General features: G+C 42.0%; 1 protein-coding gene across 3 annotated transcripts; it reads right to left on the minus strand.

Annotated features, from left to right (window-relative positions):
* Positions 1-5,209: 5,209 nt before the first annotated feature.
* On the minus strand, positions 5,210-45,610 carry tnrc6c2 (trinucleotide repeat containing adaptor 6C2). Of its 3 annotated transcripts, none has more exons than XM_044028624.1 (22): positions 44,970-45,610; positions 36,592-36,692; positions 36,144-36,165; positions 26,717-27,073; positions 17,393-19,855; positions 15,694-15,897; positions 14,786-14,952; positions 14,599-14,676; positions 14,201-14,258; positions 13,916-14,058; positions 13,523-13,669; positions 12,053-12,196; positions 11,026-11,145; positions 10,711-10,794; positions 9,915-10,182; positions 9,466-9,624; positions 8,752-8,943; positions 8,472-8,621; positions 7,669-7,884; positions 6,885-6,958; positions 6,219-6,358; positions 5,210-5,821 (listed from the first exon to the last, which is right to left on the minus strand). In XM_044028624.1, exons 2-22 carry the CDS (start codon positions 36,652-36,654, stop codon positions 5,473-5,475), a joined length of 5,598 nt encoding a protein of 1,865 aa, XP_043884559.1. In that variant the 5' UTR covers positions 36,655-36,692; positions 44,970-45,610; the 3' UTR covers positions 5,210-5,472. The 3 variants fall into 3 exon arrangements, with proteins under 3 accessions (XP_043884559.1, XP_043884557.1, XP_043884560.1); XM_044028622.1 differs by having other exon boundaries at positions 8,460-8,621; XM_044028625.1 differs by lacking the exon at positions 26,717-27,073 and having other exon boundaries at positions 8,460-8,621.
* Positions 45,611-72,089: the final 26,479 nt, after the last annotated feature.

Below are 72,089 nucleotides of genomic sequence, written 5' to 3' on the forward strand. Positions count from 1 at the left end.
GAACAGAAAAGATAGGCACCTCTGAAATGAGTCCTGTAACAAACTCACCTCCCAAACTTTATCCCTTTTCCATTTTCCACGTGAAGTTAACATTGGGATTACTAGTCCTTCTACAGCTATCTATGGCAACAGTTCTTTGTTTTTTTCCTCCCCATTTTGTAGTTTTGTCTTTTTTTTGTAGTTTTTCTGGTTTTAAATTTTTTTTTTTACCATTTTCTTCTTTTTGTATAAGTGGAACAAAATGGTGCAATACTCAACAATAATCCTTGTATTTGGATTATTCCACAATAAAAGCCACTATAAGGTAGATAAACTTTTTACAGAGAGAATAACAATAATAATAAAAAAAATCCATTAAGTCCTTGAGTAAACATTTACACATGAATTGTCACCATCTCCCCTCCGTACTTAGACTCGTTTATCTACGATTAGCTGAGCGAGGGGTAGAAGACACTCAGTGCAACGTTAGAAGATAATAACGTCTATCAGAATAGTTTTTGACAGAAAGTCAAACACAAAAAAAGATGATAAAAACAGACAAATATAACATACTGAGTGGAACTTAACAGCAGGCCATGTGCCCTGCGCGCAGCTTCTCGCGCACACATTCATACAAACATCTGACTTTCAAGCACACATCTAAGATGACTTTTGCTTTTGTTTTTTTTCTTCAGATTTCATATTTGTAACTTAATGCAATACATTTTTGTTATTCTCTAGAAGCCCCTTCGGTGTACCTGTCAGATGGAGAGAACAAAAAGAAAATGACTGACTTCACATTACGTTATTGGCGCTCCATGATTCAAGTATTTGCGTTCAATATTTTTTGTTTTGTTTTGATATGTTTGATTTTTTTTTTCGTCAACTGGGTAAAAATGTGCATCAAACCAGGTGATTCAGGTTGGGGCTTTTAGACAACAGGGTATTTAACAACACAAATACACATATATACAGTACGAGCACTTCAAAGTACTGCAATATGTCATAACCAGAACGTGCATATCCAGCTCCATATAACAACGATGCAGCTTTCAATCAATCAAGTATCAGTTTACACCCGACCCGAATTCTTTCCTTTGTATCACTTATTTGCGGGGAAAATACATATTGCTCTTTTTTTCAGTTGTATTAAAATAAGACCTTACAAAAAACGACGACAAAAACAAAACAAAAGTTTCAGAGGTTATGATCCAAGAAGTCAGAAATGGTTTTTCAACGACACACCATACTCACAGTATACACATATGTACTATATACATACATTATATACTGTTATCTAGAACAGAGCTGTAGAGAGGAGAGCCTCTCGATGCTGGTGCAGCATGGGAAACCCACTTCACTGTCAGGGTTCTCCAGTTAGTACAGGATGCTGGGAGGTCCTCGGCTATTGGGTCTGTCTGAGCTTGGATCAAGGCAGTTACAGAAACAGGCAATAGTGATTTTTGCTTGTGTGCTGCAGGACTGCAAGTCCTGAAAAGGTAGCCTTTTCCTGTTTTCTTCTTTTTAATGTTATTTTTTTTCCCATTTTTAAGCTTTTTCTTTTAAAATGTTTCTTAAGACTTTTGTACCTCTTGAAATGTGCCCGTCCACCACTGCTGATGCAGAGTGAGCGGAGTGAGGCTGATACAGTGAGCCCAAGCCATCTGGGTCTGTGGAAATGTACAGTTCAGTGGGCCTGCTTTGAGCAGGACACAAACATAAAAAATGAGATAAATACAGCATCCACAAAAAAGGCACCCCGGCCACGAGTCTACTCCTTTAGATGGTGGTAGTAGAAGCTGATGACCGGAGACGTTTCAGCTATAAGTGCAGAGCTTTAACATATAGATCTTTTTTCTTTTTTTTTTACTTAGATTTTTTTAGCATTTTTAAGATTTTTATGTCAAACTTCATAAAAATGACGTTAAAATGCAATTTCATTTTTGGTTTTAAAAAAATATGTACCCGGGATTACCCATCAGCAACTGTGCACTGTAGCAAACTGGAACCCCCAACTGAGTAGATTTTCTCCTTAGCATGGGGGCATTCCCCATAAAAGCATAAAAAAAATCTCAGTCATTTAAGGGTGGGATGCTGCCGCTCCATGTGTTTGATCCCTCCTGTCCCCCGCTGCGCCCTCCGCAAAGGTTATCATATCTCCTCCAAACAGGGAACAGAAGTGCTGCCTACAAAGACACAGCATGACACACCAAATTCTTATTGGCACGTGACATTGGCATCTTTTTTTTCATGCAACAATAGGCCTCCAAACAGCAACTCGAGGCCGCCTTCTGAGAAAAGGATTGAATACAGCCTTTTCCCTCCCAATTAGGATTAAGTTCGAGGCATGAGGTCTGTACATATTGTTGCGCAAATGGCCTAGGAATTAAAGACTTTGCTCTCACAGTAGAAAGGACAGATATGGAGAGCTGCATCTCATACTTGGTATCATCAACTCCCCTACCCTGAGATCAAGCTGGACAGAAGTGTCTTCAGCGCAGAGAGAAAGGCCGACCTTTAGATAAAAGTTTGCAGGCTTTCATATAATGACAGTGTTCTGGTGGCTGAGCCTCACTTTACAAATACGGTGGCCACTCTGAAGTGCTGACGGGAGCGCACGGGGTAACGAGTATCAGGGTTTGCCAAGCTCTGGGAAGAGTGCTCATTCCCAAGTCAGGTTTTGGCCTTCTGTAAAGGGCCCCAGCCTCTAGTCTTTTGCATAGAAACAGATATGAGGGCCTGTTGGTGCTTGGTTAGGAGAGGGCTACTGGGTCTGGTTGAGGTGGAGGAGGTTATAGCGTAGCAGCTAGGCAAAGGGCAAGGGGGGACAGCCTGTGGTCAGGCGGAGCAGCTTGGAGCGACACGCACCCACACCCTAGTTTTACACATCTCAAGATACTACCTGGAAGTACTACAGAATACTGTCAAACTCATGATCAGTAACAAATCATAAAACAAATAGACAATCAATAACGGTCTGTAGTATCGATCCTCATTTTGGATTCAACACACACAGGATGAACATACAGAGGCACCTCTGACCAAAGTGTTTCTGCATATGAACAGTGAAGGGCTAGTTCAGCAGCCGGTATTTTGTAGACTACTGCATGTAAGACAAAAATAACAATAGAGCACACATTGGAAACAAATTCAAATTATCTTTTCAAAAAAAAAACAAAGAAAAAGAAAAAAAAATACACTGGCAAAAATTCCAGAAACATGACTACATGTACATCTTCCAGCTAATGTGATCTTCGTGTCAAAAAACTGAGAGATGGGGGAGGCGGCAGGATGACGGCAGGGTTGAGTGGTGGCGGGCCTCGGTTAGAGACGCCGCCTGTGGGAGAGAGAGAGCCATGATTGGCCAGTCTTGGGAGGAGCCGCTGTCCCACCAAACTGAGGGAGGGTCAAGTGGAGCCCAGGAGGAAATGGGGCTGCCGCTTGACACCCAGAGGACCACAACATATAGAGGCACTCAGTGGACACTCCACCTCCCCACCCCACTCTGATTCATCCACTGACCGACGGACTGGAAACAGCCGACGTTGAGTCTGGTGCCTCCGAACAGAACAAGGCTAAACATTTGGAGTAACAGTGATACTTACTTTGTTAAAGTTCAAAGAAGGTGTGTTTGTGTGTGTTGAGGGGGGGGAAATATCACACTGCAGTTCCCCCCCCCCCCAAAGTCAAAAAGGTACATTTCAGTTTTCTCTTCATCCTGCTACCAGAGGAATAACGCCAGATACATTTCCAAGAAACGGGAAACAGTACGTAACATTTTTGTTGTTTTCCATGTTTTTGCTGTTCCTTTCTTTGATTTATTGGATTGCAGTTGAAGCGATTTGCTCTTCATAAGTGCTTTGATAAAACCCTTTGAATTTATAAAAGTCTTAGTCTCTTCTGTTTGTACAGTACCAAATGCAAGGAACACTCGTAGGTCTACTGCATTAGGAGAAACCCCTCTTATTTGGTATTGTGCCAGATACCCAGAACCATCCAATCCCACTGTGGATTCAGTCTCTGTTGGGTGTGGCTGTGGCACGCAGAGAGGAAGTGTGCATTGTTATGTACCCAATTGTTATGTTTCACTCTTTAGTACAGCTTGCGGCATGCATTGTGTTCAAAAGTTGCTTCTTCCTCTTTGCAGAGTTTTCCCAACAGTTTCAGGGGGACTGGCAGCCTGGAGGGAATCCAAGTTATGAAAAGGGGGGTGGTCATTTTTTTTTTGTTCCGAAGTCTTTTGCTGCACAACAGCAACAATCAAAAAGAAAAAAACAAGGAAAAAAGAAACTCAAGAGAAACCAGCTCCAATGGACATCGAGTATGGACGGAAGAAAAGTCTATGGGGTATATTGCACAATGAACTGTCACACGCAGGTGAAATTGTGTTCGGTTTTCTCCCCCGAAAAACTGGCTGATCGTATAGACTTGCTGGGCTTCATAACAAAGTGGACATTAGAAAATTCAACAAAGGTGACCAGAAGGATCTGGGCTTGCAGACGTCAATGATTGAGTGCCAACGGGCACACAGTGAGTCATGTATGAAAACAGAGACACGCAACAAGGTCGACAAATAATCTTCTCTCAGCTTATAGGTTGTGACAGATATAAAATTGCGCTTGGATCTATACCTACAAAAAAACCCAACAACATTTAATAGCTGAGCAATCCCTTTGAGAAGACAAATTAAATAATTAAGCTGATGATTGGTAGGGCCAGTCACATGGCCAGGCCTTCTAACTGCCCAGTGACAGAGTTGGTCTCCAATCGTGTCCTGTACCATTTGCTGGCTCAGAGGTGAAACTGTGCAAGATTTCAGCTATTTCTTCAGTTACAAAATGAACTAAAAAAGGCGACATGGGAAGGACCTGGGCCAGAGAGCACTTAAGGCTAATATTAGTGCTGAGAAAACAATGTTAAACATAACTAGTAAAGGCCTTCGACCCACGTCATTGGCCATGGACATGCTGGGAATGGTCGTTTTTAAGTCTTATTTTGGGGTGAATTTTTTTTTTGTTTCATTTGGAGGGAAAAGGAAAGTCTCAGATGGCAGCTTTGATTGCTTCTCCTAAACACACTTCACACACAATGTCATGTATACTTAAGGAAATCAACAAAAAAAATACTTGAAAGGTTTCTTTGTGTTGTGTCTCATTTCAGTTTGTTGTATTTGACAAAAATACCAAAAGGAAAGAAAAAATATTTTTCCATAAAAAAAAACAAAAAAAAAAAAAAAAAAAACAAAACAAAGTAAAACAGAAGGATTGGGGCCTGAAGTCTGTGTTGTAGGGACCTCCTTCCTTCTGAATCACAATTCACAGTTCAAAACAGTTGAAATTGATACTGATTATCGCCACATGATTTGCTTGGGTTTTGCTCCTGTTCATATTAAATTTTTTTTTGTTTGTTTGTATTTTCTTTTTCCATCCCACCATCCACCGATGGCTTACATGACACGGTGGTGGTTGGTTGTTAGTGTAACGTGGCAACATCCTATATGGATTCCCCACTCAGTAGATCTCCAGGCAGCAGGGTGTTAATGGGGGTCGGGCTCCCGATCACACGGGCGTCCTCTCCATTCGGCGGTCCCCACAAGCTGGAGTACTGGGGAACGCTGCCCCACAGCAGGTCGCCTCCGCTGGCCTTTCCTCCACCACTGCTGCTGCTCCACTGGCCAATTGAGTGGGCGTGTGCTGCCCCTCCCATCCGATTCTGATTGGTTCCTGGGTTGGCCTGCCAACTAGTGGTGTTTGCCCCTAGTGACTGACCTTGTGCAAAGAAGCGGTTCACCTCTTCCTCCCCGGCAAACTCCGCCAGGATAGTGGTGTTTCCAAGCACACACCTAAAGTAGGACAAAGGAGGAAATTATTTGTTGTACAAAGGTGAAATAAACCCTACCCAAACAAAAATAAGGAACTAAAACATCTGGAAAAAAATTTCCTCTTTGTGTAAACATGGGCAAGTATACACATTTTTAAACTAATTTCACTCTTCTTTTTGAGTTTGAAAATGCCATGAGCACAATTCCTGCAGCTGCTAATGAAAAATAGCTCTCTCATCTTGTATTTTGTTTCCCAACTATGGCCAACCATGACCTAAACCAAATTTGAGAGAAATCTCGAGGTTTCCAACCATCATTTACAAGAAGAAACTTAGTTTCCTTTTAATTTTCTTTCCTTGGTGAAAAAAAAGAACGAAAAAAAACTTTGGTTGATGAAAGAGACTTTGCTGAGTCTTACATGTGCAGAGATTTCTGGGCCTTGGCGGCCTCGTCCTTGGAGCTGTAGCGTACCACGGCGTTCCCCTGGGTCAGGTTGAGGTGGAATGTGATCAGGGGGCCGTGCTGCATGCACAGGGTCCGCAGGGTTGAACCATCAATCTGAAGCACAGAAAAAAAACACACACAGGGAAAAAGATGTTAGTTAGCAGTTATTCACTTTTGGACATATGGAAGCCCGAAGTTGTAAATATTGATAATAAAATATAAGACATTATGTAATTATCATATCAACAAGCTGTGTTAAATATCTATGTGAATGTCAAACTCAATTAAGCATTCATTTTCACAGATGCAATTTTTATTTATTAGTCATGACTAACACTCCGTTTTTAGTTAAAATTGTATCAGTATTGTATTTTTGAATTAATTACTGTATATTATTGTCATGCAGGAAAGAGATTTGTTTTGTTCTTTTTTTATTTCAGTGACCTCTGACATTTGGCATGTGGCTTAATCTTATAACGGACTGTTTGTTTATTTTTTAAAGGGTTTGTCTCTGCAATTGGGGAAACACCAATTACATCACAGAAAAAATATCAAGATATATATCGAGTATGGCCATTCAGCTAAAAAATATCGAGATATGACTTTTAGTCAATATCGCCCAACCCTAATTAGTACATACTTGTGGAGTGAGGTTTCTCAGCACCAGCCAGCTGCTGGTCCTCATGGAGCTGTCAGTACTCCAGGTGGTCCCCTCTGTAAGTAAAGCAAAGACACTGTTAAATACCATGCAACTCAAAATATTACATGTTTTATTACCATTGAAGGCTGTTGTCTTAACATTGATGACTTTTCACAATGCAATTCACTATAAAAACAAATTAAAATGGAAGGCAAAGACAATATTTTCTACTGACTGATACTGACATCCACTATAAATTGTTTGCCTTACTAAAACTGTCTTTTCCTCTTTGGTCTGTTTGTCATGTCAGAACAAGGTCACATACAAAAATGTGGCTTTTCACAGAGCCGGTAAACCTCAAGATGTCAGTTAAAACCCACCCAGTTTGGTGAACACTTACAGCTGACAACTACGCCACACCTATACATCTAACATTGCTGGGTGTGATGTACTGCATATCACAGAGAGAATGATATGTGCACCTTTAGATGTTGTGAAAGCACAGTATCTATTAAAGCCACCTTCCATTCAAGATTTGTATAACATTTCCTCCCAGCCGGTGGAATAAAAACCTAGCTGAAAACTTCTATTGTAACTAAAACTTATTTTAACAAGATTGTGTCCATGTAAAGAGAAAACTCAGAAACCAAAAAAGCTAAATCTGAAATGTGGACACTTTATGTATATTATTATGCTTTAAAAATGGCAGGGTATTGCGTTTGGGTTTGTGAAATAATGTGTCCACTCATTTCCATTAGATGCTTCCAAGAAAATAAATGCTCACCAGAGGAGTATGCGCCACTCCAGCCTTGAGCCAGACCCAGTGAGTTGCCACCCCAAGTGGAGGACGGCTTGGGGTTAGTGAGGCCTGGTGGGGGTCGAGTGGGAGCTGTGGTGCTCCGTGGCCCCTGGGGGACTTTCCACAGCTCATGTGACAGAGAGGCTTGGCTCTGGGAGATTGGACCTTGGGACCAGGTGGACTTCATGTCAGACATTTTACCTTTAGAGAGGAGGAGGATGTAGAGATAGAGAATAGTTATTCACAAAATTTAGAGATATAAATAATATTGTCTTTATGCAAAATTGTGTCAGAAAAGTCCCTGATTGTAACCTTAATGAAAGCAACTAAACCACAAGCTACTTATATCTGACTATCCCTTAAAGCACATACAGTACACATACACCAAACACAAGTAATGTACTGATGTTAACATCAGATTGGATGGAACTTGTTTTTTGTGGGTTGGGTAAAAGAGGTACAGATGGAAGACGGTCACATTAAGGTGAGATTGCTGTCTTAGTATTGGAAAATGTGTTGTCATAAGATACTGTAGCAGCATGTATAGGTGTGAATTTGAGTAAATGTGACAGTGTGTTAGAATAACAGTTGTGGGCAGAGACAGAGAAAGAAAAATGAAAGTAACTTAAAGTCAACACCAGTGCAAGAATGTGAATCTAAGGCCCGTGTTAGAGAACCTTTACATAATAGAACAATGACTTGGGTAAGCATGGGTAAGCTAGTCTTAGTGAGTATTAATGTATATTTTAAGAGTTTTAAGAGTTTAAAAGCCTTACTTCTGTTCATACCTCCAGTCCTGTCCCTCAGAAGGTATCGGTTGACATCATGGATGTTTGTGTTAATGGTGGGACCGCTAGGGACACTGCCGGGGGTCATGTTGGGGTCATTCTCAGGGTCGATGTTCTGAAGGCCTTTCCATGGCACACCTGGGCAGAATTCTGAGGGTAAAAATTAATCAAATTCAACAATGAGAAGAGCTTAAACTAATTCTAAAACTAGATAGAGAATAAAAGCTGACGTGAGTTTGACAAAGAAAAGGTAAAAAATGTTTTTCTTTGTTCCTCTTACCTGGGGGCCAATTGATGTTAGTCCCATTGGAGATCTTTTCATTGGGGCTTTTGCCCTGTCCCCAACTGTCTGGTGGTACCAGCGGGCTGGTCGGGGAGTCAGAGCTAGATAGCAGATTGTAAGGGCTGTATGAGTCCTCAAGCTGGGGGGGCTTCCCTGGCGGGCCCAGGTTAGAGGCAGCAGATATGGCACCTAGCATAAGCAAAGAAAAATAGGCAAAATTAAACTAAATTATAAAAATAAATCAAATTGATGGAATACACTTTTGGTATTGTACAGCTTGCAGAAATTGTATTGTGTAATCACAGACTGTTAAAAAAAGCATAAAATCAATATAGTCTTCTGGTTTCCATCTGAAACAAAGCAGGAAATAAAAAAAAGCCACTAGGGGGCAACTCAACTGATTACAAAAAGAACTTGGTTTGAATGAAATACTGTGGTTGGATGGTAACGACAAATGGAGCATGGGCTGGATGTTTTGGTACTATTCCTAATGGAAACACAACAAAAAAAAGTACCGTACCAACCCAAACTGTTCCACTCAGTGGAAACACGACTCAAGATAACTGTGGCTGATAAAAGCCTAACAGACTTGTGTTGGCTGACAGAAAATAAGATGCAGAAGTAAATGTTAAAAGGGGAAGCGTTGGACTCGCTTATCTCTCAGTATCTTTGACCCATGTGCACCCTTGACCATACTGATCTACAACTCACCATGCTTATTGAGGTTGTTCTCCATGTTTGAGGTGTTGCCAGAGTCCATGGAGTTGGAGTGTGTCCACTGGGACAGGCGGGATTGGGGCTGAGGGGGTTCCTTCAGGGACATACCCCCAACCTCCATGCAGTTTACATTCATGTTTGGATTCAGTCCAGCTGTGCACACACAGACAAAACAAAAATCATTTTATTTTATTCCTAATACAAGAGTCATAATGTGCAAGTATAATATATTTTTTTATATTTGTATCCATTTACAAAAATCTAGTAAAAGCTGATATATAATAATATAAATATATATATAGATAATATAAAGCAGAAATAGAAAGGTGTAGAAAAGAAAAGTGTAGACATATCTTGTTAATCAGCTCAGCTTCAAGTTATTTAAACAAAAATGACACCCAAGGCATTGCTTTGACATGGTGCTTTCCCTGTCCTATACTCACAGAGGGTGTAGGTGCTGTATGTGTTGGGCGAAGACGGTGGCTCTTTGGTGTGCAGTGTGTCGACAAGGCCCGGAGCGTGGTGTGGGCCTGTGAAGGAGTCCAGGGTTGATTTGCCGGAACCAGGGCCTCCAGCAGGGGGATGCAGCCCGGAGGAGGAAGAGGAGGAGGAATGGGAGGGAAGTTGCTGCTGCTTCATCAGCAGCGCCTGGTACAGCTGACGCTGGTGCTGCTGGATCTGCTGCTGCATGTTGGTGATTGTACGTGCAACCTGGAAGACAAGAGGAGGGTTGTCACAACCAAATCATAAAAGGAAATGTTGGGTAAAGAGGTGGCAATATGGTGGCAAAAGTAAGCTGGGCGGCAAAATAATGAAAAAAATTGAGGAAGAAAAGTGTGTGTGTATGAGAAGAGGAAGAAAAGGTTTAATACAAATAAAGAACGGCAGAAAAAGGAGGAAGCAACAAGAGAAAACAATAGAAGGAGATATTGTGTGGAGAATTATTATTAAAGGGATAGATCTTTCTTAAATGTAGACCTCTGACATTTGTCTAATGAAGAGTCAGTGTTCAAAAAGAGAACCAACTCCTTTTCACAAAAGAGAAGAAGTTGTTGGCTGAGCATATACTTTTCAACAACAGCATGGGGTTTTTCTCAGCTGTTGTCACAGTATCATGTGAGAATCAAAATATTTGTTGAGAAAAACTGTGTCACAGTGTTTGTTGGAGCTCACGTGTAATCACACACAAAAGAAATGACCTTGGTGATCACACTTGTGTTGACGCATTTGTTGACTCACTTGCTGCTCTTGTTGTCTAATGGGCCCGGAAACATTGCGCTGCGCCTGCATCATCTGCTGCTGGATTTGTAAACGCTGGTACGCCTGAGTGAAGGGAACACAAAGAACATATGAATAAAAAGGCCGATTAAATATGCTGTTCATAAACATTTGTCAGTGATATTTGTATGTCACTGTAAAAATGACAAAATATTAGATATGTCTTGATTCTGTTGCTTGGCATCAACTACTTTCCATTAAGATCAGTCATTTTAAAACAGAGTTCACAACACACACATTCTCAGTAAATGATGGGAAACATGGATGTTCACTCACAATTTGCAGTTGCTGAAGTTGGTACAACAGGGTCATTTGTTGAGGGTTTATTGGTGAGGTTAAAAGTGCAGGGTTCAGACCTATGTTTTTTGCTGCAAACTGCAAGAGCTGTGCTTGGACCTGGGAGAAAAGTAAGAATGGGGAGGCAGAAAAGGGAGATAACAAGTTTGTCATTGCGAATCCCACCAAATACACAAAGGCAGCTTCTGGCGAGGTAGAACTAGTCACCATTACTTGTACTACTAGCATGCAGAGAAATAAAGAAAAAGCATCAGGCAGAGAATACATCTTTTTTTTCATTTTTTACATCTTTTTTTTCATTTCAGGCTGACATCTGGCAAAAAAACCTTGTTACACCAAATCTAGTACAGCTTCTGACAACCCACGGAACTGCTAGATATTTTCCAGCTTCTGACAACCCACGGAACTGCTAGATATTTTCCAGTATATTTCCTAATCCTTCAGTCTATCATAGATGTCAAAGGTATCAAAGTGTCCATGGTACCCTTTATCTATGAACAAAATCAAAGTCACAAATCTAACAAAGCCACAATCCATTCCTTGCAAGAATATTTAATCAAAGGCTTAAGGCCAATGTTACTACTTTAACTGTTCACAAATTACACTGTAACAAGTAATCCTGCACTAATCATTAAACTAACCCTAAACTAAATTAACTCAAAACTGGCTCCTATACATCTCTACACACAAGACATTCACTCATTTTTGGTTTGACAATGGATGAATGAGATGCCACATACTGTTAAAGCAGGGAAAATCCTTCCCTATGTTCATGTCTTTAGAGAGGACCTCCTGTCCCAGCAGCCTAACTAGCACTTATGTTGGTGCAATTAATTTTGAGATCCCCCACACCATGTCTTATTGATCAGATTTAACACTTAGCCTAACACTTAGTACCTACAGTACTTCAAGCTCTTATACTGTACTGACACTTAGTTGTTAAACAGTTGGGATACAAGTGTGTGTCAATTAAAAAGGAGGCCTGTGTTGTGATGTGTGCATCTACCTGAGGGGAGAGAAACTGAGGCACTTGAGCACGTAGACTAGGCTGGGAGGAGCTGAGAGGTGGCACAGGTGGCTGCGGAGGCTGCTGCATGGCCCGGGTTTGTGCTGCTCCACTGCTGCCAAACATTCCACTGGGTATCTGTGACTGGACGAGTTATAAAGGCACAATGCATCTTCAAAATGTTCACAAGTACTCAAATTATTATAAGCTATTATACGCCACACCAACAACTCACAGCAGCTAATAGAGTAAGGTCAAGGGTTGATCCTCCAACTATTAAGTCTCAAGGAATTTGCTGGGGTTCATTCAAAACACTTTAACCATAAAGCACAATCAAAAGCCTGAAAACTTTTTTCATGGTCTTTAACCTCAAGGTGTAACTTAGGGTCTGTCCACACTCCACACAGACACAAGTGTAGGTGAATATGTAAAGGTTTTTTTTTTTTTAATTGATTGGTGTTTTCTCCACACAGAAACAGCCAGGCCTCACTAACCCCAACATAAAACCAGCCCCAGAGTGGGAAAACACCACCCTTGCATTTTCATGAAGACAATAAATATCCTACTTTGTGAAAACAATGATGTCATAGTCCCACCTCGCTCTCGCACTCACTGACATTCACTGTCCCTATCTTTGTTGTCGTTGCCATCAGTACACTGTGATAGTATACATTATGTGAATAACATCTGTTTTTGGTGTAGCGTAACAGCACCACTTACAGGCTTGGCATATGCATTACAGGGTTTTGAGTTGTGGGGGTGGGGGGTTCATGTGGTTAGAGCCATTTCCTGAAATGAGGCCAAAAGTTTTTCAAAACGACAAAGAAAAAGATACTTTAGGTTTAGCTCCGTTTCTGTGTGAATATGGCCTTGCACTTTGTGTAACTACACCTTATGCACAACAGCGCATACTGAGCAGCAGCCATGTAAGATCACAAAACGAAATAATTATTTAGATTTGGCTCAAATCACTTAGCATGTAAAGGGTTGCTTTATCCTCATTTCCTATCCAATATCGCTGGAGGAGACACTTCAGTGAATTTCAAACAAAACAAAGGCCTGAATACAGTGCCTTTGTTTAGACTTCAAGGACATAGTGCTGTTTTTCTGGGCCACGGCCGCCTCTGGGGCTAATATTTGATAGAGCACAACTATCCCATTTCAATTAACACTTCAGGCAAGGTTATATACACACATGAGTGAGTGATAGAAAAGTTGAGATTTGGGAGGTGTGTATTAGAAATTACATTTTTGTGTTATTGCCATCACTGCGTGATACACACTTAAATCCTGCAAAGCCAATAGTTTTAAAATGATGGTTATAAAGTTGGGGAGTGAATGAGAATTTACCGTCAGTATATTTTGTTAATAATTAGGCAGCTTCTACAATGTTTTTCAATATTTTGGGTAGTATCAAATAACTTTAGATGTATTATTCTTTATACTACACTGTACTATGCTGTGTTGTACCTGTCTGTTGTTCAAGTTTTGCATGGCCAGCCCCGGGTTGCCCTGTCCCAAACCCTGCCCAGGAAGGCTACTGTTGGCCAGGGGGAGCTTCAGGCTGGGGGAAGGCAGAAACGGTGATGGGGGAGCATCATCTGACAGAATGCCATCCTGGAACAGAGCAAATGAAAGTGGTTAAATGAAGAATAAAGACATGAAAAAAAACAACTGTAACTTCCACACATTACAAATATAAATGATCAAGAATGTGATGATTTAATGTTTAAATCAATACAGATAGGAAGGAATTATAAGACTGACATTCTTACTCGAACTTCTTTGTAACAGTCAACACAACATATGTCGATGTACAAATACAAAAAACACACACAATAATTAGTTGCTCATTTTTTGTACCTTGTCGAGAAAGGCAGTGCGGTCAGAGAGGTCTTTGGAGAGAGCTGAGGGCCGACACATCAAGGGCTTATTCATGCCATTGCTGTAATCAGACATACCCATGCCCCGCTTGTCCAGGTCAGTCTTCTTCTCCAGCAGAGCACCTGGAAGCAAAAAAGGAGGATTTCAAAGGATGTATTGCATGAAACACATTTTTAAACATGTTTTCAAACAAAGCAAACATTAGATTTACTGAGTAATGTAAGCTGGGTGTCATACAGAGATAAATCATGTTTATGAACTTACTCATGGCCTGGTCAAGGTTCATGTTGTTGCTCTTTAAAGCCTCCTCAGCAGGGTCTCTCTGTTACACATGGAAAAAACACACTTGTTAACCTTTATCAACACAGTTGTTATAAGGTTTCAGCCTTCCTAGGTACAGGGCTTGAGATAATGTATGTTAAGATTTTGCACTATTTAAACAAGTTAAATTAAATGTATTGATTATTTGATGGTTTATAGCTCTATTAACTGATTGCTTATGTTTTGTATGTTTCTATTCTATACAGCAGAGAATGCTATATTCTATTTATATTATATAAGTAAAACATTTGGTACATTTGTGGACTCTAAGAGCAAAACTAAAGACAGCTCTGTCATCCTATGTATGAGTGCTTCTTTTTCAATAATTTCTAAATACATACCGGAAAGCCCATGTCAGTGAGCTGTTTAATGAGACGATTCATGATCCAGGTCTCATCTGGCTTGTTGCCCATTTTCCCCTGGAAAAAACAACAACGGTGATTAAAAAAAACAAACCAAATGACAACAATTCCTAACAATAAAACCTGCCAGCATTTGTATGAGTACAAGTCAAGCATGGACTCTGACCTTGCTTGGGCCTTTCTTGGGCCCATTGCCCCAAGAGTTGCATGAGGAGCTGTTCTCCTGGGAGATGGGGCTGTTCCACATGTCCCCATCCTCGGAATCCCACTGGCTGGTAGACATGCTTATCTCCTCTCCTCCACTTCCCCAGCTATCTTGCATAGGTTTGGGGCCTGAAATATTAATAAATAAAAATGGATTAAGTTGGCTACCTTTATCTGGTGTATCTTCAAACAAACTGGGAGTAAAGCAGTTATCTCAGCAGACGGGCAGAGGAAAATTTCTAACCTGACCACTTGGTGCCACTGTTGCCATTTGACATATTTTCCCAACGTGTTACTGTATCATTTCCAACATTTCAAACTAACAGCACAAAAAAAACAAGAACTACTGAGGCATGGAAACACACAAGCACTATCACAGACCTCAACAATTGGCACAAATGGTACGGGTCTGAAGACAATTCCTGTTTTGTTCCATTAAATGAAGGACATTAGTGTACACGTACTGGGAGAAATCATCAATCTGTCTTTTACAAAGGTTGCTTTAACACTGGACACTATCTTTACCCGATGCCTATAGTAACGATCATGTCGACAGGCTATAGCAGAAATACTACTGTACATTGTACTAAGCTTCAGAATGCCAAGCAATCTGTAACGCGTTGACACTATTACAAGACAACAATGCAGCATACAATGTGTTGCAATGGGGGACTGATAAACCAGCACATATAATATTACAGTTTGTTGAGTATGGCTTTGCTACAGTGGTATAGCAAGTCTCACAACTGATGACACTGAACATATTCCTGCATCTTCCCCCAGTATGGCAAAGAGGACAATGCTTTTTCATGTGGTTGAAATTATGTATTACTATATCAACATAATTTTTATTCATCAATGGGGTATTACCTGGCTTGCAGGGTGCAGAAACTGGGGGTACATTGGCTCTACCATAGGGCACAGAAGACTCGTGGCCACCGTCTCCCCAGCTTCCTACTCCCCCTCGGGGTTTGCCCCAGGCAGAGGTACCATTGTCCACAGCTGATGTTGGAGCTGCTGGCTCTCCCCAAGCAGGTTCTGATTTGGGCTGAACACTGGGAAGCTCTCCCCAACCTGGAAAGTAAGAGTTAAAATTTAGAAAACAGACATCAGTAGGTCCCTAACATTCTCAGTCTGACTTTTCAGGTAGTGACTTTGCATGAATGTGTTTGAGATGAAAGGAGTAGCTCAGGCAAGCTAGTGCAATATCTTTTTGAGTTAGGGATATAGTTTCTCTCTACTTCTCTACTATATACTCTGTACTGAACTGTACTAGAATAGAATAGTGTTTAGATTTGGTGGTAGCTGTAGTTCAAAAGGCAAACACCAGAAGGCAGTGGTCTTATTCACAATATACATGACTTTTGTCATAACAAGACTTATTTGAACCAGCTGTAACACTAACTTAATTCAAAAACTTAATACAGTGATGAGTGATACTAATCTACATATTTAATTCAATAATTTATTCAAAAATGTTATGAGGAAAGAATAGACTTTTTGGAATGCACTGTGTATACTGGGTTTGTAAATGATCTCTAGCATTTCTGCTTTTATATTATTTAAAAAGCTTTCCTGGAGAATTTATATTAAGAACAAAAAGCAGGAAGGGGCCTTTAAAATATCTTTTGGAGAACAACTTAAAGATATGTTTGAATGAAGAGCTCATATAATCTAGGATTCATTCCTCATCAACAAACTCTAAGCACTGCCTCACTCGATTCAAAATTGCTAAATCTTTGCATAATCCAACTCATCTATGACGTAAATCACAACCAAACACACTGTCATACATTTTAGTCTTTCTCCAGCCTTGAACACAAGACATTTTAAAGTGGTTTCCAACCCAATCCCCTGATGGCCCTGTTTGGCATAATTCCAGAAAATTTCAAATTAACACCTCTACAAAGCCAGACTGTTGCACTTTCCTCTTCACCTTCTTACTGTCTGAGGTTGTGGGATGTCTAACATAATGTTAATTAGAAAAAATAAGATTTGTCACCAAACACAAGCATGCCCTCTTAATGATGATGCTTGGGACCCTTTTTTAAAGTACTTCCAGGAGACTACCTATTCATAATTATTCTTACGGAGTTCATAGTATATGATGGTATTTCAAAATTTCAATGGTTTCATTGTATACAATGATATTTATTCATGCATGAGCGAGAGAGAGGTGCAGTTGAGTGTGTGAGTGGTCGAGCAAGAAGGAGTGGTGCTATTGTCTGTGTCTGTAACTTAACTGCATACATTCTTGGTACTCTCAGACATGTTTTCTGCTTAAACGGTGGAGTAAATTTGTGTGTTGCAGCAGTGAAAACGAGTCCATCCTCGAACAGTGTTTTGCTGCACTATGTTTGGTTTTTCATATACAGGTCTTGCAGTAAAAAAAAAAATCCTTTTTTGTATACTGTCCAGCACTCATTTCTGTATAGTTTTTCTTCTTTCTCTTTTTTTTGGGTGTGTTGGGTCCTGCTGTGTTCTATTTTTTTAGGCACAATTTACACTGTATATGTTCTCCTCCTGACACACAAATATGAATAAAATCAAAAATAAATAAATAGCTTACCTGGGTTGGCAAGGGGGGCTCTACCCTGGGGGCCAGCACCTGCATGTAAGCCTGCATTGTTGGGTGATCCATTGTTGTTTCCATGATGTTGAAGGTGAGTTGGGGGCTGGCCATGATGGGGATGGTGGTGCATGTTGTGGGTGTGATGGTGATTGTTGTTACCAGGACCAATAGAGTGATTGTTGTTGTTATTGTTGGGCATAATCATTCCACCATTCTTACTGGGGGGTGGGCCACTACTGCCTGGGTTATTATTGGGCTTCTTACGATCCCACATGTTGACAGCCTGGCTGTTGGTACAGGGATCACCCCAGGTGGATGTTCCATCATCAATCTCCATCTTCCTGCGGATGGAGGGAGGGGAGGGCTCTTCCCAGCCAGTGGGCTCCATCCCTTGGTCCTGTTTGGTGACACTGCCCCAGCCAGGGGCATTCTGTTTGACAGAACCAGGACCACCCCAAGAACCAATGCTGCCACCTCCTCCACTGCCAGTACTGCTACTGCTGCTGCTTTCCTGAGGCTTGGAAGATCCCCAGCCTCCTTGCACTGGACCATTAGAACGTGACATTTCTCCCCAAGTACCATTACTAACAGTAGGGGGAGGCTTACCCCAGCCTCCTCCTGTGTTTCCTCCCCTGGGGCTTTCCTTCCATCCACCATTTCCTGCATTGCCTCCTTCTCCTTCCCACATGCTACTAGAGGAGCCATTATTCTTGGCCTCACCTTCTCCCCATTCCCCTGTATTGGAACCATTTGTGCCACCATTACTGCTGCGCCAACCATGGGAGTTTTTAGGGCCTTCTCCCCAGCTGGTGGGCTGGCTTTTCATTAAGTCATCATCCCAGCTAGGTGACTTATCCTCAGACCCCCAGGATTGTGTGCCCCCACTTTTAGGACCATTGGTAGGCAAAGGGTCTCCCCAGCTACTTGTAGTGCCGTTCGAGGTTTTGCTGAGTGACTGCTGAGATTCTCCCCATCCGGATCCAGTCTTGATTGGCTGAGGTGGAGGGGCTCCCCAACCAGTAGATTGTGATTCAACAGTGTCACGTTTTCCCCCAGACCCAGGCCTCTGGCTGGACCCAGGCCTCTGGCTGGACCCAATGTTAGAGTTGATGGTACCTCCATTGGTAGATGGTGGCATACCATTAGAGCTGGAGCCTCCTATGGTGTCTGAGCTGCTGCTGCTCTTTCCATCATCAGAACTGGCTTCTTCCATCTCCCATACAGTGTGCTGTCTGATGGGGGTCTGTCCCCAACCAGTGTTGCTCAGCACTCGAGGGTCAAGGTCCTGCCGGGGTAGCACAGGGGTAAAATCCATGCTGGATGACCGGTCTCTGTGAGATTGACCTTCACTGCTGTCCCCACTACCTTCACTTGCAGGGGCTGTTCCAGGCTGCTGGCCCCATGAAGTGAGTTGCTGCTCTTGGCCTGAACCTGAGCTACCAGCATCTACAGAGTCCCAGCCTTTTGATCCATCTCCAACTCCAGGGGATTTTCCCCAGTCACCCCATCCACCACCTCCACCACCACCACCACTGCCTTGGCGACCCCAAGCAGAAAGGCCTCCAGAAGGAGCAGAGTCCCAGCCGGAGTCCTTGGGTGAGTCGGTTGTCTTTGTTTCTCCACCACCCCATAAAGAGGTGCTTTTTGTGTCCACATTGAGCTGGGATGATTCAGTGGGTGATTGGCCTCCCCAGCCAGTTATACCATGAATAGGGCTCATAGGCTCCTGAGCTTGCTTAGTGCGTTTTGGTCCATCAGAGTTAAGGTCAGCACATTCCATACTGAAGGACAAGCTTGTGCTGCTTGAAGGATGTTGATCATTTTCGTTGGGACTTCTCATACTGACCCAACCTCCCCCACTATTATCTGTACTTCCTAGGTTCCCGTTTCCCATGTTTCCATTGCCATTAATACCTGGTGGGAGAGATGGAGAGCTGGACACTGGGCCAACACCCCCTCCACCACCCTCGTGGCCCAGAACTGGCCAGGCAGATGGGTTGGCATTGGGATTGAGGTTTAAATTAAAATTGGGAGAGCCCCAGTTATTGGGTGCTCCTCGACCACCATTTATACTGTCTTGTTTCCCATCGGAGCCCCAGCCTCTATTACCAAGTGTGTTGGCTGATGGTCCTGTCATCATGTTACTGTTAACCTTGAGAGAAGGGTAGTGGGCCTGCTGGCCAGTGGCACCTGTGGCCATACTCAGAAAACTACTACTACTACTGGTGGTCGTGACAGTACTGGTGTCTAGGTTGGAGCTAGCTGAGCTCAAGGGGCATTCTGTTTCTTTAGAGTGGCTGGGATCACTATTGCAGCTGATGGATGGCCAGGCTTCTGTGTCACTTTCGTCAATTATCACTTTGTCCCAACTGTTGGCATTGAAGGAGCTGTCAACAGGCAAAGAGGCTCCCCAATGAGAGGCCTCATACTGGGCACCAGGACCACTCTTGGGGGATATGTCTAAAAAGGGAGAGGAAAAAATAGGAGATGAGACAAAGGAAGCAGAAAAAACAATACAGGTGATAACATTGAACTAGAAATAAACAAAAAAACAACAATAGAGAGATGTAACTGGTAAACAGTGGAAATGGGGAGTGAGGGGGAAAAATACTTCGGGTTAGACTCGACAAGATCATGTAATACAGCCCCATTAGATGTGTAGACCAATTTTATTTTCTTGGTTGGTTAATGCCAGCCATCAGACTTCGCAGGATGAGATGGTCACACTTGCACATTCCACAATTAAACACAAAATCGCATAGTGCATCCAAGCATGGTACATGTCATCTCAGCCAGGACTCTATATGTCCATATATCATTGACCAGGTGCCGAAATAATGTTCTTCTTTTACCCACCACATTTTTATCCTCTCTTTCACCTTTACATTTCATTTAACTTCCTTTACAACCTCTCTTTCCAACTTGTTTCCGAACAAAAAAAAAGTCCATGTGACCCTTGACCCAAATCTGACAGTAGGGCAGCCATTTTGGATAGAACAGCCATTTTGGCATATGCAACATATTTCGCATATGTTGTGTCACAGGATAGTGCATGGCAAAATTAATATAAAATCAACAGTCCCTGTAGCTGATTTTACCTCCACACAAAGAGCAAACGTCAATCAGGATGACCTCTACAAAAACAATCTTGGATGGGAGGACAAGACCACATGGATGCAAGGGCTTGATATCGCTGCACGCAGCCATATTCTAGTATTATCATTATTATTATTACCTCCTGCGTCCTCCCCCATCTCTCCCTCCTCTCTCCTTTTCTGCCCCCACCTATTACCTCACCCCTTAATTCCTCTCCCTCTCCACTAACACCCAGCAGTGAGAGGCTCATCCATCTCTATCGTGGCTGTGCTGACTGGGGCTGTGAAGGGAAGCCCAAGTGGAACGCCGCTCGTTTATTGGAATAAAACCAGGATGGCTTCCCATCCATCACCCCCCTACGCTCCGCCAGGCATACTCCTCCTTCAACTGCACTGCACTATGAAACCACGGAACAATTCCTTAAGGCTTGTGTGAATATGCGTATCTAGTGGCTTCTCTACAAGCACAATGTGTGCATCTGTGAATGTACAATATATCGTGTGTGTATATGTGCATTTTATTGTATGCATGTACAGATTTTATTTCAATCCAGTGACTATAGATGTATACTACAAACTTGGTATGCAGACTAAGCATGATTGACAAATTCAGATTGATGCTAAAAAAACCAAACATATTTTTCAAACAATTATCTAATCAGCATTGTATCACACACAAGCAATTTCATTAAGCACAAAAGCATCCCATCAGAGGGGGAACTAATAATAGACTGAGTCGATGCTGTAAAGGGGTATTCAATCAGTGGGAGGCAGTTAATCAATAATCTTATTAATGGTAGTGGCTGAGAGCAGGGTGGGTATTGATCCAGCATGCAAACATCCTAACCACTCAGCCAGCTTCATATAATGGACTGAAAAAGCAATGACCAGAACACAGGCCAACTGAGTATGTGAAGGAAGAAATGTATCAACTAACTTTAGGAGAGTAAAATTCATGTGTGTTAAGCAGCCACAGTGCATACACGGAAGCTAGATATTTATCTGACTTTCGTGGCATTCACACATTCAGCAAAATTTGAAGATGGTAGGGCTAGGTACTATATTGCAAACAATATTTTGTCATGAAAATGAAAGTGCTTAATAATCTTGCTTTTAAGATGGCTACAGTACATCACATATGCACATACAGCTCACATATAAATAATATCAAGCATTAGAAACCCGCTAGATAATAACTACTGCAGTATACTTGACTGACTTGGCTTTAACTTCAGAAAGAGTTGGTAAAATATTTGCCTCATTTGGTAATTGAGGCTGCCATACCTTACATACAGCTTCTGTAACTTCAATAAAAGATATAAGCTGTCCATTGTGAGATAAAGACCCAGTGGTCAAAAGCCAGAATCCATTTGTTTCAGGTTGGTAGACATACAGACAGACACAGAGCTTTAAAATACTGCGCAACATGCCACAGAATGGTTGTGAATGCAATTTTTACCTCAAAACACTTATCTCCACTCCCAAAGCAGCTCTTTCACACAGGGTTGTCAGAATGATGGTCTACACATTCAAGCACTCATCTGCAGTTAATTTGCAATCAGTTGCACACAAATAACAACTATAAAAAAAAAGATCACAGTGAATATTATCATTCACAGCTACTATGGTAGTACCAATTATTTAGGACAAAAGTTAGGAGTTGGTCAAACAAGCCACATATGTGAACCTTCATTTAGAAAATCCTTTAATTGGACATTGATTAATTATTTTGGAAGATATTCAAGAAACACATCCAGGTGTCACAGTAGTGAAGGATGAGAATATCTTTGCTTGCGACACTAAATGGGGTTTGAGTTCTATCACATAAAGCGTTGGTTTAATGTAATTTGTCTGTTAGCTTCACAGTCAAATTGTAAAAATGAAACAAACCCCTAACAGATGATCTCATTGGTTACCACTAACGGATGATCTCATTGGTTACCAAGACAAGCTCTCAGTGGCTTATTTTTAAACGCAAAGAGTAAACTGATTATACTCTGTCTGTTTTGATCTAGCTCTGACAAATCTAACTCTATGAGCCAAGGGGTGTGCCATTTTATCAGACCAAGAAGCTACGAATCCACGCAAAATTTTGAGCATCTTTCTCTCTCCCTGTCTCATTTGCATATTGTTTTCCTTAAGAGCATAAAAGTAGGTTACATGGTGAGTTAATCAAAGTCTGGAAAGCACGGGAAAGTAGCACTTTGCTATGATGTTATAAACAAATCATATTTCAACAAAAAAATTATAACACATAAAAGGGAAAGACGAGAGAGGGTACCTATTTGAGTACAGCTATTTGTGTAATTGTGTTCAATAGCAAATGTAAAATAGCAAAAGTTGAAATCAAAATAAACACTATACACTCCACAATAGGAGCATTTAACTCAATACTTTTGTGCTGTATTTCATTTAACTGTATAGGCAATAAGCCTATTGTGTCTTCCCTGGCAAATGTCAAAATAAAGAAATTGTGGACTAACGTGGAACAGATTTTTTTCCATTCACCTCAACATGCCTCAAGTTCTCCACTTTCAACTGCCTATACAGACATTCCAACAGAAAAGTCTTACTGATTCTTGGCAAAGCAGCGATTTGGCAGGGGAGGGAGACAAAAGCAGGCCGAACATGAAAAACAAAGAAAAGGGAACTATAATTTCCATCCACTGCTTGCAGTCATGTGTCAGTAATGTGATGCTGCTTTCATTCTGGTAGCAATTAGAGGGCCAGCGACTGATAATGCTTGGTGAATAAAAAAGGTCAAAAAAAATAAAACAAAGAGGCCTTCATTGGCTCTTAATGCTTCGTATAGGAAGATGGGCTACCTTTTTGTGAGCATGTATGAGCACATACATTCAGCTCATACATGCGGTAAGAAAAAGTTAAATTTAATAGCAGTACCTACAGACTAAAGCTGTGTGAATGCAGCTTGCCAGAGTAAATGCAGAAACAAGCAGGGGATGAGTCAATAATGAGGCAAGCTGCCATCATAGAAATTGGCAAGTAGCCAAGAATTAAATATCTTCCCTTTGCATAAAATGAAAGGCATGGTCAATGAATAAGGAGGAGGACAGGATGGTAGGGGGAGATGGGGGAAAGTCTTGGGGGAGGGACAGGCACTTGACAGTGGGAAAGAAACATGAACAGATTCTTTATTCTGATTGTGAGCCGCAGTCTAATCTTGTTTTCACAGAGCCAAATGTGGGATGACATAATTACCAGAACCAGAGGCAGTAGGGGACATTTAGTAGCCTTTTGTCACCAAATAGTCTCTTTCCATTCCTCTTTAAGTGGAGCTTTACGCCCACTTACATCAAGAAGGCATGTACTTGTTTTCCATGGAAGCAATGACTAAAAAAAGAAATAAAAGAGAGACTGAGGGAATGTGCACAGGAGGGTTTACATAGCTCATCACTCATGCCTGTTTACCTCTACAAAGGTAGGGGAGAAAGTAGGAGAGCGAGACCATGGTGACTTCTGTAGTTTCTCTGACAGAGCCAAGATTAATGAAGCCACTGGGGGGATTCTCACTCAAACCTCTGCAACCTCAGTGTGTGTGTGTGTGTGTCACAGCCTGAGCACACAGGGCAATCAATACCTTCCTAGTAGTCTTACGAATATTTGATGGAATATTTGACACCACATAGCCTACCACCATTTTTAAAACACCATAGTTTCTGCCTAACTCAGAACAACTTTCTTATAGAAAGCCACACACACAAGATATACTCAAAAACCCAACTGATTTACCTGCTCATCAAAAGGGCTCCAATGAAAGGGCTAAGTGTTTAACAGCACCCAGCAGAGTGCCTTCTGGTTACATGCTCTGTCTGAATGACTGGCAAACAGCTGTTGGGCTGCAGTTCCCACAGTCTTAAGAGACCCCCACTCCAGCACCTGCTACTCGGAAGCCTGTCTGGACGGCTGCTGGCTGCCCTGGACAACTTAATGGTCCCCAGTCAGCTGGAGAGATGGGGATGGTGGGTGCAATGGAGGGAGGGAGAAAAGACGGGGGTCTCTGTCTGGTGTGTGAGACAATTAAACGGGGTTGGGTAGAGCGAAGGTTATGTAGGAGTGTTGTGAATGGCCTTGAAACTAAAAGGCCTTGTCTTTCAGACACTGGGGGTGGGGTGGTGAGTGTGACTAGCCATTTGGGGAGGTTATTAATACAACACACTTTGCACAAATGTTACTTGTACTCTGAGCCGAACGTGTGCAAAGTTAAGCTAAAATTTGTTTGGAAGAAATACATTTAACCACATTAAGACATCCTCCAAATCAAACTGCAGCAGTTCTGGCTTATAAACATGTACTGTTTTTCCGTGTGTGTGTGTTTGCATGCACGCATACAAACTGAGCCAGCTGGCCTGCAAGGAACATAGATCTGAGAGGACAACTAGGTCAGTGTTCTTACTGCTACCCAACCACTTTGTCTTTATACATACATGTGGTCCTGTTTGCACATGCAGATTAATTGATTAATCGAGTAATTTCCACCCATGTCAATAGGTGGAAATGATGATGCTATCGAATGTCTTTTTTTGTCCTTAAACCAAAATCATTCAGTTTTAATGATTTATTTGTTATACGGAGCAAAGAAACCGGGAAATAGTCATGTTTAAGAGGATGAAAATCTGAAAACTTGTGTTATTTGTAGAAGAATCACTCAAATCGATTAATCGATAATCAAAAATGCTGACAATTCATTTTTCACAGAATCGGCGCCATTGGCTTAAGGCTATTTGCTGAGTAGGCAGGAAAGAAGTAGTTGTAGATGGGAGGCCCTGAGGACAAAAATGAGAAGAAAGGAGGTGGAAACCAATGGCTATTTTGCCACAGGTTGTGTTGTATTGAGGGGCCCCTGGGAAAACCAGTGTAAGGCAAAGGCCAAACATGACAACAACTGCTGAACTAGGACAAGAATAAGGACATTATAGGCTAAGTATACTCAAGTTGCAGATCTCAACTTGGAGAAAGGGAGAAACATGTTATTTTCAATTTAAAGGCTTATATACAGTGGTTTGAAGTGGGCTGGTTGTGCCCAGTAGGCAGTATCGGCACTTCTTGATTTGACTTTTTTGAGGATTGGTGCTGTTATTTGACTAAAGACACTTCTCACGAGATGCCAGTACTCTCTTTTGGTAATCTGTCCCATTCATTATTATAGTCCAGAATAATCATTTCTCACTACATGACATTCACCCATTTCCTCCAGTGTTTGTTCCTAGTGTTTTATTGCTAAACAAGAACAATATCTATCAGCCAAATGAGTTGCCAATGTTTGAATACCGTTTATTTAAGTCAAAGCTAATATCTATCACTGCGTAGTAAATAGAAAAACCTTAAAACCACCAAACACCATCAACCCCCTGTTCTAGTATTTAAGTAAGTAAGCCTGACACAACTTGCCAAAAACAACAGCTTTGGTTGGATGCTGTCTTGATTCAGCATGTAAGGACCAGTTGCCTCTTGAATGCAGAGAGCTGTAGTTTGCTGACTGGCTAGCCATGCACCACAGCTGCTACCGATTTGTTTACCAAGAGCATGGTGTTCTCCAAGCAAATGTTGAGTTAGCAATGAAAAGCCGCACAGAGAAGCATTAGAAAGTAAGTAAAAAAAGCGACAAGGACACAAGCAGATGGCCGTGCAGGCTCCTGCTCAAAGCATGAAATATCAAAACAGTGCATGGTGTGCAACAGAAATAAGCCTTGCATCTCTGCTTTCGAAGAAGGTGTATGTTATGTTAGAAGATGTGAAGTGACACCATCTTTGTATCCATATTAAGCAGATGCTTATACTGCATTACAGGCAGATGCACATTCTGGGAATTTTATACTGAATTAAATCAGGGAAGTTAAAAGGGGAAAAAATTAAATACTAAGACAAAGCTGGCTTGCAGCAGCAGTAGAAACGATGTAAATAACCTGTGCCCATCATTTATCAAAATATTACTTGCATGCACATACAGCACTCATCTGCAATACACCTTGAGGCATATTATATATCAGTGATAGTGGAGGCCACTGATGAGTTCATTAAAATGCAACCACAGGCGACAGAGGGCTTAGCATTTTGTGCATTTAAACTGCATGTCAAGAAAAAGAGTGAATGGTATTTCAAGATAAAATAATGTGCACACAGCCACCACCAAAAAGGTCTAGTCTAAAAAAATAAAAAAAATAAAATCTAACAGAAATCAATAAAAAATGTATATACTGAAACAAACCTGTGTTTGGATTAGTGCTGCTGGTACTTGTAGAAGAAGAAGAGGAGTAAGATGAGGAAGAGGAGAGGGTCAGAGCACTGAGGGCTCCTGCAGGCAGTGGCTGGCCTCTCTTCAGTAGCTGCTTATGCTCCTGCTGGCGGAAGCGTGGAGGCACCTCTCTGGGTGGGTAGCGAGCACTGACAGAAGACAACTGGCACTGCTGCTGAGGGGGAGTCTGAGTTGGGAGTTGGCTACTGGAGAAGGCGCGCTTGCCATTGCCAGAAAAAGAGGAGGAGGAGGAGAGGGGCAGCGTGGGGCTGGCAGGGCGGAGGTGTTGAGGTGGGCCGGGGCTGGGCTTAGTGGAAGCAGTCTCTGGCACTGGATGGATACAATACACAGGCACACAAGAATACACAGGCACACAAGTATACACATACACACACACACACACACACAAACAAAAAGACACATGCAGGTAGCAAGGTATTAATGTCTGGGTTAACGCACTATGAGCAAATACATAACAGAAATTATTAGGCTAAGTAGTGCTGACATTAAACAGCTACTGACAAGAACAGTCCTGATGTTGAAATGCCAGCTTCTATACAGCGATTAAGACTGTTAATCTAGTTTTAAAAAATCCTTTGTGGGCTAAATACTGCTTAATGTTACAAAATTACTATGAGCCGCACATGTGGCGATCGTAACCACCCCAGTAATTTACTGTAGCAAGTTATATTCTGGTCTGTTATGTACTGTAAGATTACAAGTTACAATATACAAGTCCTTCAAACATGACATGCTCCAGTCTTTGGTAATATTTTAGGTGATATTTTTTTTAGCGTATTCAGCAGGTATTCATTAAAAATAAAACAAGCAATTCAAACTGTTTCTCTCTGCACTGCAATTTATTCAGGACTATCCCTTTAAGTAGACCGCCTCAAGCAGCCTGTTGTTCAACATATGTTAGTGCCACGGACACGCAGTATGAAAAGGTCATATTTTTTCTGCTGACTGAACACAGACACACAAATGCATGAAGAAACTACTTTCCTCATCATTACACTCTTCTCTCTCACAGACACGTGCACACACTCACACATACAATTTAGCCAAAGGACATTACACCGACTTGCCTTTCCTTCCACCCCCACCCAGAAATCTGCCTTTTGCCAATTGGAGACACATCTACCCCTCTAATTAATTGGAGTTAAGTCTGAAATTTGTTCCAAAAGTAACCTACACATGCTTGATGCAATAACTCACACACCTTTCTCTGCTGGTTTGACCTTTTCCCCTGTGGCTGCAGTGACCAGTTAGCTATCTAATTGAGTGTTGGCCTGAAAGGTGGTGTTATTAGCAAACAAAAAGTGCAGCAATAGTGAGACTAGAGTCTAAGGTCATAGTCACATGGAAATAGGACGAAACAGTCTCTTAATCTGTCTTTTTGAAAAACTTTACCCGTAAACATGGCATTGTTTCAGGGAATGTCTCCATCCACACAAAACCCTCAAAAAGATTCAAAACGCCCTAGTACCTATGCCAGGCCTGTTAGTGGCGCTGTGATGCTGATCGTACACATTACAATGTATACAATCACAAAAACAGTGACAGAATGAAAAAACCAAGCCAGGGGAAAAGAAGGGAAAAACAATCACGAGTTGTGTTGTTAATTCAAGTAAAAAATAGTGTCGGTGAAAACAGGTAATTTCAGACTGACTTTAGTTACTTTTCATTGAAAGTAGTTGCCAAACAATCTCCAAAAACAGGGGACTACAGAGGACGACAACAACAAAGACGAAGATGGGGACAGTGAATGCCAGTGCAAGAGAGAGGTTGGGACTATGACATCATTATTTTCTCAAAGTTGCATATCTGTTGTCTTTCACTCAAGGGAGAGAGACAGAGAATGACGAAAGAATCGTTTTTGTAAATACTGGTATTGGGAAAAGAAAGATAGAAATTATTTGTTAATTAAAGCTTCCGTCTGTCCAGACTGAGAGTTAGAACTACACATCATATGGTAGTCATGCACTGCAGTGCTGGCAATTACCCGCTAAGTGACATACACAGGCAAATGCTACCCCACTGGAGGTTAAAGTAAATTCAGAGTGCAGAGCTATTCACTTTGCCTGCCAAGAGGCTCTCTGAAAGCTCGGGCTAAAAACAGAGCCCTTCTCAGTGAGCACAACGCCAATCCAGATGGCTGCCTTCTTGCTGACACACAGAAAGAGCAGAGACAAGTAGGAAACTTGAAATTACATTAACAGAGAGGATTTCAAAACACAACACTGTACACCACTCCCCTTGTTTCATCAAAAGACATCCTCCACTGTCATATATGCACTCTGCATGTTTATAGAAAACGCCAAAACGCACTACAATACAGATTCACAGGGGTTTTTGGCCCATTCCACCAAAGAGAATGTAGTCAAATACACTAAGGGAGAAGGAGGTAGGAAGAGAGAAAACGACACCCCCCTCAGCATTATCTGATGGGCTGATGGCTTGGAACTGCAGCTGGTGACGCACATCTCTGATTAAATTCAGCTCAGCCCGCCTGACTCAGCCTCAACCAATCAGACAGCAGGGAGGTAAATACACTCAGTCCCCCCTGTCTGCCCGCCCATGTGAGCTTCTTCTCAGCCCCCTCTTTCCCTCAGTGGGTTGCTCCATAATATCAGTTTCTTCTCTTTTTTCCTGTCTACCTGTCTTTCAGCCTGATGTTCTCTGCTATATTATGCTGCCTTTGTACACGTTGATTCCCCCCATCTTCTTTCTGTCTCCTTACCTTTTCATCTCCCAGTTTCTAATCCCCCATCACCTCACTTTTCTTTATTTTTGACATCTTTCATCTAGTTTAACTGCAACAACTTTTTTCTGCACTACTAGATATTTCTCTTGTTCCCTGCTGCAAGATTACCAAATTGTAACAGATTAAAAATGTTTTATTGGAATCCTACCATCAAATACTAACTATGGTCAAGCTAGTATTTGTTCAATGACCAAGGAACTACCAGGATGCAGTTTGCAGTTTTGGATACAGCTCACTGCTAGAACTGACACCCAATGACATCTGTGTACAGAATTTACTCTTATTACATGCACATACTTGTTGCTAGCAAAGGAAATTTAATTGTAGGTTTTTCAAATCTAATAAAGCCAAGTACAAACACAGCTGAATTTGGTCTTGGCTGACTATTTATGTTGGTGTGGTTGTGTACATACATACAAACACACAAATTATTAAGCACATGACACACTTCAACATGAGCTTGAGTTTTCTTTCAATCTCCTCAAACTTTGTACACTATCTTTTTCTGACAAAATCACAATTATTGCAAAACAGTTTGCTGTGTCAAACAAACACATTTTCCTGGTCATAGTCAATTGCATTTCTCACATATACCCGGCGTCATACAGTCTGTGACTGTTTTGTAGTCCAAGTGCATCCATACTACAAACCCCTTATGTTGCATATGTCTAATTTCTTCCTAAAGCCATATTGTCAAAAACCATGACCAATTCACATTATTCTGTGTTTGGAAAAACACAGAATGTGTAGCGATTTTTGGTGTGATTTCTATTTAACAAGTAATGTGAATTAATGCTCCTTTGAGAGGGAATGGTATAAGTATGTGTGGATGAGAGGGAAAATTCTGTATATATATATATATATACACACACACACACACATTTGGACAAGAACTGTAGTATTCTGAAAACACACTTCCTTAAATCCTTTAAGGAACATTTTCAACTACAAACTGTGAACAACAGCATTAAACCTGCTGAAAAGCAGTAGAAAAAGGATATAGCAAAATTACACAAAATGCTGACAATGATCTCTCTGCTATCTTGGCAGTGTTAAATATCTTAATATTTAAGTCAAAGTAGTTCAAGTGACAGTTGTGTAGCAAGACTTTTATGTGGGCGCGACCTTGGTGCCTCTAACCAATTACCGAGGCATTTATACCAAGTGCACTGTAAATTTGATTAAACCCTCCAACTGAGGCACACTCTGCAAACTTGCAAACTTTTAATTACAGCCCTTCCTCACACTAAATGGTTAATTACACACAATGTGAGAGAGCCAAAGAAAGAGCTTAAGAATAGAGAACAAGCCAGTACTGATGGAGGGAAAAAAGCAGGCCACTCACGGAGAATTGCATAAAGGAATCAGATGTACAGAGTTTAAAAACCCATGAACATGGGTGAGAGGCAAGGTCTTTTGTGTCATTGTAAAGAGCAATTGCGACTGGTTCTCTGAGCATAGTGCCAGGCAGCGCAGGTTCCATCATCTCTTCTGTCCATTGTCTGCCGTGTCACTTTATTATGCAGCCATGTTTACAGCAACAGGAGAGAAGGCCACAACACAGAGGCCTATAGACCATATAAAATGATACCGTTTTTAAACCTACAAGAGCTAAGAACGAGAATGGATTCATATAGAATTATTAGCTGTGGGCAAATGGAATTTCATGGGGCTTCTTCAGTTCTGAAATGTATTGCATACACTGATAAACAAGTTGCCTAGTTGTTTTGGCACGGTAAACCAGAGGACCCGCATGCATTGAACATGCATGTGTTTATACACAAAAGGGAGGGTCAAGTGGGTGTGTCTCGATGAGGTCCCATCTGTCAGTATTCGTGGAGAAGCAGAAACCTCCCTCACTCAGTCACACACAACATAAAAGGCTAGATTTGTCACCCCTCACCCCCCCTATAAGGGAATGTTTCTATAGAGACTGGCAGTTGCTTAACACACCTCAGTTTGCCTCTTGTGGCTGTGCCTCCAGTGACCTCCTGCTATACCACTTCTCTTAAACCTCTAAATCTCTCTCTAATTAGTGCTCTCACACCCTTCTCCATGCCAGGCTCCCCTTTTCCTCTTTTACAGTCTCAGTTGCTTATCTTTGCTATGCCAAAACCTGCCGGTCTGGATTATGACAGAGTTGTCCTGAAAAACCCATTTGGCTTTTTGAGCTCTTATGTGGCCAATTCAGTCTGAATAAAACACTTTAAATACAATCATGCTACACATGATGTGAGGTCAGAGCCTGAGGACATCCGTAGAAATGTACCTTTTTGTGTAATTGGTGAGATAGGTAGCATCCCAAAATATCTAACCTTTGAAGGATTACTACTACTGTGGATTTCCCAGATGCATGACTTTATAATATGACTAACATTTTTAGTTATAATCAACTTATGACAAAAAAAATGTTGCAAATGCTTGCATTAAAATCTGTTGGTAAAATAAAAATGGTGTATGGAACTATCTCTTTTTTGTGGTAGAAGTGCAACTGAACAATTTCCCAAGGAATAATGGACACGCATGCAGTCATATGGGCTATGAAACCCTTTAGTACACATACTGTATACGAAACCATGCTGCCCTCAGATCACAGGCTGAACTGTCATTCATATCACTCGAGCTACATCCTGTTAATCGGCCTGATATTTGACACACAGCAGCTCACTGCTGGAAGATGAGAAGATGATGGGGGAAGGGCAAAGAGGCACCAAATGCTCTCTTGTCAGCAGCATATGAGCGATTAAACAACAGAGAGAAAGGCACTGTTTAAGTTGGTTTTCTTTCTCTCTCTCTCTCCATCTCTCACTCTCCTCCCTCACTTGACATGCTTGCAGGCTGAACACAAGGAAAAACAATTATGCTTTGCAGTCATAAATCCACAGGACATAACTCACAAGCTATTCACTATTATTTCACTGAGTGTTTGTAAATGTGGTTAACATAAGTGAAAAGCGGCACTAATGCTCAAGTAAATTAGCTTCTAATTATATTGCAATTCATGCAATTCCGTTTTAAGATTGTTGACGCAATTATTAACATGTGAAATTTCGAATGAATCCCATAGAAAATTAAACGACACACTTGTGTTTGAGCAAGTCTCCCGCCACTTTGGCAAATATAAAGCTACGCCGTGTAAAAGTATTTTATTTTTCCTCAGCTGTGGTTGCTGAGGTCAAACATATTGAGAGTTGAATAAAACAAGCAGAAGAAACAGTGCAGGTATGGAGGAAAGTGAGGGACAAGGTAGCGACAGGCATTACCTTTCCAATTTTCCAGCAATGAAAAGTGTGTAGGCAGCAAAAATGGAGGCTGCATATTTTTTGATTATCATGGCGTGAGAATGATGCATGGTATTAGTGTGCCTGTGTGTAGCCACCTCTCATAACTCCAAAAATATCTGTATATGTCGGTGTGTTTACACTGGCATATGCTTACAGACACTGCTTTCACTGAGCATCTCCTCAGTGAAAGCACTTGATTCACTGAGAACAGTTTGAAAGGCCCCAGGTAACTGGAAGTGCAAGTATGCATATATTTTAATATGACTGTATCATTTAGGAATATACAATCTAAAGCTTTATCCAAGTAGTTTTTATGCACTCGTCTGTTGTTATTTTTTTCTAAAGCTGGTAGGGATGTGTAGTAGTCAAGCTGACTGATTATGATTGCAGTGGTGGCAGTGATTGTGATGAAGCTGCATGTGTGCTGGCAGTGAATAATCAGCATCCCTCTGAGGTAATAGGGACCAAGAGGGAGGGTTCTGTATCAGAGGTCCAGGCTGCGTGTGTGTGTGTGTGTGTGTCTGATGGGTTAGGGCAGTGGGACACTGCCTCCTGGAACCCTACTTTTGGTGAAGCTCCATGCCTAATGGGGGGCAGAGAAGTTAATTCCACTGCACCAAAGCTTTATCTCATTTTCATACATATGAATGCGCCAGGCCCAGATCAATTACCACAAACAAATTGAAATGCCTGGGACCAAGGAGGCCCACAGAGAGAAAAGCAGAAGATGATGTTGAGTGTGGGGGAGGTGGTATGCATGCATATGTCTATGAATTTCTGAGAGTGCATGAGGAAGGTAGAATTCACTGATATGGATGGAAAGACACAAAATCACTACTGCATACTGATATTCTCCCTTCCTGCATATATACACACAGCTCTATTATTTAGTGTCACGGATGAAAACTCAACTCCTTCCAGTTCATGCCACGTTAAAGATATTGCAGATGGGACGTTGTGAGCAAACAAACAGAGGACCTGATGACTCGCAAAGCGATTAGTCCTCAAATAGGCTCCCTCGTCTTCCACTTTCTTTATCTTTCTTTCTTTATATGAGTTCTCGCTACATACACACAATAAGTTTCTCATTCTATATACCCTTTTCTCTTTATCTTCCATTAAACATAGCATAAAATAAATGTCCATGTCATTAGACCTCATCTATACAAGCACCGTCATCAACTACCAATGGTCATTTTTGGCACTTAAGTGCTCATTGTTTCATTACTTTCTTTCCTTCTGTTATTCTTGCTTCTATCTGGCCTCACATTTCCCAGGATCACATTGTCCTTCTTCCTCTCCTTTCCTTCCTCTTCCCTCCCACAGTACGTCTCTTCAGTTCCTCTGAACATATTCTCCCTGCAGAGTTTTCACTATTTTCTAACATTAAACATTTCCTTTGCTACTCCTACCAGTAACATTTATTGGGACTTATGGCTTGAATCCTGCACATTGAATTCTATAGCAGTACAGAGCCAAAACACCAAAAATATGTCACAGTCCACATACTGTGGCTACGCGATAGTTGCAGGTGAATTCTCAAAGATATTAGGTAAACAATACAGCAACACATACAGAAAGAGATAGAGAACTCATGCTCAGAGAATGAGCTACACATGTAAATAATACCACTGCTGCACAACATACAATCTGTTTCTTTAATGTAATTTAATTAAAGAATGGATGAGTTTGAAACTTTTCCTTTGAGAAGGTATTTCCATCACCAAAGAGCAAGAAAAGTGGCATTTAATTTTATTCACATCAGAAGTTTTGAAACTGCAATAGAGATAGTTCAAGCTCAGGGATGTGGCAGTGAAACACTAAGGAGGGTAATTCAATGCAGGCTGTGGATGGGCACCTGTGCCAACAGACACAGTAAGAGGATTTCGTGCCAGCCAATCACTCTGCCCATAATCTCGGCCATCGTCAACCAAATAACACCAATTTCAGAAGTTTTACATTCATTCCCTCATCTTCATCTAAAAATACAAAGCCAACTGGTCGATTTATGAGTCTTTATGTTCTGGTTTGACTCAAATTCCGATAAGTGGACTTTTTGCCGTGTTAATTTCATACCACATGTACCAAGTGCTTATGGGGGTGTTTTCAGAGCACCCCTGTTCCACAGGTAACAGCATGTATTCAGAGAATACCCCCCTTATTTTGAATATTTTGGATTAGCCCAACCCACAGGAGACAGAAAGAGCATCCAGTAGTTTTATTTAATTTTGAGCGTTTCATTTTAGGCAACAGTCAGTCCTCCTCCATGTCAAAGATATCGGCAGCATTCTACAAAAATAGATTGCGATAAACAGTCAAATGCAAAGTTTGCCAGCAACAGTTTGCATATCACAGCTTGACTACATGGCATGTCATATAAAAACAGTAAGCTAACTTGTCTTCGTTATGTTGCTCTGTCCGTTTTGAACATATCAGGATTGGCATATTTCAATGTTTTGGTCTAATAATCATTGATTCGTTTTATAACTGCAGGCGCACTTGCCCGCAACAACGGCAGCAATCTATTTGCGTCTCAGCCGCGAAGCTGAGCTCCTATGGTCACTATGTGCGACAAATAATCAAAATATTCCTCAACAGTTGATATCGTGTTCAACGTAGTATAGTATAGTATATAGTATATATATGCGCTATGATATTGCGCAGATGCGCGTGATGCAAAACACTTTCAGCCCTGTTTGCATGCCTGTATCTTACTTGCTAAAGCAAATCAGAGCTCAAATTAAAGCACAGGTCTGACAATTGGACAGCTGAGACCAGCAGATGTTAATTTCTCACAATGAAAGTCAAACAGATTTTTCTCGCAATGTGCACACAAAATCAATTTCTGCTTCTAAAAAGAGCAACCAAGGGCACACGAGGACACATTTGTTTCAGCCCCATTCTCTGGAGTTCAGATGAACTCCACGCCCCTCTTTTATTCCATTTCTTCTCTCCCCTCCACCTTCCCCCATCCTCCCATCCCCCTACTAACACCACACTCAGGGTGCTGTCTGGCTGCCCTCATGCTTCACTGCCTGATGCTGCAGGCGTACTGGGCGTCACTCCACATCATTATCACACTCTGGATTTGCATTGCTGTGTATGTACATGTGTGTCTTGGAAATTTTAACCGACATAATTGTGCATGCATGTGCAAACTGTATATGCATGTCCATCTGTGTACAAGAATGCAAAAATGTTATGTGGGTATAATGCATGAATAAAATGTGTCTATGGTTTGATAGGTCATTGTGTGTTAATCAGAGCTTATTAATGTGAATCAGTTGAAATGCAGTTTTAGAAGATGAGGTGGATTAAAGGTTGTAGGGATTTTGAACATGACACTCACCTTTGGGTTTCTGATCAGCAACCTACAGAGGGAGAATGAGAGAAATATGTTTTAGTACTGATTACAGAAAGGATGATGTTGAACTAACATGGCTTAAATAAGTACATAGATCAAAAGTGTTAAGAGCTTTATTGTGCTATCAAGTACACTTATTCAATCTTGTCAAGCCATTTGTGATATTTTCTACTGAATGAACAGAAATAGTGAGTGTGAATAAGTATTTGTTTACTAAAAAGGCTATGTTCCAGCTCAGCCAAAGATATTTATTATATAAAATACAAATGCCATGATAAGGAAAGACAATGTTTTAAAAAAGCACCGTTATTCAATGTACACACATACCAACTTAGTTGCATTTGTATTTATATAATAATTAAAAATAACAATAATAATAATAATAATAATAAAAAGCATATTTGCAGTAACAATTTGCCTGATTTTGGATCACCTTTTTCTGAGCAATGTCTTTCTTGGTCTTTTCTTCTTGTTTTTTCTTTTTCTTTTCTTCCATCAAATGGTTCTCTTTCTTCTGTTGCTAGCTTCTCTCAGCTGTCCAACAAAAAGGGAAAGTGTAATGAGTGAGATATGAAGAAAAAGGGCAAGAATGCATCAAACACTTTTAACTGCACTATTAATTGCAATCGGGTACAGTCACATTAAGGTATAAATTAAACTTGCAGACAAATATGCATACAGTTGGTAAACACATATGCATATTCTAAACCCCTTCCCTCTGTGAAACAGAGCCAATTAATCTGTCATGAATGAGTCATTCACAACCATCACATCTGAGGAACATTTTCCCTCATGGTAGACAACAACGAAGGCTGGTTTAAAGATAGAGAATGGCAGAGGATTGCAAGAAAATAAAATGGCATGGGATTAAACAATAATAGAAGGTTTTTTTTACAAGGACCTGTTTTCAGTGGTTGTGGTCAAACTACCTAAATACCTAGCCTAAGGAAATGGAGAGGGCCAGAGAAACTAAGTGTTTCTTTACACTGTGTTTCCTTTGGCTCAGCCTTTGCAATATCTCATGGAAACAAGCAAAGGCATGAGCTGGGATGGATGGATGCTAATATATAATACGGCACAACCCCATGACAAATCAATAATACAACTGTCTTAAATGTGCAAATTAAATTGATAATCTCCATATCTGTTGAAAAAATGATGAGAACAAAGCATGCATGCATGCATGCACACATGGTGTGTTTTATCCTTATGAACTGTGAGGACACTGTTTTTCTAAGACTCTAGGACATGGGCAGTCTTATTTCTGAGAGCTAATTTAAGAGATCAAGAATATAAATAATCTTTTGTTCTATACATCATGTACTCCTCATAATTCTCAGGCAAGAGGATTAATAAAACGCTTTTCTCCAACTGCACTGCCCACTAACAGGAGGAGGGAGCTGTCAATCAAAGTGACAGAAGAGGCCTCAAAGAGACTGCATGATTGTGGGGCAATGTCTCTATAGCATCGAGGGAGAGGAAGAAAAAGATTCAGTAGACAAGGGTTAGTCGTACATAAATGTGGACAGAAGGAGATACAGAAGAGACAATGTATCACGCAAAACCCTGGGAAAGACTGCTTAACTTGTGGCCATGACAGTGGATTATAATATAAGGTGATTTTTTTTTTTCTTTTGCATTGGCTTTTATCTTCCTCTTCCTTCAATCTTTCTCTCCATATGCCTCTAATATTCACACAAACATGCACACACACACAATCCTTTTTCTTCTCACTGTGGTTTCATTGTGCCATTTCAGCAGCTTGGGGCAGAAAGCCCTCAGGTACTGCAAACAATTCCAAGCATGCCAACAAAAATTTCAATAACTAGAAAACAAGAGGAAATTATGCCACAAATGAGAAAAGAACATGAAAACGTATGAGTATTCTTTCCCCATCAGTTGCTAGCGACAGAGCTTCTCTGTTGCAGCTGGTTCTGCCCCATCTGGTTACTACTCCTACTGTCACACATGACAGGAAATGAGGGTTGGAGAAATTGGGTCAGGAGGTATATACAGATACAACGTACGCCACACCTGCAAAATAATAGGGATTTATCATCAACTGACTATCCCATGTATCAATTATATATGGATTGCTTTGTATTACATTGATCTGTATCATTATTTACTCCAATCTTGGACTGCAAGAAGAAAACATTTGCTATGTGAAAGAGGAGATGGCCAACTGAGCTGACACAGACATTGCTAAAGTTAGATTCCCTTATGTCCTCTGTTGCCCCCACATATATCTTTACCTGCCTCTACCCAGTCTGTCTCCCTGCCTGTATGTGCTGCTGACACCAGCACCTTCTCAGCAGTGACCCTGGGGTGTCTCTATGCTGCCTCCAAGCATCAGATTTACTCTTGTTGGCAGTACGACACTGCGGTTAGGAAAAAGATGTCATGTTTAGGTGTTTGTCATACAAGGCCACTGTATGTCATTCCATCTACTATTACATGAAAAAGGGCCTTAGCTCAAAACATAGTAACTTACCAAAGGAAGTACTTAACTCTATAACTGTCTATAATTAAACTACCTTTACAACTTATCACCTGATAAAAGATTAACCATGAAATACAAATAAGACATGACAGACAATTCTAGAGAAATGTCTAAATAAAATATATAACAGTGATTTGTGTATTGCAGTTTACCAACACATCCAAGAGTTGGCTGGGATATTCTGTACTTTTTAACCCTCAATGTCTTTAACATTTTATATCTCTAAATTTATTATAAAAAGACACAGCTTTTGGGTTATTGGAAATGTCCACTTTCATGTGAGGCTAGCCATTGTACAAGTCTGATGCCAAGCAGAAACAAGCATGTGATTCAGCTACCCTTGTACTGAATGAATACAAAGTCTCTGGGGCCGCAGGGAAAATGTGAATAATTTGCATGGTAAGGCAGGATCCTCTCATCCTCTGCTGCAAAAGACAGCCCCATGTCCTTGGACTGTAGAGCTGCTAAGCAATAGAGAAGGAGGCTTGACAACAGGAACACTGTACAGGAATGAAGAAGCTAGAAGCTTGCTCACTCACACACTTAGACACACATAGCCTCGCATAAAAACACACAGACACATGTGGGGGAGGTTTGATGTACACAGGCGGGAGGTAGTCTGTCAGAAGCCTGTCTTTTTCTGCCAGGCATGCAGAGGAGAGGGAGGTGGGAAGAGGATAAAGCGAGATGAGGATGGGGTGGGGGTAGAAAGCAGATGCAGAGCAACACCAATTAAGAACGACAGCCGCCGCCAGAGAACCAGACAGAGAGCAAAGAGAAAGAAATACTGCCCTGGAAAGAGAAGGAACCCTCAGTGAAACTAAGAGGAAAAACTGAACAAAGCTATATTGGTGCTGGTAGAAGAGGAGAGCTGGAGAATTTTGGGGGTGGGGCGTGACACAGAAATATCCATGCAGCCTGATTATTAGTACCTAGAGACGCATGGAGAAATATGAGGGGAGAGTGGGAAAACAAGCAAAAGTGAAAGAAAGTGCTGCTTCATTTGTGTTACGAATGTGCAAGCAACGGAAGAAAGAGAGAGAACTTCAAGGGCTGCAAGGGAAAATGTGTAACTTTATGTGTTCTGAAAGGCTATCAGACCAACCACAGACAAGAACAATCACAAAGGAGTAGGAAGAAAAAGAGAGGACCTTCCTCTCTCAGAAATAGAAGTAATAGGTCGTAGCCACAGAGTGTGGCAAATCCACTCCCAACCTCTATTACCTTTCAGCCAGCCACCATTCCTGTGGCATTAGAGAAGCCACGGGACTCTCCTGAGCCTTATTACATGGAACATTATCATGGACAGCCCTGGGGAATAATTCTTCAATACCTGCTACAGACCGCAACTACTTCCCCATAAACGTGTGTGGGTGTGTATTTGGGTTTATTTAACCCGAATGGCTTGAGGAAAGACAAGCCTGTAAATTCCACAGTTGAGAAGCAGTAATAACACTGGTGTTGTTGGTGGTGTGTTTCCATCCCTCATCACACAAACATGAGTTTGAGTCTGCTTGGTTTATAAGCATTCTGTTCATACCAGCTTCACTTTCAGCAGGTGGAGAGAGTGGCTTGTGAAAATACCCAAGACACTTTGTTGCTTTTTAGACTGTGGTGAAAAAAAATAATAATCTTGGTCGGCTTAGTGGCTGAGAGAGAAAGGATGTGTGGAGAGGGGCAGTGGAGGTGGTGGGGGAGCATGATGGAGTAAGAAAGTTAAAGAATCAGATAGTGAGAAAGTCAAGGCTGTGCTATAAATAAAAGCTTTGAGGTTTGCCTCCAGAAAATTAGCTCTCAGCGTCTTGGCTGCTTCCTCTGCCAAGTCGATATGAAACTTTAACAGTGGCAGCTCATTAAATGGGAAAACAGCACAATGCATGAGACCAAACAGGCCTTCTCTCTGCCAGCACCAAAGCTAAAGCTTATTGAATTCAAGAGGAAGCTGTCATGTACTGGTGTACGTGTTCTTTGCTTATGATTGCTTTGAGTTGGGGAGAATGTGAGGTTGTGCATGCCCTGCATATGCCTCTACATTTTGCAGTGTAATTGACTGTCACTGTTTTGAAGTGAATAACAGCCAAAGGTCTGGATCGTAAAGAAGTGCTGTTATGACTGACAAAATGGCAGACCCTTAGATTGCAATTAATAGATTAAAAAACAAATATCCGATTCAACCTCATTGAACGAAGTTAAAAATAAATACATAAATACATAGAAATCTTTAACTTTATTAATTCATCATGTAGACATATTGAAAATAAAAAGTACTAGTATTAAAAAATATATAAAATACTACAGTTTTATCATTAAACATTTGTAAAGAAAAGACAACACTGATAGTTGGGGTACTAGCTTATTTGGCCAAATTGTTATTGTCTCAGATAAGTTAATGTCGTATTTAATTTAAATTGGGCTATACCAAACTGTGGTCTTACATCACAAGAAATGTTTTAGTGGCCTATTTCTAGTAAAGGTAAGCCCTAGAACCCTAGTAAATGTATTCAAGTTGACATGTAAGTGATAAAACTGAACAGACAGCTAACAAATGAATCCAACGTAAGGACAGAAAGCACATGCTAGTGCTATTTATTGTGATATTTGGAAGTGCTGTGGCCTAAGTCCTGTTACATAATGGGTAAGGCTGTCTAATGATGGTTTGGAGCAGGAAAAGGGGAACATTGTACATTGGATGTCCCACAGATTTTCTGTCAGCCACCATGTGATGTCTCTCTCCTTTTCTCCAGGTCTTTCCAATTAGCCAACATGGAGCTGAGGGAGAGAGGGAGGCCCCCACCAGACCTCGGCACATTGAGCATTCCTCTGGACCCCTGCCAAGACTCACAGGCAGAACCTCACCGATTTCAGCTTTGCCTTCCCCATCCCCCTGCTTCCATCACGACCTGGCTTACCCCTGGTGCGGCCCCTAAGGCCCAGCCGCCTCCACTGGCACACAATTTGGACAGGGAGAGGGGGACACAAGCACCAGCAAACCTGAATGAAATGGCCAAAGGACTTTATAGTTAAAATTATCTAAAACTCCTTTCACACAAAAGCCCCATGTATGACATAATGATATGAGGCATGAACATGAGTTTAACCAATGTTCATCTTTGTACAGGGACTACAGGTCAAAAACAATTATCTGGTCACTGCCCCTCATACAAGACTGAAACTATATTTTATATTCTCCACTAATAAAATATGATTTTTCAACAATGTCATTAGCTTGCACACATTTAACTAGGGAGAAGTGAATTTGTGGCTGAGAGTACAAGACGATAACATTTTAAGTATCACAACATGATCTTAGCCATCTCTTACCAAAGCAGATCAGTGTCAGTGCAGTGATGAACCAGGCTAGAAAAAACACATTTCAGCGAACACACTGGTTTTTCCTGCGACAACCAATCTAGTCCACTACAATCACTAAAATACAAAATAATACAAATTGTTGTAAGTGCAGCAGCAACCATCACTGATCTAAACAAAAAGACATTTCGTACAATGGCCAAACCAAACCCAACAGCCTGGCAAGTCTTTATCCTACTTCTCCAAAACAGCATCCATAGAGCAGAGCAAAGGGGTAATGGTTTTTAGTGGCATTACACTGAATCAAGCTCATTCTACTGTCTGCCCCCCTTATGGGAAACAGCACCCTGTGGTGGGGTTAAGTGCATTATCTATCACAGCTGTGCCAGTTGTTTGAAATGCCTCATAATCACAGGCTCAGTAACTACTGTGGTCAGGCTTGGGCTAAGGTCAATGACAGGGAAAAGGAATTGACAACACAAGCTACTTTTACATAGTGTGACTAAGCAGCATTTGTCAGGGTCATCACAAAAAAATGCTCAATCAATTGCAAATCACTGCACAAAAACAAAAACTCATAATTGAAGAACCCAAAGTGAATATAGGGTAAGAGTGGCATAGGAGAAGCGGCTCATCCAAGTTGCATGCTGCCCAACAAAGACCAGAGTAATGGAAGCAATCTGAGGATTGATCTATTGTTGATGTTCTGTCTCTAAAGGGTTAGACAAGGGGAAGAAAGCTTTGAGTTTCTTTTTAAACGTATGATCCTGCTCAGTGATAAGAGGCTACAGACAAAGTTACTGCCAGGGTTTGTGCTCATGGCTTTGTTACATTACACTCTAATCAAAACAGTGTCTGGATGCCAACAGCCTAGAGCCTGGCTGAATACACAGCCAACATGGGTTAAGGGTTTCCTGCTAGCATGCAGCCAAAATGCATGCTGAAAGAGTTGTATTATTATTCATTGAGCACTAGGCCGCCAGTGTGAGACTGAATTTCTCACCTTGGGTCTTTTTGAAATGGGAAATAATCAATATCACACATTTGGACAGTGTGAAGTTATGCATTTTTTGTGACTAGATTTGATGATGTTGGTATAGATTGAAAGACCTCATGTCCATGTTCTTCCAAGATTATCAGTTTTATAATAATTTCTCCTAATGCTCCCACACACCCCTGATTTACCCAAGAGCCCCACAGATGAGCCACCTTTTGTGGCTACAGCAGTAGCCATTGGGCTTATCGGGGGTTAAGCTTAACTATTTGGATTGGCAGAAATGTAGTTTGCAGAGACAATGTTTTTTGTCTCTGCCTATTCCAAAGTTTTACACACACCAAAGGGACCATATGTTTTTCATAGATTTTCACAGACACTCTCTTACTGCTTGCTTATCAGCCTTTTGGAAAGATGTGCATATGGAAGGGAGGACCCTTGATCTCGGGTAGGAACAAAGCTGTTTGTGTGTCTGTAAGTAAGCTGGGTGTCTAAGGCATGCCGGGGGTAGTAACCTGTTAATCATAACCTGATTAACAATTGCAGGACATTAACCAACTGCCTGAGCTGTGAACTTGACACAAATAGTGACACAACCTCCCATGGCGCAAATCAACAGGCATTACATGTTGTAATGCCTGTTGATTCAAACATAAGCACACACATTTTGCAACAGCACACTTACATTCCAAGATATGGCAAAAGCAGAGATGCAAAATGTATGGACTGCACATAAATAATGTGTGTATGTGTGTCACTGGTGCACGTGCACGATTTTCATTTCACCACCTCACTGGTGTGTGACGATAGAGATTAGACAGTGGTGACAGAGATGTCAGAGGGGGGAAGGAAAAGAGGTTTGAAATTGAACAGGAAATTATGTACTTCAATTAAGACATGCGGAGGAGATATTAAAAGCTATACCCCAGTGCCTGGGGACAGGACGTAGAAGGGGGGGATGCAATGGAAGGTGACAGTTAAATCAGAATCCCTGGGTTTCTCACTGAGCCGGAGGGTGGAAAAGAGACAGGGCAGCAATTTTAAATAATGTACTTGGGACTCAGTGTAGTGAAATGCACAGTAGTGTGCAAGATACATGATGTGATAGACTATCATTTTTTGTAACTCTTATCAGGTAGAGTTACAAAAAGAACCCCAGTGGAGTTACACAGTGGTAATCAGGATAAAATCAAACATCACGCCTCGGTCAAACTGAGGAAAACCACTGCGATAGAATATGTAGACACAAAACCAAAACAAGAAAAGAAAAGAAAAGTATACCACCCCTCACCCTTATGAAATTATACTTTGTCAGCAACTGCAATCAGTGAACAATTCCTTTGCAATACATAAGCACAAAATCACATTCTGTGACTACAGAGACTTGTGCTTGGCAGGCAGTGCTTGCAGTCAGTTTCAATAAATCCTCACATTAAACACTCACATGTACACAGAGCATCCACTCAGCCAATCATGAAAGAGCTATGATATAACACACAAGTTCCCAACATTTTTCACATTAAACCGCCTCTTGTATACGCACGAAGGAGAATTACCTCCAATCGGTCGTTTTGTCATCCATCCAACATCACATATACGACACGTATATCCTCCAAAATACACACTTAGCGCTCTTAAAGGCTGGCTGCACCAGGTCTTTTTTATATACTTTGATTTGATTTGAAACGTGTATATTGTGAAGAAATCACTCAGTCCTGGAAACAATAATAATCATTGGTAGACTAAGAGTGAGTCAGTGCTATGGTTACAAACCATAAATAAATAATTTATGACACATATTAAAGCCATTGCTTTTATAAAATTTAAATAAAATAATGAAGCTGTATAGTCACTCAATTGCCCCCTTTTCCTTTTTTAACGTATATTGCATTACATAGACATATATACAGTATACACTGTGTCTGTGCACCATTATGATCTCCACTCGGCAACTACGCTTGCTCATCCCCCACATGATATGAAAAGCCATTAATTTGAAACTTACCTCGCGTTAACCACAGCTTTGGCAGCTTTCAGTCGAGAGCAGGTGCATGGCAGAAAAAAAGATGCAAGAAAATCATTCTCCGACGTCTTCTCTAAAAGTTACCCGTAAGGAGATGGAGCAGAGATTCAGTCGCAGTTGAAGTCAGACTTTACAGATAAGCCGTCTGCTGCTGCTGCTGAAGCAGCTTGGTGACAAGAAGATACCGAGGTAAACAAGGGCTACTGAGCCCGATATGACGTTGCACACAGCAAGTTCGGCAATGTATGCTTAGAACAAAAAATATATTTTTTAAATATCACCGAGAAATTAAACTTGCAAAAAACAGTTTGTTAAAACGTCACGAAATAAGGGGGCGTGGAGGGAGCGGAACACCGCCAACAACAAAAACAACGAACACGAATAAAATGACTTAAAATTGTAAGCTAATCTTAGCTAGTAGGCAGCTGAAAATCATCGACCGTCGCGAGGTTTTGCAAAGTGGAGAATTCAGGCAGCTTTCGTTAAAATTGCCGACGACTTCTCGCGTATCAGAGCAAGCCGACGGTCGCCGTCAGCCAGCCAACTTGTTTTAAAGTGCAAAAAGAAATGTTTTGTTTGTTTGTTTAGGTCGCCAGCTGGACGAAAAACAAAGGGCTGGCTATCGCGAATGCAAATTGAGAAACGACTCCGGGAAAATACATTCTGCGTGGATCCAGACAGCGGAGCGGACAGTCATGGCAAGCGTTCAGTGGGCTCTCGTTGACAGTGGCCTCGCAGCCATTTTGTTCCAAGTAACAACACTGCAGTCTCTCCCTCTCCTCCTCTGAGAGAGCGGGCAGACCAGGAAGTGGCTCGAGGTACGTCACTCCCGACCAACCACAACACCAGACACTGACTCCGCCCATTGGCTCCCCGGCCCCGCCTATGCTGTTCTCCAATCCTCTCCATGGACGCGGAGGGTGGATATGACAGGCAGCTCACATTTCCAAAGTAATTGCTGAAGCATGCAGCAAACACTGTACTGGGAGGATGATAATATGAAATAAGAAACATATTAATCACATCATTTAAATGTTTCAGAGGCAAGCAATAACACAAATGTGAGGATGATGTTGAGTAAGTACATACGTATTGTTAAGTATTGCATAAAGGTTATGTAAAAGGTTTGTATGAATTTTTGATCAAATTCATACAAAACAGTGGACTCACATAAGAAGTGTGCTAAAATACTTCTCATTCTCCAGCTTTGCCTGAGGATCAATTGTCTCGCATTGCTCGCGCAGTGTGCAGCAGAAGTTGAGAAATGTTTAACTTTCCAAGTGGCAGCAGGCCAATTTCTCCCTGTCAGCGGCCTTTTTGTCAGAGGGCACATAACAATGGCAGACATTGCATTGCAATCGCTAAAGCAACATTAGCAACTCTACGAAGTTGGCCATGACAGTTACTGCTCTGCTGAATTCTTTTAGCAGAGCCAACACCAAACATCAAGTACACCCACCACCAAGCATTAAAGCGATGCGTATAGAGTACATATATATAAATATAGAGTACAGCCAGGTGGTAGCCAATTGCTTAAGAATTGTTGGTGTGTTCTCTTGAAAATAAGCACATTCACTTTTTGGTTACTCCTCAATTCCCCAGTTTTATAAGCTGTGTCTTCATTTAGTCTATGATGATGACTGTGTAAGCCAAAACAAGTCAGGTCAGGGAATATCCTATTTATATCTTGAGTCAGCTATTTTGAGGACTATAATAAATGCTATGGTTGTTCTCTGTTCTGTTTTTAAAACTACTTCTCTAATACTCCTAATTGTATAAATGAACGTGGGTAGCCTACTTTTTACTACTGGGTGAGTGACATGGTATCACATTACAAAATATATTCAAGAAATATAATACCATACGTCATGTGGCTCATAATGTGAATAGAGCAAGAGTACAGAAATAGAAGTAGTGACTCGTAAAAGTCTGCAGGCATTATGGACTTTATTTAGCAGACCCAAATGTCTCTTAAAGGGCTCACCCCAAGTTTCTCTACCCCAGATGACCTTTGTCAAGATTCTCTTGATCCCATGATGTCCAGAGACATGGGACAATAATTCCAGCGTATTCACGACATGATGGATGAGGTCGCCCTTGTGCCCTGAACCGCATCTGCAGCCGTCCCAGAGAGAGAAAATGCGGCCCCGGTTCATTCTCTTCACTCCTTTCTCATGGAAATGAATGCTCCATGCAGACAAACACACACACACACACACACACACACACACACACTGTGCAGTGGGAACAGGTCAAGGCTGCAGTCCACAAAGGGGAATACTGACCAGTAAGAACTCTTTCAGGAAAGCTCTTGGCTTCTATATATTACTCGAAGAGACTGCTAATGAGAAAGCCAGGGGCCCCAGCCAAAATTGTTTTTTTTTCCTCTTTTCAAGGCAAGATGCCCAGAGCTATTAAAACAGCCAGCGCCATCTGAAAAAAGCAGATGTTCCATACTCGAGGTTAAGAGAGGTGAGAGCAGAGGGGAACGCCTTCAGAAAATCCTTAAAGAGTATGTTGTGTGATTAAAGACTAAAATACTATATGTAGGAATGTGCTGCTCATCCATTACACCTAAATGTCTTGTTCATTGTAAGCATTTTTCATGCCAGTCAAATGTGCTCAGGAGAAGCATAAATTCGGTTATTTATCAGTGATTTTATCACGCAAAATAAAGTACCCACATTACTTTTGAATTGTCATAGTTGGAAATCGCAAAGGACAACTGAAATTTAGAAATAACTATCGTGGTTTTGACATATTGGCCATCAAAGGTAAGAAATACTCAGGATGTATATAAAGATGGGCACATCCTTCCTGGTCTACATCCACTCTCCAACTCATCATTGCTATTCTTTTAGGTGTCTCTGAGACGTTTCTTTGACTCCACCAATTTCCCTAATTGCTTTCACATTTTAAGAGACTGCTAACAGTAGCAAGCCAATGGGAAATGTTTGCCTGACATTCTGATAAGAAACAGCCCAGACACAAGCTGCAGGACTGCAGCAGAGGTAATCGCTCATTCCTTCCCCTCTCAGACAACACTCTACTCTACTCCTCCTGCTGCTCTCACTGATCTCTTTTCCTCGTTCTCCATCTCTTCAGCATGCTCCTCTGCCTTTTGTTTTAATTCAAGTCCAATCATGAGACGTGTTCCGCATAAGGTTTTAATTTCAAGCCTGCCACTGAGTCTGCCAGATTTACACACGCATGCACAAATTCATACAAGACTACATTCGGATCCACCAAACCACAGATTCTTTTACATACCAAACACACACATTCAATTAACATCACTGTTGTGCCACAAATACACATGCACACACTTCAGTGTTATGTGCCTACATGTGTAATTAATATTTGTTTAGTCTGTGACTGCATTTCTATCAGTTGAACTCATTTTAATTGATATCATGAGACAAATTACAAGAACAGAATCCCAAATGTATGTAATATATTTCATAACCTATGACAGAGCAGGGTAATTTAGTCATTTTCTAAAATACAAAGCCCATTCCGAATGCATCAACCTATAATTTTATGGAATTAACCAAATATACATGATCTGAGGGGCCAACTATTGAATGAGAGAAACACAATCCAAAAGCAGATCTTGGTTTAAAGTCTTCATTCTCTGCACACTGCATTAAAGAGGAAGACATTTATGGTTTGCTGTGTGATACAGAATGACTAATGAGTTGGGGGTGCCAGTGTTATGGTATTGATTACGAATACACAATTCTCCTCCACAGTCTTGACTTTATGCATGTGAGTAATCAAAATGCAGACAGGGTGCTGCTGCTTCACTCAAAGTGACATTTCCAAAGGCATGACTTGACATACGCAAAAGGACCATCATGATGATAATTCTGTCAGTGGAAGGAACCAAATGAAACCATCTCCCAACTGCACATAAAAGAAGAATGTTGCACAGAGAGTGACCCGATCCAGCTGCTGCTTCAAGGAGTACTAGCTGTGCAGTTGAGCTAAAACATCCATTGTGAGATATTTTCACTCTGATTACCAATGTGATTGAAGTGCTTAACCATTCAATAACAGTGCAGGGTGGTAAAGCCATGCTGAGTCTTTCGCTGCTCATCCATTGCGCCATGGTCTGCGACACTGCAATGAAAGATAAGCCAGACTGCAAGTAGCTGAAGGAATAGTGGGCATGGTAGTCCATAAAGAGGACTATCATTAACTTTCCATTAGCTTTCATTAAGAATAAAGAATGAATTACCCTGAACAGAGGCTCCCCAAATCCCAACACATAAAAAAATGTGTTAATGCACCGTGTAGTATACATAAACACACTCTCATGCACCAAAACACATGTGCACATAACACGTGTACAGTTATTGTCACCAATGCAGTTCATAAAAGCACACAAATAGATCATTAGTCTATTTCCTGGTTTTTGGCATCAAAATGCATCTTATCCTCTAAACATTGTTGTGTGTCTGTATGGAAGATAATGTATTATGAGGGAAGCACAATAGCCAGAAGAAAGCGAATTCAGCTGCTGGTAAAGGAGCAATGCAATTTGTTTGGAAGGGGGGTCGTACAGACTGTGTGTATGTGTATGCGGTTGTGGTTGTGTGTGAGAGGGCATGTCGAATGTATACGTGTGTGCATTTGCGTGTGTCCATAAGTGTGCGGGTGGAGGCAGACAGACAGACGGACAGAGCAGAGCTGAACGTTGCAGTGCAGTAGGACAGTGTTTCTGAGCTGTGGTAATTTCCCCCGAGACAAGCAAGCAGGTAAAGGCCAGCGAGAAAGAGGGAGGCAGAAATGGATAGAAGGAGGCTGGGAGGGAGGGATGGAGGCAGCAAGCAATTGTGTCAGAGAATAATGGGAAATGATACGGCGGAGGAGAGGCCAGCAGATTTGCCCAATCAAACGCACCCGCTCTGCAATCACACATCCCAAGCTTAAATATAGTAGCTCACACTGTCAACACATTAATGTTTCTATTTTCACTTCAAATGTCTTATCTTGTTAATGAGTGTTTTTGAACTGAGTCATTGTTTTTTAATGAATTCGTCTATTAATTACAACTCCGCCTTTTCCTGATGACCTTGCTTTATTCACTTACAAGCGGGCAGACCTTAATATTAGCATACATTAAACCCTGCTTATCTTTCATCCCCAATAGCTAATACATCAAATTATCACCTGAAAAAAACGTCAGCCACATTATTGGTTTGTATACCGTAATTTGTGTTTGCGTGTGTGTTTATGAGTGAGTGCCCTCTCTTATTAGCCCCTTCCCCCTCCCTTCTTGCAAACTCATTACCAGAGTATAAGACCTGCGTGGATTTTATGGTGTTTTGGGAACTGACTGGTTAATCAGATTTATTGCACACTTAAGCTTAATTGATTGCCTTTATGGATTCAAATGAATAATTAAGTGCTAACAAGCTTAGTGTCTGTTTCACCATTCTGAAATGATGATAATGACCCACAGAAAGAGAAGGTTGCAGTTGTGTCAATCAAAAAACAAACGCTAACATAGGAATCCACTTTTTTGGCCTTAGTCAAACCTGATTACAGTTATGCCAAGTATGAATAATTCCACCTGCCTGTCACTCAAAACACAAATTCAAACACTTTGAAGGACAGAATTTATTTTGCAGACTGCTCCTTTGCTCTTTACGGACCCCCTTGCTGTGATATTTGACGCTCCTATTAGAAGTGAAGAAGTATAAGCTATTATATACCAGCTCTGAAGGGACAAAGAAGGACAGTGTATTAAGATCGAGATGGTGCAAACATAGACAACACAACCTGACCTTCACGTGATCTTCACCAGATCAATACTATCATCACTGAAGACGAACAGTCACAGATTAACCCAGCCTCCTTTACCATCCCCACACACACACACACACACATTGACTGGTTCGTATTGAACGACACACTCACCCACCACAAGTGCACACTTGCTTGTTGACTTGTAGCATGGTGGAGTGACGAGGGTTTAAACAGAGCATTTGTGCTAGGGAAGTCCTGCTGTAAGTGGTAAGGAAACAGGAGCGGTGACTGGAATTCTATGCCGCGTTGTACACATACTGATTGTTTCTGTATTTACATATGTTTGCCATTAGAAAAAAGGGCACGATAAAGGCCACATAAATATGCCAGCATCTGGGCTCCATGCACTGCACGTCATTTTTCACATACCTCTGCACATATATTATTCCATCAAACAAATACCCATTTCTGACTGCCCACAAGCCATTTCCTCAAAATATGCACAAGTGCAGAGAGCGAAACGAGCAAATCGATATCTTAACATCTGCGAGTGGCCAGAAGGCAACTAACTCAATCCCACAACCAATGTAAATGTTGGTGGCTTATCCACAGGCAAGGACTGATATTTAGAAGTCCATTAATACAGGGTGGAGCTGGGTTAATTCACTGTTTGTAGCTGGAGATCCAGAGAGGGTTGGGGGGCACACAAAGAGGAGGATGGAGAGAGATGGATGATGGGGTAAATGAGAGACGGAAAGGAGGGGGAAAGGAGAGAGGGTGATATGCAAAAAGCAATAGAAAGCGAGAGAAGAATGGAGGAATGCAAATCAATTGTGTAGTACGTGTGTAAGGACAGAGTTTGGATGTGCAGGGTTTTGTTGGTGTTGGTGGTAGTAGGGGTGTTGTTGTTGTTGTTGTGGGCATTGCTGCTTGCTATCTTCCGCCTCAGCCTAGGCGTCAGTTTGATTAATGCTGCTTTCCTCCAACTGACCTCCAAGGTCACTGGAATAGTGGGTACTCAGCTCCTCCCATTCGCTGCTGCACTGGGGTAACAGCCGTATAATACGCTCCCTCTGAGGTTTTTTTCCCCTCTCTGTTTTCCCTGTTTCCTCTTTTCTCCCCGTATCTATCTCGTTTAAATCCTCTCATCCTCCCTGGCTGTCGGTCTGTCTGGTCGTCTCTCCCCTTGATCTGCCCTTCCTCTCTTTCTACATTCTCTATCTCTCACAATCCTCATCCATCTTTTTCTCACTACCAACATTTCTCGCCCCCATCCATGTGACTCCTCTGCTCTCTCCACCAGTGGTCTCTAATCTGAAATGCAATCAAAAGCGGCAATAATGGAATGTGTTTGAAGCCGCTGAAGAGAGGAAGAGGGAACGGGCCTGCGAGGGGCTATTAGAGCATCCAATGAGGTTTCACACACACTCACACACATATATACATACATGCACACATACACCACCACCATCCTCTCCCCTCTCTCACACACAGACTGGCAAGGTGAAGGGACATGAATAGAATTGTCCAACACCATTAGACATTCACCAATGATACTTCTCTGACTGAAAAACTGTAGCTAATACTACTTAGTGTACCAGCTGTTTTTTTTTGGTATGAAGAGGAGAAGTGTGAGAGAGAGATGTGTGTTAGTCATCAATCCTGCTCTCCTGGCAATAAATACATTTAAAACCTTCTTTTTGGGGGGGCTTTATTGTGTCATATACAGTATATACAGATACTCAGCCACCCACCTCTTGCACATTACCCACAAAAAACATTTGTTTATTGACAATAAAATGAAAAGAAACACGAATATGCACATAAATGTGTGTTTTGTAATGGTCGCCTCTGCAGTGGGAGGTTGTTGATTCAAACCCTGGATGCGTCACACCAAAGATGTGAAAAAAAAAAATCATACCTGCAGCCTCTCGACTTACCGATCAGCATGGAGGGAGGTGTAGATGAAGACACTATGCAATGGATGAGCATATCCAGGGGGGACTAGAAATAGTCCCAGTCACTTCTTGCTACAGAAACCGGAGATAAGCACAAGCCAAATGCTCCTTTAAGGAGTGTAACCAACAATTTCTATGTTAATGTCTATCCAGATGACCAGAATGGTAAAAATGAAGGTAAAAAATGTCCACATTTATGTCAGTGAACAGGAGAGCTGCTGCACAGGTCTGTGGTAGACGTAGTTGCTTTTTACTTTGCGCACTTGGGAGTGTTCTCAAGTGCTCTGCATCGTTGTCATGCAAGTGTCAAACCTCTGGATGCTGTGTCATCTCAGCAGAAACTAAAGCAGTCCACCCACGCTAGTGCAGGTCTTTGTGATTTCTATCACAATGCTATATTTGGTCTGAACGCCCACGAAGGTCTATGATAGAAGCTCAACGTTGGATTCACACAGGTCAGCTTACTTGTGCTTGTGCACTATAGCAGCTGCATATTGTTATATACAAGTATTGGAGGTCATCACCGGGTCAGCTGGTTGTGGGAAGCTTAGGTCCGCCTTAGAAACTAAGTTGGTCCAAATAAATGTCTGTGTAATCAGACATTTATTATTATTATTATTTTTATCTACAGATAGCCTGTTACATTACTTTTTGAAGGCAGTTCTTCAGTTCCTGCTTTATTTATTGTTCAAAGGGGCCTTTTTAAAGGGTGCTGTTGTGTATTGTGTATCATGTAATGTAAATTGGTTCAAAGACAAACGTTTCTTTTTTCTGCATATTGCTCAGTTTGCTTCAGATTAGTTTACTCATGGTTCCAAAGTTTCAAATTATTTCAATAAATACTTTTATTGAGAATATGTAAGTAATATTATGAATATAGAACATGTAAACTTTTTCTCTATGATTTAACATTCATTGTTAAATTGTCACATTATTACATTGCTGCTTTTTGACTGTAGCTTCCTTGACTGGTAATGTGTGATCTATGCTGCTGTTGGTTTTCTCAGGGTCTATCCGGATTTGGTTCCTCTTGGTCTCCCTTAGGCTCCTCTCGTTTGAAAAGTGAAAAACCTTTGAGAAAGTTTTCCTTTTCTTGACTGCGAGAGACTGTGCCATCTCTCTCCAAATTATCAAAATCCACAAATGAGGGGAAAAAGAAAATGCTGATTTGCACATTTCTGGTTCAAATGAAGTCACTGATCTTTTCTGTAAGGCAGGCCTTACCAAGATGGAGTCTGGAAGAGTGTGCAAAAAAAGCCAGTAGTATAATAGCAACCTGGAGAGTTAGCCTTGCTGCGCGCCATCAATTTGTTTCACACTCTGTACCCTCCATCCCCCCACCCTCTTTCCTTTTCTTCTCTGTCTCTGCCTGTTCCCTTTTTCCAGTCAGTGCCTGAGCATGAGCGACACACTCCCGAGCATCATGAATCTTTCATGCAAGCGGGCTGTATAATCCCTGAGGCGTGCTCTTGGAGACCCACACACACACACACACACACGCCTCCATCACCTTGTATCAGGAGAGAGAGAAAGAGAGAGAGAGGTTGAGTGACTGAGAGAAACAGAAGGAGAGATGAGGAGAGGGAGGGATGCAAAGGGAAAAAGGAGAGGAGACGAAGGAAGGGGAGGGAGGGCAGGGATGGGTGCAGCAAAAGACAAATTGAAGGTATAAAGTAGGACCTGGCTGGAAATATCTTTCTTCTTTTGACCACCAAAGGAGGGATGGAGAAGGAGAAAGAGAAGTTTGTTCTTTCTCTTCTTGACTGCTGATGGCTGCAGTCACTTGGCTTCCTATAGCCCTAGTTGGAAACACAATAACCCATTACAGATGGAGAAAACATGCCAGTCTATATATATATCCTTAAAACAATATAAGTCCACAGTAAGGCGATAAGACTATGCATTACTGCACATTACAGCTGAGAGTGAGCTAAAAACGACTGAGACTTAATGGCTACATAAAAATAAGGTAAGCTGCAAGTTCATGTGAGGTTTATCACCATGAGTGACCCCTTCCCTACTATCCCGTTGATGTCACTTTGTCATTGATATTTTACAGTTAAGGGAATTATTTGATTCATCTTAACTCTAGGTTACCAGTTTGTAATTTTGAGGCTTTTAACAATCTCCATCAAAATACGATTTTAAATAATTCATCCTTCTCCCTTGTTCAGACAAATACACACAGTAGTTCTTCAAATAGACTCCTGGCACAGTTGATTAGTGCCACACTGGATATCTTTAATGTGTGTCAGCCTGGATATACTGTGGGTCGCCCAGGTTAGTTGCTAATAGAGAGACAATGGAGGACACACAGGGGACAGGACAATACAGTTGTGGCTGTTGCTATAATTACCCCAAAACAGACAATACAGCAGCAGTGAAAGCCTCCTCCACGGCCACACACGCTTATTAAGTTCCCCACCAGTGTATTTTCATTCCGAGGGCGTCATATACCGCTGTTCTGTCACCTCCCTCGGCGTCTCCTTACAGACACACACAGGGTACCCTTTCCACGTCCCTTTGGCACATTCAGACGCTCAGAGTGGCTGCCCCGAGTGTCCAGCCACACTGAAACGTCGCTGTGAGCATCAAGCCGGTACTAAGCAGTTACTGACAAGAAAAATATATACTCCTAGTGAATATATACTAGTGAACATCCACTAACCCAAAACCCCAACCCAAACCTCAGTCCTTTTCTTGGCCCTAAACTTAACCTCAGGACTATCCTAGCCCCAAACCTTAACCTCATACTCTGACTTTTGTTTGACCACTGCTCTGCTCTCAGTGTCTAAATGCGACATCAGTGGGTTTACATTGGAGTCAACTGAAAGTGGTGCTATGTGATGCTCTCGGGATGATTTATCGCGACACAATAAGAAAGTCTTGTCCCCATGTGTGTTTTTGTGTTTTATTTTGGAAAATAAAAGCATGTGTAGGAGCTCGAATGTACATTGTCATTGTGCACATGTAGATTTCAGTGTAGTCCTGACTGGGACAGCCCTAGCATACACAAGCAGCCCAGGAAAAGGTTGAATAAAGGAGAAAGGGTGCAGCAACTCCTTTATGCATTCATGAACAGCTATTTTATGTGTACACGTATGCAAAATGGGCCGGTGCTCCATATACAGTGTGCTCGCTGAGGGCAAGTGTGCACGTGTCCAACTTAAACGCATAATGTGTGTTTTCAGGGGCCAATAGGTCGATCATTTCCCTCCTTCCACTACCTTGCCCTCACTCCCATTACTGCTCTCCGTCATGGTCTCAGCTACATTTCACCATGCACTCCACCTACCAAATACAATTAAGTTGAGTTATGACCACTCCACAAGAGGGGCAGCACGGGAGGGTGGTGAGAACTGTGCTTATGTATGTAGTATACAGTATATACATACATACATACATACACAGTGTGTGTATGCGTGTGTGTGTGTGTGTGTGAGAGAGGGAAAACAAACACACACGACTACACAAGTAGTCAGGGCAGACACAGTCTTTCTTGGTGGAAGAGGGTGGAGAGGGGCAGGCAAACGGATGGTAGGTTAAGATTGAGGAGGAGCTGTGGGTGGTGGACGGTGCAGTGCCAATTTCACGCCTCTGCTCTTCTCTGCCTCTTCCAGCTGCATGCTGCATGTGCTCTCTTCTCTTCTGTACCTCCCCCCAACCATGCTTTATTCCCCATAAACACACACACTCGCGACTGTACCCCCCACCCCAACTCCATCCATCCCTCCTTGCCCCTCCCATCCTCCCTTCATAGGTTAGAGTACGACAGTACGCTGGCATGGGGGATCCATCTCTAAATAACAATCCAGAGAACATAATAAAACCACATTGCAGCTGCCTTAGGGGAAAAAAAGAGGGACAAAGAGACAAAATAATGTTTCTGCAGCCTTGCAAAGCAGCGGGAAAGAACGTTTTTTCCCCTGTTCAGTCCTCTAACACCCACATCCAGCATAAGATGGATGCCTCAGTTTGCTCACTCCTTATGCACAGTGGCACAAGGACAGAAAGAGGGCACGGGAGAAAAAATAGCAGCGCAATTTGCATTGATAAAGGTAACATTTGTTTATAGCACGTGCAACACCTCTCTTAACGACCTCTCCGCTGATTGAAGCAAGCTTCCTAATTAAGCATTAATTACACAACAATAGGAGCGGCAATTAGGCGGAGGCGATGCAATGCTGACATATTCCCACCTGGGATAATGTCAACACAGCATTATTACCATCACCACCTGCTGTGGTTATGGCTATCTAAACAGTCATAAACATCAGCTCTGGCATATTGTTCCACAGTTGCTATATGATTAAGCAATATGTTTTCTCCCTCTCTCTCTCTCTTTCTCTCTCTCTCTCTCCCTCTCTGTGTCTGCCTCCCTTCCTCTCTCTCTCTCCCTGACAGTCTGTCTCTGCTGGTAAACACCAAAGCAGACGGCTCACAAGCATAGAGTTTCTCCCCTGGTGTTAATTGGACAAATCAGTGGGGCTTACTCAGGCATGCAGGCAGTGACAGTTTTCCCTTTGTAGTGGCACAGTGTTTACTGTCCTGCATGCTGGAAAGACTGGGGCCACATGGATGCTGCCTTTGTTTGCACAGAAATCACACAGAAATAGAAGATAAACTCTGCTGCTGTTTAGCAAACATAATGCATGTGTGTGTGTCTGGACTGGTAGGTTGTGGGTTTATGTGAGGCCATGGGTGTTCGACCCAACAGGAGATGAGCTTACAGATGTAGAGTCAGAGTACTTGGTTTATGGTTTATAGATCAAAACTGATCTAGAGGAAGTGACCACCTTTTAAGCACACAACCACTGCTATCAGTCAACCAAAAGAGAACCAAATCTATCAAGTCAATCGTGACTTTAATTAAGCAAAAATATTTCAGATGTGCTCTTTTTAAATTACAACTGCTGCTCCCAACTGTTCTGCATCACTGCATGTGTGAACATCACCCTGAGTCATTAACAGCAAAAAAAAACAACAAGCCCCAACTCAGGAAAAAAAATAATGCTCAACAGGGAAATTGAATACCAGCAGGACTTTGTAATTTTCATCTGAGGAAGTGTTTCTTGTAAATCAAGAGTAACTGAACTCTATCTTCTTCGATAAAAACAGGGAATGGGGAATTCACACATGAACAGACTTTGCTTTTTACCTCCCAAACGCACACGCTTGTGCCTGTGGGCTGACTAACAGACAGGAGAATCATCTCATTCCTAAATCATCATTCCCACAACCCCACCCGACCCCCACCACCACCCCGAAATTAGTGGAATTTTCACAAAGCGGGAATACATTAGGGAGGGATCTGGGCAAATGGCACATTATGAATACTGTCAGAAGTGGCCTATTAAAGAAGAATCAAACATTATCGACGCCTGCGTATCTGGAGAACAATCTTAGTTAAGTTAATAATGTGCAATTAATCATAGGTCACTTAGTGCAAGATGGGGTATAACATACTGCAGTGTAGGCCTAATCTGCTAGGCAGGTGTCCAGAGAAAGAGAGAGATTGATGGAAGCGGGCCGAGCAATTTACCCAGGTTACCCAGGTTTTTGAAGAAAAGAGAAGAAAAGAAAAGGTAGAGGGTTTTATAGAGACATTCAGGCTGTGCCTCGTAATGGACCTTAGCTGATGGATTTCATGCAGAATGAGTTCGATAAGGACGCAAAAACAACCCACTGCTGTGAAACCCCTGTCCCATACAAATAGAAAATCCATATTCTGAATGCATACATGTGTAATGCAACACATTGACAGTGTTATAAGGAAGAAACAACTTTACCTCACAACAAAAGTCATAAGTTAGAGATGTGTGGCTACAAAACGTGAACTGACAACCTTGTTGCCTTTTTAGACAGAATGGCAGAATCTGTTTGCCTTCCCCAAAACAGAATCTATTTATTTCACATTTTATTTATCATGCACATTGACTTTAATATATTTTACAGCTGTAGAACTTAAGCAGATACAAATCAGTCCTTAATGCATCTCCGTCTCGCCTTCAAAGGATGTTTTGATTTGAGCACGAGAAGTCAGACAAACGGAAGATAAGAGTATGAGCTGATATCACAACAGCATCAGGAAAGGAAATAAGAATTTAATCCACTACTCAGTGACAGGGAAGGAAGGTGGGGGGGGATGAGGGAAGGAAGAAAGTGCAAGTGCCAGGCAGAGGAAGAGAGGACATGAGAGGAGACAAGCAGGGGAAAAATTCACTTCCACAGTTGGCTGATCTAGGAAATCCAGCAATCTCGCAGCAGCCAGGAAGCAGAAGCAGATGAGCCATGTCTCTCCATCTCTCATCCTCTTTATCCACATCCCTCCCTCTGTCTTTATAGATGAGTTGCCCTCCATCGCTCTCTTTCTCCCATGTCCCTTTGTTCTTTCTCCACTCACTCGCAATCTTTTACATCATCCATTACTTTCTTTCACCTCCACCTCACTGCACTCACTCTACCTCCTCCCCAACTCTCTCCCTCTCTCTTGATGTCCAGAGCTGTTTGTCTAGTGCTCCAGCCAGACTATAGCCCCCAGTGGGATCATTTCACACCTCCAGTCCTGATGCCAGCCCGTCCACAGGCCTGTGGTGTTACCAGCTGACAGACAGGGAGACAGACAGAGAGACATTCTGCACTCTGCTGGCCCTGATTAGGAAGCATACTGTGGAGTGGAAGAAGGATGCGGTGTACATTTATTTTGAAAATCGGACTCATGGGATCATTGTTTCAAGAAATATATCCTTTCATTTTGTTTTTTAGGAGGAAAAGAAAATTGCAACTTTATCGACGTTATCAAATCTTGAAGAATCGGCATAGGAGCGGCCCTAAAGATTCCAGTTCTGTGGTTTTGCAACTATCCACGTCAGAGTATGTGTACCACAGGGACTGTCTGTGTCTGGCTGGCATGTGTGTGTTATGCCACAAAATCCTCTCAATCGCCAGTGACACAGCCGAACGCCATCAGTCTCCTTCATTGCACTTCACAGCAAACCACCCATCACCGCTGAAAGCCCACATCTCTCCGTAAAGACAATAAAGGCAACTCTCCGTGCTGGCGGAATAATAATGGAACGGGGCCGCCACATATTACATCGCAGGTCAAGTATGCATAAGCATGTGTATGGCATAATGGCGGGAGTAAACGGTGCACAACAAGGACAAATTGAGACGCTGTAACAAAGCAATTACAGCTTCTAATAAAGCTGTAATTGTGTTTCATTATGTAGCGACGACATCTATTTGCATCATCTTTTATTCTCTTGCTCATCGAGTGGCGCCTGCTTGCTAACCTCTGACTGGCTCAGACAATGCTCATTGTGCTTACGGTGGCGATCACACACAAACACAAGCAAGAGGTAAACGCATGTGCACTCACACATACACACACACACTCGCACACACTCACCGAACCAGACAATGAAGTGAGGGAAGCCTCGAGTGTCACAGCATACATCTCTCCATTGAAAACCTGTAATTATAAACCCTGTCTCAAGATAAATCAATTAACAGCAACATATAGCTTTTAATTTAATCCGAAGCTAATTAAAGTGAGGAGACATGCGGGAATGAGGGGAGGGGGGACGTGGGGGCGGGCGGTGTGTAAGAGCGTACAGGAGGTATGTGTAGAATCTGAGGAGGCTGAGGGATTGTCTCGGTCCCCGAGTTCAGCCATGCACGGCACAGATGATTGCAACGAGTTCTGCTGGCAGTTCGGTTCAGGGATCTCTGATGTTGGCGCAGCAACATCAGAGATCACCTGGAGCGGTCTGACTGACAGGTGACACTTTAATTGAAATAATTTAGTTGCTCCTTATGGGAGCACGACTCCGCCTTTGAAGAAGACAGAGGGAGAGATGATTAAGTGTGTATATGAGTGTGTGTATAAACACTTGAAGATCATAATGAAGCAATTTGCCTGAAAGCCTTTTCCCAGTTTGGTACAAGAAAAAGGTGACACCGGTGTCCTATAGCTGCTAACCAAGACGGCAGTTGAATAGGGGAGGAGTCATTTTCAGGTTTGTCTTTTTATGAGATTGCTTTACATGATAACGAACATTCATTTTTTATGACAAGACAGAGTGGTTTGGGGAGATGTGATAAAGAGAGGATTGTGTGTATATGTGTTGTTTCATTGAAGAGGCTGGGCACGTACGTCTCCTCTCTAATCATGGCTGGAATCTCTGCTGGTTGCAGTATAAAACCCATTGCTGACAGACTTCACGTTGCGCTTTAATTTACCCATCGCTGCTGTTTATGAAACATGTTTCCAGTCCCACTTATTATCTTCTTTGTCAAGCCTGCCACCCCGCACCACTATCAGCTTCCACCGCTCCAATCTCGGCACATTAATGGCAGAAAAATTCGGCCTTGTGTCATTTAATAGAGTTGCATAACCACAGTCCATTGTTTAAAGAGTGGTTTAAAGGTCAGTAAATGCAAGTCCAAATGAGGTCTTCTGTTTGAGTTAAGAGTCAAGTATGAGCAGCTGTTCAGACAGTGTTGCATTGCAGCACATTATTCAATAATGTGGAAGAACGATATTCAATGTCTTTCTTTTATAGCACACATCTTTACGTCATCGTAGGAAAATAAGTCGTGATACTACTTTCAATTTACTTTCCCGGCTTAGTTTCTTGGTAAATCAGTCAGTCTAATTGGAGTTAGCAGCACGATCAGCAAGGAAGCTGGAAAATATTAGAGCGACCACTCCATACAGTTACTTGAGGTCAAGGGCTGTGAGTGGTTAGTGCGGTTGACACTGCTAGCAGCTAATCAGAAAGAGCCGCTGTCTGACTCAGTGTGGAAAACATGTTTCATTCCTAACAGCATACAGGGAAAGGACGCGGAGCCCAAAGTCAAGTCTAAAACACTGGACAACTTGTGGACACCAAACTGATATTAAACAAACAAAACAAAAGTAAGATTCCGAGCTTTTCTTTTCTCTTTGTTGCCCTGAAGTAAACTTAGGATAGAAAGAGACAAAATGAGAAGGAATTGAGGGACAGAACAGTGGCAGACAGATCTCTAAATCGTGGTCTCTTATTACTCTGCCTGTGGACACAGTGTGAGGTGACAGCACTTCATGTTACACACACACACACACACATATGTAGCAATGAAGAACAGCACGTTCAATCCCACTCTACTTACAGTGGTCTTCATCCTTCACTGTGTCACATGCAGTGCAATTTAGAACTTGGATGACATTAAAAGGTGGAAGATGATTTGGAAAAGCGACAAAGAAAGCTGGATAATTTAGAGCATTGTAAAAATCTCGTCAGTAATTGAAGCAAACCTTCAACTGTGCTTTTTTTTTCTTATATCACTTATAGTGTCACCAAATTCTGACTTTAAAAAATGCACAACAGCAGAATCTCGTCAATAACTACAGAGAGAAAGAGCTGTTCGTCAACATTACGACACAATTACAACAGTGAAGTTGGAACAAGCACAGACTGAAGCACTGCCTGGTTATTTGGCTGACAAAGTTGCCTCAGTCATACTGGGGTATTAAAATCACAGTGATGGGGACATTAGTAAATTTACAATTTGAGAGAGAATGAAAGAGAGAGGGGAGAAGAGAAATGTCCTGCAGTGTAAACATCAACCAGCTACACTTCTTGAATGCCTGTTATATTTAATAGCGCTCTACATCTTAATCCATATGGACACAACATATTGAAGGATTATACGTGTGTACATAGAGCATATGACCATTGTCGCCAACCCTTTATGCCCCGGGGCATCATAAAATGCTCATTAATTCCTCAAATTAGCTTAAATGCCCATATTAAATGCTGTTTCATGATAATTTTTTCACTTATTAACCATTCCCTGAGTGGGCTGTCGAGAGTCCTGTCAGGTCAGAAGGAGTGGCGTGCATGCATGTGTAATGTGTGCATGTGTGTAAGGGAAGTGGAGAAGCCAGTGCAGAGGCAGACCTACCCCCACACACACACACACACACACACACACACACACACACACACACACACACACACACACATGTCTCTCTTGCCAAGCACAGGGGCCTATTGCTGTTGCCTTGGTGACGCTGGCCGGCAGCAGATAGAAAAAGAGGCTGGCAAATAGAAAATGTCAATTACAGCTGAAGATATGTAGATCTGAGTATGGGGCTGCTGCAGAGAGAGAGAGACAGAGCAGGAATGAAGGAAGAGAAAAGAACTGAAAAGGGAAAGAGAGTGGGAGCAGAGAAAAGGTGGGAAGAAAACAAAACAGGAAGAGGTGCGGAGTCGAAACTGCAGCGAGAGGAAACAGAGAAAGACGGGGACACGAGGGCGATAAGATGGAGGGAGAGGTGGATGGACAGGGATAGCGAGAGGTTACAGATGAGTTGAGATGAGATGTGTTGATGAGTGGGGTTGGGGTTGGGAAGGTGTGTGAGTGGTGGTGGTGGTGGGGGAATGGTTAGAGGGTGTTAATGCAGGAGATGAGAGGCTGAATTGAGCGCCGTTTGCTGACAGAGGACATCTGTCCACATCCATTATTTTTTTCTGAGGCAGAGAGGAACTGCATGGTTCTGTTCATTATTTCTCTCTCTCTCTCTCTCTCTCAGCCACACACATACACTCTCGCTCTCTCTCTCGTTCCATCCACACCCTTCAGCACCATCTCTTGCCTCTAACTGGCAATTTGATTAAGCCTGGGAGATAAGGTTGCACAAGACAGGACAGGTGTGTGTGTGTGTGTGTGTGTGTGTGGATGTTAAACATCACTGGAGACATTTCAGTGCAATCACAGCATTGATCTGCTGAGCATGTGGTCAGTGTAGAGGGAAGGACATTATCAGGTCCATCATGGACATTGACGTTGAAGATAAGTGTGTGTATATAGTGTGTGTGTGTGTGTTGCTCGTGTGTGCAGGGTTATAATGCACGCACATCTATTTGTATGTTGGCATATTTGTCCCTTATACTGTCGATGGTTGTATGCATCTTCAAGATGTGTCTCACCGAATGAGCATATGACCATTCAAGTGTGTTTCACGAGAACCTAAGTTGAATTAATGTACCCCCACACCCCCCATTCCAATTTCCATTGGAGGTCTCTTGACCCTCCCACTCTGCAAACACATAATGGTCCATTTGGGGTTTAGCAGCAGGCATTACCAGAGAGCACTGAGACAGTGAGCTAGACTGTATTTCCATAAGACTGGGACACAGAGGCCCTTCTATACATATATTACCCTCTTTGTGTCTGAGAAGTCCCATGTGGTGCTCTTCTACACACTCATGCACACACACACACACACACACAAATGCACAGAATGTATATGCAGCCCGACATGAAAGCACTCTCACCCTCCTATAGCAATACAAGCGTCTCCTACTGTACGTCTGCACATACATATGTATAAATGAATGTAGACACGTGCACATAGATATAACAGTTATGATGGGACCTGCACGGCAGCCTGACTGTGATTGACTCTGATAAGCTCTGCCATACGACAATCTTTTAAATATGTGTGGTCTCTAACGCACTGTCCCGACTGACACAGCTAGTCTGGTGAGGGGTTTTATGGTTCGCATGATTATTTCTTCACCCCAGAATCTCATCACAAATCTACAGTACAACAAAATGCATGTTGTATCTGTTACGGCCAAGTTTGAAGGAGGCCTAAAGGACAAAAAAATTAATATTCACCACCCCCAGAAACCCTACTATGCAATTATTTTGAGAGAGAGAGGACTGATTCCTGGTGTTCATTGTTCAGCATATGTGAGGAGAACACATCAGCAGCATTAGGGTAAATGGATTCAAATTGCCGCAATTACAAAATCTCAAAAATCACCTTCATGCAGAATTATCTATTGTGGAACTTCAGCTCTCCTCCCCCCCCACCCCGTAGATGAAACGAAATCACATGAAATGTCTTTGAGGGAACAAAATCAAAGGTTTCATTTGTAATTGTAAAGAAATGTTTGAATCCGTTGTACGTCCTCAGTTTTACTGACACAGATTGACGGTAAGGGCTAAACTATTAACTATTAGAGTAACGTTATCGTCGAATCATTTGATCATCGTCGACTACAGACGACCCCGAGAGTGCCTTAACGCACACAGCGCCAGACTTACATCAAACACAATGTAAATCTCTCTCTCTCTCTTTCACACACTCACACTCTACAAATACCAGCAAACAGCTGACATTGCTCTTTGTTGACCCACTTCTGATGGTATCATCTCCAAAGGGAGGGTGAGGAGGGAAATCTAATAGAAAGGAAGGAGCAAAGGGGGCAAAAAGGGATTAAACAGAAGAAAAGGGAGTAATTGACTAGTGTTTCTTCATCTGGTGGAGTATGAGGTGTGGGTAGGTAAAGGTTGCCTTGCCTGGAGGCATAAATGCTCTCTGTTCATTTACAATTTACAGGCTGCTGCTGTTTGAAGCCAGCCACTCGTCTTCATTTGGGATTCACACCCGCCTGGCTGTGGCAGATGGCTATTTCATCATCATCACACACGCACACACGCACGCTCGCATCCGCACGAAGTCATCGACATGCTGATGAAGTGAGGTGCCTGCGTGTGCGTGAGACAGGGTTTATGTGTGTGCGCGTGCCCGTGGTTTTTGGGGATCCCAGTGAATCATTATTTCAGCATAATTGGCTGACAGGAGCATTTGGAGTTAATTGGTTCAGTGTAAACCCTGGGGCTTATGGGTATTGTAGTATAGATAATGCAGACGCTCTGCGTGGTCATACTGCCTGACTGAGACGATTATCTGAATGCTTGAACAAAATCTATTGGAGAATTGTGAGTAAGTGGATTTTAAGTTGCTTTAAGTTTTTCAGATTTTAGAACCCTAGAAAGAAAGAAATTCCCCTTCTGTCACAGTCCAAAGTTAAAAATGATGAATTAGATTTAAATATTTTTATAATAAAAGCTGCAAAATATTGACTTGCACTGGCTGACTTGAGGCGATCTCATTTTTCTGTCCTTCCCTCTGGCCAGTTGGGATTTATCACTCATCATGTCTGAATTATTGGGGGGTCAAATGGATTGTCCCAAAGCATCTCGTTACGACGATGCAACACTTACCCTTGTGCTTTGTGGTGCATTATTGGGATCAGATATTCAGTCTGTCAAGTTTTACGATATATCAGTGGATCTCCACGGATTTAAAGTGCACAGTGAACTCTGAGAGGGTGAATCCAGCATTTGTGCCGCATCTTAGGCTGCCAACATACGTCACACGATGTCCAGAGCTCTATAGAAGAAAAAAAGCACTAATAATAAGGAGGTATCATTATTTTATCTTAAATATCTGTCACATTAAGATCATTTCTCCTAAATTTTACACACTGGACCATCAGCTGGTTTCAAAATAATATGCGGCCTCCTGATGAATGAGACTGATAAAAAAAGCAAGAAAAAAAAGCAGATGTTTAAGGTGAGACATCTTTGATAGTGAGTGCAGTCAGTCCAGGTCAACAGCAGAGAATATCAGCTCTTGGAAATCAAAGAGAGTCTCACACTGAATTGTGCCCCGGAGGCAAACCTCAACTTTGGCACAATAGTAGCTATTGTATGAGAGAGATGCTGCCACCTACAGCAGAGACCTACCAAGCCTATGCCTCATAATGAATTCCACACAACATGGAGCGGCAGAGAGAGAGAAAGAGCCTCTGGCAAATACGAACAGAGGTTCCCAAATTTGCTGCAATAAACCTCAATCATATGCTACTTAGTCTGACTGACAGTCAAAACAGAGGCGCGAGGCACCAGATTAAGAGGGGAAATAGAGTTGAAGAAGGTGAAATTGGAAGAGCATTTAGTAGGTCGTTCCACATGAAATCCTAACAGTTGTAAAATTCCCTTCACCTAATGTGTATTATCCTGCAGGATTATAGCACCTCATAGAAGGAATTTCGACTAATTCGGTGTAAGCGGGTGTGAGGGAACCAAATCTTACAAATGATCCTGTCAGTCCGTATCAATGAGACAATATGTTTCTGTGACTTTATTTAGACGAAACACTACTTTTTCCCACATTTTTATGCCTGGCGACACAACAGTGTTTTCTTGTCGCTGCAGTGTGTGCGTAGCTCTGTGTGAGTGTGCGTGCGTTTTCACATGCTTGTGCCTAGTGCGAAGGAAGGCAAGAAATAAATCACCCAACCCAAATGTGAGATATTACCTCGGGGGTGCTGGTGGTGGTGGTGGTGGTGGTGGTGGGGGTTAGACATAGCATCCAGCGAAAGGTCAAGGGAAAGCAGAAAGGAGAGGCATTGGGAAAAGGTCGACTGGCACCCGTAAAAATTGGCTGGATGTGAACAAAATACTGTAGTGGAGTCCGGAACAGCGTGTTCTCCAACCTCAGCACAAGAACTAGGGACGCTTATTGATGCCTGATGAAAAGAATCAGCGCTGAGGGGCTGCAATAAAAGTGTGACGCCGTCCTGTGGTTTCCATGTATATGTGCGAATGAATGCGCTCTTTTTTTATGTGTCCTGAAGAAAACAGTGAGCGCGCCCCGTTTGTTTGGCGCGAGACTTTTGAAAAAAAGCGGAAACCAAACCCGAGTAACAGTGAGCAACACAGTAAAAGGCGATGCCTTAAAGACAGATGACAATGATTCACACAACAAAGCAGGGTTTCATAAATGATCATCCCGTGGATACACACAGGGCTCATAAACACGGCCTCATATTAATCTATCACCTTCGTGTTAGTCCCAACACGCGCGCGCATGTGCGCAGCGATTAAAGCGCTAACTTGGAACATGATTTACATCATTATGATTATGACTGTCATAATTATGAGCACCGTTATCACTCTTGTTATTAATAGCAATGACACTATTATTAGCCTGTCTGCTGGTGTGCTACATAGTCTGCAGGCTAATTACTGCGTCTGACTGTCCAGGCATGGTGCCGGCCCACAACTCCAAGGTCAGGAACCTCCTCCGCCTCCTCTCGTCAAGAGACTCTCACACTTACTTAATTCTGCCACTCATAATCTCTTTTAATCTCATAAATGATAGTGAAAGCGCTAATTCTTTCCCATACAATTTATTAGTGTGTGTTTGTGCTACCGAGACCCAGCGGTGCATTACTGTCACAGCTAATCCAATTAGGGTGGATGTATCTAGCCAGGCCTAAGGGGAAGAGGAGCGTTGGCGCAGGTAGAGGAGGCTTGTGAGGAGACGATGCACCCCACTGTGGGGAGAGCGCATTAGGGAGACTCCCTTCCTGTGCCCGGTGTCTTTTTATCGCTATGATGATGGCCTGGAAATTGGTGTGTGATCACAGAGAAGATAGAAACGGCAAAAAAAAATATGGGACATTGCTCTCGCTGTGTCTGTGTTTGTGTGTTTATGTGTATGTGTGCACATTCATTTGCCTGCGTGATGATGAGGTCCTTACGGGGCAGCACAATTTCACAAACACTCCTATTCTTCCACAAACACACACGTTCACTGACACACACGTGGCGTCTGGACTCTGAATCTGAACCATAACAATCTGGACTCCAGTTTTAAAGCCTCCAGAATCACAATTTGGCCAGTGCCATGTTGGGTGTCACCTTTAAATGTAATGTACAAAACTTAAGGCCTGTTACTAGCAATTGAGATCATTATCTCCTCTATAAATCCAATGGGAAACGTTTCCACAGACTTCCATTCAAACATATTCTCATTTCCTGGTTGGCTTGAGGAGGAAATACGGTCCACGGCACACAAGCATGGATGACATTTTGTTTTAAGTGAAGTTGGTCTGTTTCACCATCATATTGTGGGATAATAATATAAGGCTAAATTGCCAAGCCGTTTTGGCATAGTGACAGTAACCTCTGTGTTCATTGTTTTATTTTAAGTTTCACGGAAAATCAGCCCCTGACAATTTGATCATAATGGAAAAAACGTGACACGTGATGATTTGTGACTGTGTGTTTGAAATAAGGATTGTGCACCCAAACGTCTTCTGCTGCAAGAAGATGTTGGACAAAGTGGACCAAAGAGGACAAATAAATAGCTGCAAATGCATTAAAACCTCATAAACATTGACAAAACATCAGGTTTGTTATCTTCTTCAAACTGTCCAGATTTTGAAACATGAAAGTATAAAAAACCCCAACTATATTTGGATTTATGTAGCAATATCCATTGAAGAAGCGTTGAGCCTTCCATGGTAATCACTTTTAAAAGGCTGTAGCTTTATTAGTGAAAACAATAAATGGCTCCCGCGTGCATTGCGATCCGTGCAGTCTGATTTGCTCAATCCTGCAGTGGCGGTATTAAAGTGTTTCCACTGATTACGCTCATAAACACAGTGTGTTTGCAACACTTGTGACACCAATTACAACCTAGGCCTTAATTAAAGAAGACAGGAATCATCCACAGGGGACGGGAACAGCGGACCGTCTGACATTAAATAGCATATGCATATGTTTCTCATCTCATTAATTATGACGCGAACGCTCAATGACAAAGCTGTGCAATGTGTCGAGTCACAAAGTGTTTGCATGTATGCAATAACGTGTGTGTATGTCAGTGCATTTATTTTTTCACTTCATGAATGAAAAGACATCACCATTCCCGTTCCATCTACCAATTTGTCCTTTGTCTTCCGTCTTGCATCTTCCATCGCAAAAGTGCGGGGGGTAACTAAATCAGTAATATGATGTAGAGGGGGTTCGGATTTTAATCGGATTGGTTTTTAAAGTAGATGAATGGTTGAAAAATGGGATTCAAATCCGATTCCTTCAGCTGTGTCTCTGTCTGAACGCTCTGGCTGCTAAAATCTGATTTCCAAATGTATTTGTGCATAACTCTTGATATAAAACAGTGATGTGAAAAAGCGGTGTGGACGTATTCACTCATGCTGCAGAGTGCAGCGATGCTGAGTACAACACAGAGCATCATTCCCATGTGTCCTTGAAATCCTTGAAACTTTGTGAATTTGGGGAAAATCAACAATCAAGACCCTTTGAAAATAGACATGGGTCATTGAAAGTAAATTGAGATTTAGGTCAATGACCTACACAGAACAAACGGCGAGCCGTAATCACTAGCCGTGCTGTGGACACTGTCTCTCTCTCTCTTCGCCGGTGACGTGAGATTCCACGTAGAACAATGAGCGAGTAACGCAAAGTAAGAGAGAGCAAATGATGTGATGCCTGGGAAATGTAAATTCCAAGATCTCTGGCTCAACAAAGAAAATGACAAAGACAGACTTGATTCAAGATCCCAAGGACAATCACTTGTCCAGATGCGGAGCGTGCTGCAAATCAATAAAAGTGGACGCCGCGAGCAAAGCAGCTCTGTCAAGTTGCCCTCCCATCGTGAGCACATTCGGTCCTTGAATTTGAGAGAATAGGTCCTGGGAAATCATTGAAAAGTCCTTGGATTTGACGTCAACCAAGGTGTGTGAAAATATGAAGAACTCACATCAGAATGGGTTTATTTAAAGCCCACATAGACCGGAAGCTCCAATTAACGCTGCATTTGTGTGTGTATCTGCGTCATTACCTCGTTTATGAAACCCTAAAGTTTCAGAACAAACTTCAGCCACTGCTGAGAAAATAGTGTTGTATTGTTTTCCTGGGCTCTGCGAAGCGGATCGGCACTTCCTTAATTTGATGTCGTCATCAGAAATCCTCACCGCTCCTCTCACCACCGTAGCGCCTCCTGGTGCGGGCACTAGTCCGGGCACATCCGGTTGCGTACATTCAACCGCAGAAGAAGAAGAACTACTCTCGTTGTCGCTGCTGAGATGCAGAGCATCCACCGTGCCAGAGGGGGAGCTGTGTATCTGAGAGCTGGCCTATCTATTACGTCACTTCCAGGTACCTGGCCAATCACAGGACAGTGGGAAAGCTCTCGTTGGCTGGCCAATCACAACACAGTCCACATTCTAGGGGTGTGGTTTTGGTCTGAAACAGCGCGGCTGACGAGAGCGTCAGTGAGGAGATATTTTGATCGGCTCGTTTGCAGCGATTAGGAGGTTTTTAATCATGGAAACAAGTTCATATATGTAAGTAGACCTCCATAACTAACATATATGTGTGATACAAGCATTCTATGTCACCTTTAAGGCTTGGTATCACAGCGTTCACTTACTGTAAGTGTCTTTTTTGTCCCCCCTGACGTCTCAGCATATTCAGCCCAGTGACACAGATAAGTGAGGAAATATGAAAGCATGCACCGCACACTTTGGCTGTATCCTTCAGCAGATGATTAAAAAAGCACAACCAAAGAGGGGTCAAACTGTTTCTTGCCAGACAAGAGCCATTTAAAAAATCCATTAGTGACTCAATGTAGCATCATTATCACCAGCTGCTTGAGCATACAATATCCTGGCTTTGACTTTTCTGTCTTCTTGGCATTTTCTTTTCAGGCAAATCTTGAAGTATGAAATAGGTGAAGTGCAGGAGAGCCTCCATTAATGGAGAACGTGGAAGGGTGGTATTTTAAAAGCCATTTTTTTTCTGCTGAAATAACATGGAGTCTTTTCATGAGCAATCGTGTTGGCTTTTGTGGCAGCACATATTTCTGGCACTCGGAAAGTATAATGTGGCATGCGGGGATATTTTTCTGGTTTGCTGTCATCAGATTTGACAAGTCTGACATCAAGGGGATGCAATGAGCGTGAGAGATGAGACAATGCTGGACCCTAATCTGGACCTGATCTGGTGTTTTTGTCCATCTCTTGTCTCTTTTCTTTCTTTATAATCAGTATTTTGCTTTTTAAGATTCACATGACTCATAAAGTGTTTCATCTAGATATATACATTTTTGTTGTTTTTTTTCTTCCTTTTCTCCGATGTCTGCTATTAAATGGTGCTATTCAAATCAAATTTACAATAGATTTGCCACATTAACCTGTGGGAAGTCAGACATCGATGCAACAATAATAATAACAACGGAATCATGATTAGTGCAGCTTTAAAGTTCACACTTTATAATATTTAACATTGATTTCAGAGGGATACTATTGCACAGCAAAATGTGTGGCAATACACACACACACACACACACACACACACACACAGAGAATCGTGCACTGTCATACTTGACTTTTAGGGACTTAACATCTACTTAAATCAACTTACTGGAAACTGTGTTTTAACCACTAACCTCAAAATCACAGCTTTTGTCCCCCAAATGGACAAGATGCCCCCAGCTGAGCCTCTCTCTCACACACACACACACACTGAGTCACACATGTCTGGTCTGAAATGGCACAGGTCTGTGGGTGTTTGAACTGGTGCTCTTGTGTGAAGGCTCATGCTGTAACTATTTGTTCTTTGTGAGTAAAGCCTTATTAAAGGTACACCACGATCCCTTAAGGAACCAGTGAGATTGGTGTTGGAACACAGAAGATACAGGACTCTCATCCTCACACTCAAAGGAGTGTCC

Source organism: Solea senegalensis, linkage group LG6, assembly GCF_019176455.1.
Source record: "Solea senegalensis isolate Sse05_10M linkage group LG6, IFAPA_SoseM_1, whole genome shotgun sequence".
In the NCBI taxonomy this organism is placed as follows: domain Eukaryota; kingdom Metazoa; phylum Chordata; class Actinopteri; order Pleuronectiformes; family Soleidae; genus Solea; species Solea senegalensis.

What these genes read in the sequence shown, in the direction of transcription:
- tnrc6c2 (XM_044028622.1), bottom strand. Translation starts at nt 36,654, where the DNA reads ATGGAAGAAAAGAAAAAGAAAAAACAAGAAGAAAAGACCAAGAAAGAC. An exon ending in TGCTGATCAGAAACCCAAAG is followed by an intron (nt 27,074 to 36,143) that starts GTGAGTGTCATG and finishes GTATCCATCCAG; the next exon opens with TGCCAGAGACTGCTTCCACT. An exon ending in GCACTGCCTTTCTCGACAAG is followed by an intron (nt 13,670 to 13,915) that starts GTACAAAAAATG and finishes GCTCTGTTCCAG; the next exon opens with GATGGCATTCTGTCAGATGA.